The sequence below is a fragment of the Nicotiana sylvestris genome, chromosome 7 (genome assembly GCF_000393655.2).
Source record: "Nicotiana sylvestris chromosome 7, ASM39365v2, whole genome shotgun sequence".
Taxonomy (NCBI): domain Eukaryota; kingdom Viridiplantae; phylum Streptophyta; class Magnoliopsida; order Solanales; family Solanaceae; genus Nicotiana; species Nicotiana sylvestris.
The window spans coordinates 16,857,194-16,929,282 of record NC_091063.1 but is presented as its reverse complement, the minus strand read 5'-3'; the positions used below and the strand labels follow the sequence as shown (position 1 = coordinate 16,929,282).

The 72,089-nt window shown below is 37.7% G+C and overlaps 3 protein-coding genes across 7 annotated transcripts; 1 reads left to right on the top strand and 2 right to left on the bottom strand.

Moving 5' to 3' along the window:
- Positions 1–26,163: 26,163 nt before the first annotated feature.
- Positions 26,164–27,170, bottom strand: LOC138872788 (uncharacterized). Its single transcript, XM_070151204.1, has 2 exons — positions 26,646–27,170; positions 26,164–26,553 (listed from the first exon to the last, which is right to left on the bottom strand). Exons 1-2 carry the CDS (start codon positions 27,168–27,170, stop codon positions 26,164–26,166), a joined length of 915 nt encoding a protein of 304 aa, XP_070007305.1.
- Positions 27,171–53,188: 26,018 nt separating this feature from the next.
- On the top strand, positions 53,189–57,401 carry LOC104227181 (cytochrome b561 domain-containing protein At4g18260-like). Of its 2 annotated transcripts, XM_009779370.2 has the most exons (4): positions 53,189–53,283; positions 53,480–53,641; positions 55,516–55,664; positions 56,928–57,401. In XM_009779370.2, the coding sequence occupies exons 1-4, from the start codon at positions 53,281–53,283 to the stop codon at positions 57,250–57,252; spliced, it is 639 nt and encodes a 212-aa protein (XP_009777672.1). In that variant the 5' UTR covers positions 53,189–53,280; the 3' UTR covers positions 57,253–57,401. The 2 variants fall into 2 exon arrangements, with proteins under 2 accessions (XP_009777672.1, XP_009777680.1); XM_009779378.2 differs by lacking the exons at positions 53,189–53,283; positions 53,480–53,641 and adding an exon at positions 55,284–55,381.
- LOC104227151 (putative pentatricopeptide repeat-containing protein At5g09950) lies at positions 56,842–63,134 on the bottom strand. Of its 4 annotated transcripts, none has more exons than XR_011400988.1 (3): positions 58,979–63,134; positions 58,547–58,858; positions 56,842–57,128 (listed from the first exon to the last, which is right to left on the bottom strand). XR_011400988.1 is itself a non-coding variant. In XM_009779343.2 (1 exon), exon 1 carries the CDS (start codon positions 63,051–63,053, stop codon positions 59,874–59,876), a length of 3,180 nt encoding a protein of 1,059 aa, XP_009777645.1. In that variant the 5' UTR covers positions 63,054–63,134; the 3' UTR covers positions 58,952–59,873. The 4 variants fall into 4 exon arrangements, 1 of the variants encoding a protein (XP_009777645.1); XR_011400989.1 differs by having other exon boundaries at positions 59,083–63,134; XR_011400990.1 differs by having other exon boundaries at positions 59,087–63,134.
- Positions 63,135–72,089: the final 8,955 nt, after the last annotated feature.

The window sequence follows — 72,089 nt, the reverse complement described above, 5'->3', positions numbered from 1 at the left end:
GGCCCATCCTCTGCCGTCAATCGTCTTTCAAGACCTTCAATTGGCAATTCCCCATCTGATTCCCAATATTATTTGACTTGTAGTGCCCGAAGGGTTTTCACTATCAAGCCTCTCTCATTTTGGTTTTTCTCTCAGCTTTCATCGTCTTATGGTGTCCGTGAAGATTTTCACCGATAAGACTCTCTCATTTGTATCACTTTCTAACTGGGGATTTGGAGTGTTGCCGGTATGACTCTATCTGCTGGAGATTAGAGTCCTTTCTGATGTGGAACAAAATATTATGTTCGCCGGTAAGACTCTCATTCGTCTGACTTGACATCTTTTGAAGACTGATCAGAAGGTCTTTCTTTGGACCGTAATGCGGGTTTTGGATAGGCTAGAAAGAAAGGGTATAAAAAGGCTCAAAAACAAAATAAATTTGGGGTTTGAAAATTACAACCTTCGGAACCAATTTTGCTTACAACGAGTACAACTCTTGCCCCAGTTTCTTGCTTGGGGATTATTTATTTAAATTTTGTTTTTTTTTATTTATTTATTACACCATGCATACCATGCACATTATGCACACTATGCACCCTATGACCGATCCGTGAAGCGCCTACGTATCCTCTTTGAGGAATCAGGTCAAACGTAGTTCCCAATTCCTCTTTTTTCTTCTGACTTTTTTTTTTTTTTTTTATCATTTTTCTTTTTTTTTCTTTTTCATTTTTTTTTTGATTTTTTTTTTACCTTCTAGGCTCGTATTTCCTAGTCGTTGCTATTGATTCCGAACGAGGGGTATGAAAGAAAATAAAATAAGGCTCAAAAGGGGTAACGAAGGATAAAGTGTTTAGATAGCAGAACAAAATGCCTTCGTCATTCCAGTCTTCAAAACATGCCAAATGCAAACAACACAATTGATCATAGATTTATAGTCTCTTCTGATGGTGCTGGATTTGACAATTATGTTAAACACTTGCTTTTTCATTTGTCATTTCTAAAGCACTGCTGGGCGACACTCTCACTCTCATGCACGACCCTCATGCCAATTTGGCGAATCTTGCATTTAACGGTTTTCTTTATGTTTTACTTGCCCCAGTTCCACATGACTCGGGCTTCAAATAATCTCAAACCGTTCTTATTTCCTTTAAATGCTTTGATCACCTTCCCAGGGTTTTATGATTAACTTTATAGACTAGGCCCAAACTGTGTGCGCATGTCATGTCCCTAGAATCGGCATTGAACGAAAATGACAAAAGGACTAAATAAAAAGATGACTGGAAATAATAAAAGACCGGCTTTTGTATTAGACTACTGGCGAAATGGTTTGAATAATAAAACAAACAAAAGAAGCAGAATAAAATCCTAACACAACCTTGACAAAACTTAAACAAACTGATATGACAAAATGGAAAGATAAGAAGGTTTGACACAAGACAATATTCGGATTACAACCCTAAGAATAATCCGGACAACAGAAATGACAACAAAATAAGCCACCACAAGCTTCTCTCTTGCTAACCAAGGAACGGAGCGTCCTCCCATTTTATCAAAGTTGGCATCTTTAGCCACTGAGCTTTGCAGTATTGTCCAGACCATTTCCAACTTCGATATCATTATCATCAGTTAGTGGCTTTCCGGGATGACTCTAAAATCCCATGTTACCAGGCATCCTCCCCATAAAGTGTGCATCATGATGTGCAGGTAAAGGATTCTGCGCGATATTCTGGGTGTCATTACCTTGGATCACAATCAGATTTTCCTGGATCATCCTTTCTATTTCTTTTTTCAAATCCCGACAACTTTCAACATTGTGCCCCTGGGCATTGGAATGGTATTCACACCTTTTAGAAGGGTCAAAGCTTCTTGCACGTGTGTCCAGATGATTTGGAGGAATAGATGCAATCATGTCGTGATGCTTTAACCTCTCAAATAAGCTTTCATAGGACTCTCCTATTGGTGTAAAATTATCTTTCAACCTTCGTTCCCCTTTATACTTCTGGCTTGGATGTGGGTTATAGGGCACCTGAAAGTTATGTGGAGGCTTCTGGAGATTTTGTGATGCTCGTGCTCGCCTTCTGGGGCGTTTTGGTGGCCGGGCAACATACTGAGGTGGAACAATAGAGTGTTGTGGGTTCTGAGGGGGATAATATTGCTCAGGGGATTCATAGATAACTTTAGGAGGCTGCTCATACCTTCGAGATGTTCTCCTAGGACCTCTTCTTGACCCTGATGTCATCATGATTTCTTCAATCTTCTCATTTGTGTCGCAAAAATTATCAGACTCAACCCGGACAGCGTGAGTTGCAGCTTTAAAAACTGCTTGACTCATAATTTTTCCTGTCTTAAGACCATTCTCTATTATTTCTCCCATTTTGATTGCTTCCGAGAAGGATTTGCCAACTGCGGACATCATGTTCTGAAAGTAATCTGGCTCTTGCGCTTGAAGGAAGACAGTTATTAGCTCGTGGTCATCCATGGGTGGCTTAACTCGAGCTGCTTGCTCTCTCCATTTAATGGCATATTCCCTGAAACTTTCACTTGGTTTCTTTTTCAGGTTTGAAAGGGAAATGCGGTCTGGGGCAATGTCGACGCTGTATTGGAACTGTTTGACAAATGCTTGTGCCATGTCGTCCCAGACATACCAGCGAGACGTGTCTTGATCCATAAACCATTCGGAAGCTACTCCCGTAAGGCTTTCCACAAAATAAGCCATCAACAATTCTTCATTTCTTCCCGCACCTCTCATTTGATTGCAATACCTTTTCAGGTGGGCAATGGGATCTCCATGTCCATCGTACTTTTCAAATTTGGGAGTTTTGAAACCAGGCGGCAAGTGGACATCGGGGAACATACATAGATATTTGAAGGCAACACTCTTTTGGCCAGACAACCCTTGCCTGTTTTTCAACCATTGTTCTAAAGTTTTTCACCCTTTGGGTTAATTCTTCTTGTACCATCTTTCGGGCAGGCTCTTCAATCTTTGAAGGAAGATCTAACGAGTACGGGTGGTACTTAGGAGAGTGGTACTGCTCTTGTTGTGTCGCAAATTGTGACTCATGACGAGGCTGTCCTTGCCCACTGGCCCATGCTTGACACACTCCGGTCATTTGCTGTTTTCAGTATTCTATTTTTTTCCGGCACAGTAGACTCTTGTTGAACCCTCTGAACAAACCGACCAACTCAACTTTCTTCACAATTCAAAATAAAACATGTTAGAATGGACTCAGTCGGTTCTTATTACTAGCAACATCTTTTTTTTCGATTTTTTTTTCAAATTTTTTTTTTCATTTTTTTGTTGTGGTCGAATCTTATGGAGATTGCCTACGTATCATGACCCCGCATGAATCAGACCTTGCGTAGTTCGGACCATTAAAAGATGAACAATACTAATCATTTTTTTTTTCAATTTTCATATTAAAATAAACTGGGTTTCAATGGTTTGAAGATGACCTACAAACTCGAAAATCAAACAACCCACATATTTTAATCAAAAGATTTACAAACTCAAAAACAAACGGCCAGCTTCCTTTCCCCGTTTGACAAATGCAATCAAACGGCTATTTTTGCAAATGTTGCCCCTTCCAAATTTTGAGGCCGGAGAGGATTATTTTATGACACTTTAAAAACTTGTCCATTCTTTTACGAAAATAGCCTTTCGACAACTGAAAGATACTCTAAGGCTATTTCGGCAAGAACGGTTTAAGACACTGTCGAAGCTAGCTCGGCTTATTTTTTACTAAAAAAAAATTCACCTGACCGTTGACTCTTTGTTTTTTTTTTCAAATTACAATAAAAACCAGGTGGTGCAACACGGCCCTTCAGCGCCTCGGGGACGAAGATTTTTTAAGGCTGTGTGGGTCAACTGAACCAAATTTTAAAAAATGACCCAAAGGTGGCTGTTTATGCAAAGTCAGCCTTCCAGCGTCCCTTTCGGGAACATTCGGCTATGTCTTGATAAAACAGCGTCACCCGACTTCTTTATGACAAAACTAAAATTTGACATATTTTTTTTGGCTATTTTGTTTTAGCAAAAAGTGGAGGCTGGACACTACCCGACTTATTTATGAAAAAATTAAAATTTTGACATGTTTTTTATTTATTTATTGGTTTTTGGCTATTTTAGCAAAAATGGGGGTTGGACCCGATGAGGGTTGCCTACGTATCTCACATCCGGTGAGAATCAAACCCGCGTAGTTCGGGCAGGTCATGATTAAAGTAAGTAAACTAATTTTAAATTATTATTATTGAATTTGTAAAAGAACTGCTTTGAAAGAAGAAATGAAGTATATATATTTTTTTTTGAATTTTTGATTGATTTTCTTTTTGAAAGAAAGACTTCTAAGAATTCATTTTCTTTTGATTTGAACTTTGAGAATTTCAAAAGTAAAAGGAAGATTTTTCTTTTTGTTTTTTTCTTATTCTAAGAAGAAAGAAAATATTTTTTTGGAATTTTACCTTTAATAAAAGAAATGCTTTCTAAAAAAAAAATATTTTTTAAAATTTTGAATTTTCTTTTCAACTTTTAAAGAAGAAGGAAAATATTTTCGAATTTGTTTTATTTTATATATATTTTTTTAATAATTAAAAAGACTTTCTTAAAGAAGTCAATAATGGAAAATATTTTTGGATTTTTTGTTTTGAAAATTGGGAGTCTAAAAAAAACTTTTCTAGACTTTTTGGCAGGACAAATATTTTTGCAACAAATAAAGATATATATATATTTTTGGAAATAAAGAAAAACTTTTTGGATTTTTATATATATATATATATATTTGCAACAAATAATAAAACCACTTTCAACGCGACTCTTTTTATTTTATTATTTTGAATTTTTCAGAAACGAATAAAAAAACTATTTTAAAAGTAAGACTCTTTTTCATTGTCATTTTCAGGGGAAGACAAACTATTTTCCTTTATATATATATATATATTTTGAAAAATAAGACAGAACAATGATTTTTTTTCTTTCTATTTTTCTTTGCTTTTATTAAAACAAACTAATAAACATTTTTTTTTTCATTTTCTCAAAATTTCGGCAGAGTTTTGACAGTATTTGGGCTTTGTTTTTTTTTTCCAAAAATAAACAATCAATTCCCTAACCGCTATTTTTTTTTCAATTTTAAAATATTATTCATGATATTCAAAAGTCAGTCAACACACAAATCCGGATCAAATAAATGCGCAAGTAGCAGCAAGTAAGATGCATCAGGATGGTCATTTTTTGGTACACCTGTCCTAGACAGACCCAACCCCTGTGTTGAGTCTCCAAAGTCAAATGCACGTGATGCAAACAATCGCTCCTACTAGGGATCCGGCATGAAGCTGAGTTATTCTAAGTGAAAAAACCTGAGGCATATTGATCTAGCCCTGGCTTACCCAAACGGACAGTTTGAGCCGAAGCGGGGGCAACGTACCGGGAGCACGAAAGTCTACCCGGCCTAGTTACTTGTCCCAACTTCGTCTTATTTGGTATGACTTTAACAGAAAGGTGGGCCACGCGCACGTGTGCACCATAAATTTAGAAGACTCAGAAAGAAGGGGGTTTCGTAGCAGTTGTATATATTCATAATTCAAATAATATTAAAGCGGTAAAAGTGTCATTTAGCACATTGGGCATATATCATGTAAAAAAATCAGATAATAAATAAAGCCAATTATTGCAGTTATCTTAAGCTCGAATTCTTTAAACCCTGAACCAGTGGTTCTGGGTTACAACTAGTAGTCCCCAGCAGAGTCGCCAGAGCTTTCGCACCTCCTTTTTCCGCGCCCGCGAGGGTGCAGGGAGTTTTCTCCAATTAAAGGACAGTCGAAACGGGATTTGTTTGTTTGTTTCAGAGTCGCCACTTGGGAATTTTAAGGCGTCCCAAGTCACCGGTTTTAATCCCTGAATCGAGGAGAATATGACTCTGTCTATTTAACAGTCTGCGCACCAGAAATCCGGATAAGGAATTCTGTTAACCCGGGAGAAGGTGTTAGGCATTCCCGAGTTCCGTGGTTCTAGCACGGTCGCTCAACTGTTATATTCGGCTTGATTATTTTGATTTGTTAAATACATTTTTATTGCATGATTTTATTGTTACCGCTTCTATTTAGATTTAAAGACCCTTCTTTGAATCGAATCACGCGTACGTATATTCGTGTTATAAATTATATTTTTTAAAACATGCGGAGTTGTGTCACGCGCACGTGTACACAATAATATAGATAATATTTTTATTAAAATAATCATTTTCGAAATTATGCTTTAAATAAAATCAAAAACATTCGCCCTTTTGGTATAATTAAGTAGTGAACCTCACATCTCGGGTTTTTATGAAATTAATAATGATATTCTCCGAGAAATCCCTTTTATTAAATATTCGATCGAAGTCACGCGAACGCATAATCCGAATTGCTTTTAGAAATATAATTAGGTTACGCGAACGTATCCCTAATCACAAAAATATTCTTGATGGTAGTATAAATTTTCCACAAATTGTTTATTACATCCATACATTTTTATGTGAAAGTCATGAGAAATAAATATTCTTCTAGTCTCTAAATTCCTTAAAAAGAATTTACAATTTATTGGACGTTGATCGCAATTTATATTTTTTCGCGTATGAATTATATTCCTCAAACCATTCGAATTTGAGGAGTAAAATAAACAACGTGTGATTAATACTACCATTTAGTGAATACAATATTTGCCTACCCAAATAAACAACGTGCAAATTACGTATAAAAATTGGGAAAGAATGGATGTAAGAAAGGAAGTGATATTTTTGAAGAATTTTCATTATTCTATTTGTAGCAAACGCTATTTACACATTTTTGACTTAAAATGTTACAATTTATAAATCTCATCTTTCTTTTACACCACTTGTTTTTAGTCCGAGGTTATAATTATTTAGTTAATTTTTGATTACGAAGATTGAGTTTGAGATAAACAATAACTCTGCCTATGCGAATATTTACAAACACTAGCTCTATATTTTGTAAAAAAATCATCGACATTATTTCATACATTAAAAGAAATGAGTTGATCGCGTTCCTAAAATAACTATGTCATTTGTTATTAAGAAAGAGAACTAATCTACCAATTGATTTAATAAGACGACATCATCTAGCTTTAAACAAAATTGGATATTTGACAAAATAATCTAGTAATGTAATTTCTGGGTATTTCCGTACTATTCTTTACTTAGCTAACAATATCACAAGATTTAATTAATGGCCAATTTTCTGCAATGTTCCCTATCTCAACAATTTAAACAGTAAATGTCATCACTAGTCCTCAAAACATATAAGATTATCGTGGAATTTACTACTCCAGAAGGTTAATTAGTTAACAGTTTATCATGTCAAGTATAATACTATATTAACCAACTAAAACAAAACTGAAACTTAAACTAATAAAATTTAAATGAGTAGAAGACATCCTTATAATTCCAAACTTCATTTACTTGCCATGTTGAAGCTTTTCATGCCATGAATTTAAAATATATACCTGATATTGGAAGCAAAAGAAAATGATGATGAGAATCAGCAGCAGTAATAACAGTACAATAGCAACAACTGCCCAGCAACAGTAACAACCCAGTAACAGACCGGTGGAGTAGTAATCCCAAAAACAAAAGCTTTAAGCTTTAAATGAAACAACAACCATTAATACTAATTTCAAACAAAGAAAGAAAGCAGTAGATTTTTTTTAGTTTTATTTTATTTTGAAAACTTAAATATTTTTCGGAATTTTTCTCTCTTCTATTCTCTGTCCGTTTTTTTCTCTCTATCTGTGTGTGTATTTTTTTCGTATCTCTCTCCCTATTTCTGTTCTTCTCTCTGTATTTCTTGTTATGTCTTGTCTTCAAGACTTCCCATATATATAATCCCATCCCATAAATCTTTTAATCAATTAAATCAATACTTTTTCTCTACCCAACCCATTATCTTTCCACTCATCCCCATTACATTAAATAAACATATCACACCACCCCATTATATTTTGTCCCCCATGCTTTATTTAAAATAATGCAAGATTCCCCTTTAATTTAAATCTTGTCCCCCCTTTATATTAAATAATCATATCACAACCCACCCCATTTCATTTTGTCCCCCATGCTTCAAATAAACAATTTCAAAATGTACAATTCCTAAACTACCCCTTCCGACCTTACTGAAATTACCAAACTACCCCTGAACGTATTACAAATTTACCAAACTACCCATCAGCTATAACACATCAATTAATCAAACTTAACCAAAATATAGACAATATGATCAATTTCTAACAATGTTCAAACAACAATATGAACATGGATGAACATCATAACAACAATATCACATGAACACGATTTTAACAACATTTCAACAACAAATCACATGAACACGAATTGAACAACAAAGAACAACTAAAATTTGATTGAACAATATTTTAGCAACAAACAATCCTATTTTCGGATTCAACAACAACAACAAACAAAGTATGAAGATTTCTAAATTCAATCATATTGAACTTAAAATCAACTCTAACAACATTACAACAAACAATTCTTATATTAAACTTTAAACAAGATTATGAGAACAATTCAAGCAATAATCATAAATGGTAAACAAGAAATCAAACTATACAAAATTCGGATTCAAGATCATCCAAACAAAGTATGAACATGAATGAATCTATTTTAAGACAACAAACATGACGGATTAAACGATTAAAACAATATATTCCTTTAATACAACTAAATTCTTTAAACAAATAACAAGATCGACGAAGAAACAATTATGAACTTAAACTTGAACTTAACAATATTAACAATTTCTAACAATACATAAACACATGAAACAAATTGAAGAAATAGTTGATTAAATTTCAATTTGAATCTAACAAACATCAAACTAACAAATACTTACTTAAACAATAATACAAACATGAAATAAACATGAAAACAACTAATTAAACTTCTATTTTGAAATCTGAAAATTAATTTAACAAACAACATGAACACACTAGAAAATTATTTCAAAGATGAACAACGAACAAAACAAGGATTAAATCATTTAACGATTTTGGATCCGGAAAATATCAAACAAAATATGAACAAAAATAAAACTCAAAAACAACTAACCGGAGATGAATCAACGACGAACTTTGATTGTAAACAAATCTGTCCAAGCCTCGACCAAAGCTCGAACGAAGGACGACGAAGACGAAGAAGAAGTAGAAGCAGCGGCGGAGGAAGGAGGAGCAGCGGCAGCGTCGCGGACAGCCATGGCTGCTCGTCGCAGCTGGACACGGGCAGCAGCTGGTCGTCTACTGCTGCTGCGTTCAGCAGCTTATGGAGAAAATGGAGCAGCAGTTCGGGAAGCCATGGACGACGCAGAGGCAGCAAGAAAAAGCAACAAACATGGCGATGGGTTGACGACGAAGACGCAGCCATGGACGAGCCTTTTGAGCTTGACATGGAGAAGATGGGCTTCTTGGTGGTGTGTGCGCTTGTGTCGAAGGAGATTAAGCTGCTGGAGCTTAGCCATGGCAGCCATGGATGTGTGTTTTAGAGTTTGGAGAAGAAAGAAGAAAAGAAGAAGAAGAATGATAGGGGGGGCGGATGACTTAGGTCATTTTTAGGGTTTTTGGGTTTTTTTTTTGTTTTGTTTTGTGTCTTTGAAATGCAAGATAGGGGTATTGGGTCTTTTGGGTTATGGACTGGGTCGACCCAGTTCGAAATGGACTGGGTCGTAGGGAAGATTGGGCCATTTTTTGGGCCTGTGGCTTGAAATTGAAGAAGAGGCCTAATTCCGACTTTCTTTATATTTTCGCTCTCTTTTCTTCTTTTATTTTTTCTAAAACTAAATTATAAAAATACTTAAACTATTATTAAGAACTAAATTAAGTTATAAAAGCGCAAATTAACTCCCAATAACAATTAACGCACAATTAAGTATTAATTAAGCATAAAATTGTATATTTGGACATTAAATGCTAAAAATGCAAACGATGCCTATTTTTGTAATTTTTAATTTTTGTAAAACAAATTTAATTACTAACAATTGTAGAATTAAATCCTATATGCAAAATGCGACATATTTTTGTATTTTTTTATTAATTTAGCGAATAAACACGCACAGACAAATACAAATAATTTCTCAAAATATCACAAAAATTGCACATCAAAGAAAAATCATTTTATTTTTGAATTTTTTGGGAGTAATTCTCATATTGGGCAAAAATCACGTGCTTACAAATCCTACTAAAGTAAAATAACTATTAAAATAAGACTAACCGTTAAAACAAATTATTTTTGGTATTTTTTCAAGATTAAAAATGGCTACAAAACATTAATGAAACTATTTTTTTGTAATTTTCATTTTCTTGTAATAAAATAAAGTAAAAAAGTCAAAATTAGTTGAAATAGCGATATTAGGCCTAAGTTAAATATTTACATGCTAAAATATAAAAAATCTTGGGGAGGGTCAAAAATCACATGTCTACAGTTGTCCCTCTTTGACTGGGAACGCGAAGAGTTTTTAGACAAAGAACGACTAGACAGGTTTTTTGACCCAACCCTTATTTAGAGAGACCAACAGCTAAAAGAAAGGAGAATGTGACCGAGCTCTAGTATCTGAGTTGCCTACATATCCTTGGCTATTAAGGAATCAGACCACGTGTAGTTCAGAAGTGAATGAGGTGATGGAGTATACTGAGGTGGAGAGCCGGTCGAGGTGCCGTTCCATCGAGGTTCCGGTCCGCGGTCTTGTTATTACATCAAAAATCAAAAAATTAAAAAGACTAGCTAAGCATGTCAACTACGAGTTATAAGATTCCTATCTATAAGTCTTCTGAAGCTTGATCTTGAGTCTTGAATAGTTCTTCATGCAAACTTTGGATTTGAACCTTGACGCTTGCTAGTTGCAGGTGCTAGTTCTTTCTTCTTCAGCTTTTCGAATCAAAACCGGACACCACACCATGCTTGTGACTTCAGTCATGTCTTGAGCAGCTCACATCTTTCATAAGCTTCTGCATTTGGATTCACTTCTTGCCTTTCTTTTTTACCCTTAATTGTGACTAACTTCCGTTGATCATCTCTGACTGTTGACTTGCATTCTTGCCGCGAGCTTCTTTTGTTGCTGACTTGAATTGCATTCTGAAGTGAATTCCCTTATTCTCCAGGTGGTGCATGATTGCCAACATTTGAACTATACTCCTTCGAAACTTGGACTTCCTTCTCCTTGTTCTCCAGGTGGGCGCCTAATTGCCGATACTTACACTGTTTTTCTTCGCAACTTGAATTGTTTCCCTTTGTTCTCCAGGTGGGCTCCTGATTGTTGTCTTCTTTTGAACATTGCTACTTTCCCTTTGTTCTCCAGGTGGGTGCTTGACTACCAACATTTGAACTGCTTTTCCTTGAGACTTGAACTATTTCCCTTTGTTCTCCAGGTGGTCTCCTGATTGCTGTCTTCCTTTGAACATTGTTGCTTTCCCTTTGTTCTCCAGGTGGGCTCCTAATTTCCAACACTTGTACTGCTTTTTCCTCGAAACTTGACTCTTTTTCCCTTTGTTCTCCAGGTGGGCGCCTGATTGCCAAAACTTGAACTGTATTCCCTTGCTCTCCAGGTGGGCGCCTGATTGCCAAAACTTCAACTGTATTCCCTTGCTCTCCAGGTGGGCGCATGATTTCCAAAACTTGAATTGTATTCCCTTGCTCTCCAGGTGGGCGCCTGATTACAACAAAACAGACAAAACAAAAGAAATTTTTTTGCCCCAGTTTGATATTGGGAACATCTGTGAGTGTTAACCAATTCTTGTTATCAAAATAAGTTCTAAGCTAAATTCCCTTATCTTGAAAAATTTCAAACCGAGTCTCACCTCAAAAGTGAAAAACTTAAATGCTAAATTATACTTCCCAAAAGTAAAACTCTCATCAGACCTTGTCACTTGCGAGGGTCTCACAACTTATTGAATCCCATTATCCAGGAGGGTACTAGAAACTTACTACCGAGCATGTCTGGCACCTGCTTTCCTCATAAAGGGTTTCTCCGGAACAAATAAAATTTCCTGCCCTTGTTTCAATCAAAGAAAAATTGTGAGCTTAAACATGGTGGTTGGTTTGTGGCCTTGACTTTGAGGGTGATTGCTCCTTTAATTCCCATGATGAATTTGATTTCAACTCGAAAGACCTTACTTGTTTATTGACTAACCACTTTCTTTGTCACCCTTATCACAGAAACTACCTCTGATTCGTTCAAACCCAAGCACATTCATATGTTGCATTGTGCTCATGCATTGACATATACTGAACCTTTGTGTTTCACATGAATCCCAAAGCACGTCAATTTCCACTCACTCAGTGCACGTGCTGTTCTTTCCTAACTTAAACCACTGGCCTTGGCCTTGAGGTCTATTGCTCCTTCACTTGCCATGATAACTTTGATTTCCGCTTGGAAGACCTTGCTTGTCATTAGTTAACCACTTTCTCTGTCAACCTTATCACAGAAAATATCTTTGATCCGTTCACCCAACATCCTCTATCTGTTGCATTTCTCATGAATTGACATGTACCAAACCTTTGTATTTTGCATGAATCGCAAAGCACATTGATTGTTACCAACTCAGTGCGCATGCTATTCTTTCTTGACTTATGCCACTTTGATGTGCTAGCCAGATCCCGTTTTGTGCAATTGGAAAGCTGGTGGCAAATTTTGAAGTCACTTCTCACTTGTTCTGACCAAACAGACTCAGGAAGAGGAAGTAAACAAGACAAGAGGAATAGAGTAAAGGAAAATGGAAAGAGATGATTCCTAACAAGAAAACTACAAAGTAGAAACTTATCAGATGTAGATACCAACTCTAATGACCATGACATGCACCTTTGGGTTAAGTGGCCTAATAGTGTCAAGCAAGTATGATGTTCAACTCTTGTTATACCCCTAAACTTTGAAACTGGGATTCAATGCTCCGATTATCCAATCTGATTCACAATCCTTATTCGACTTGTAGTGCCCGAAGGGTTTTCACCATCAAGCCTCTCTCATCGTGTTCTTTTTCTCAACTCACCATCGCCTTATGGTGCCTGTGAAGGTTTTCACCAATAAGACTCTCTCATTTTGTTCTTTTCTTCTTGTTTCCTCTGATTCTGCAGATGACAAGGCATTAACCATGGTAAAACATCATATACCCTTGGCATGTCTAAACTCAGCACTCTCAAAGATTATCCGGGAGGTCTTTTTTGGACTGCAATGTGGCTTTTGGACAGAATTAGGAAGAAAGGATATCATAAAGGCTCAAAGTAACTATGACAACAAGGTTAATTTATTTACAACTTTTGGAATCCATTCTAAAAACTTTGCCCCAATTTCTAAAACAAGGGAATTTGAATCTATTTTTCCCTCTTTTTTGGAATTTCCCACTCTCGACTTCGTGGAATTATGAAATATTTTATTTGGTATGACCGAACCGTAAGACTGTCTGCATATCTTGTGGTGACAAGAATCAGGTCAAACGTAGTTCACAAAGATACGTTTTGTTGTTGCTATTTTTTTTTCTTCTTTTTTTTCTTTATCCTTCTTCTTTTTTTTTGAATTTTCCTTTTGGAATGAACTTTCTAAAATAAACCTATAGGGACATGAACTTTTTTTGGTATGACTCTAACTTGATTCCAAAATAGGGGAGGTCAAAGAAACCAGTACAGGCTCAAAAGGGTATCGAATGGTATAAGTGTTTGGGTAGCTGAAAGAGGGCCTCCCAATCCCTGAAAATGCCAAGTACGACACATGCAACTTGAAATGAAAAAGAAAGAGCACACACAACATTTCTTTTACAGCTTCGACATTGATATCACTGATATGCTTTCCAATTTTTTTTTAGTGCCTTGTCAAGTACAAAGCTCTTCTTGGATGACTTCTTCTTCAAAATGGATGTGCTCCGTTAGTTTGAAGCAAACTCTATTGGCTTTATGTTGTAACTTGAGATGCCCTTGAACTGAAAGTTGCCTGCTTCAAATTGTCTAGGACGCACTTTCTTGTAACAAATTCTTGTTGTCCTCTTAACTTCCCAACCATCTGCCCCAGTTTCACACAATTCGGGCTTGAAGTGATCTCAAAATGCCTTTACTTATTTCCCTCAAATGTCCCTATCATCTTCAAAATTGTTTCGTTGCTTCATGACTAAACTAACTTTTAAGACCAGGCTGAGAATTACGCGTGCATATGATGTCACTAGAACCAGCATGAAAAGAACTATAAAAGGAAAAGAGAACTAAATAAAAATGACTAGAAATAACAGGAAACAGAAAATTGCATTAGACAGACGGTGAAAGGGTTTGAACAACAAGACAAGCAAAATAAACTGGGGTACAACCCTGGAACAAACCTAGATAACACTAAATGAGTTACTACGACTAAAGAAACTAGGCAAAATAAAAGGATAGGAGGGTTTGAGTCACAAGATAATATCCGGATTACAACCCTGAAATAACCCACACAACAGAAATGACAATAAAACGAACCACCAAGACTCCTCCCTCGCTAGCCAAGAAAGGAGCGTCTTTCCAATTTCCAAGCTCGACATCTTAGCCACTGAGTTCCACATCAATATTACCAAGACCATTACCAATTTTAATATCATTAACTTTACCAAGTGGCTCCTTGACTCCTTTGACCAACCCTTTGTCATTGCCAACCATCCCAACAATCTGTGCGTTGTCATGTACCTGTAGAGGATTATGTGTGACACTTGGGGTATTACCTCCTTGGACCACAATTATTCCTTCTTGAATCATTCTTTCTATTTCCCTGTTCAAAGCACGACAATCTTTAATGCTATACCGTTGGACATTAAAGTGGTACACTCACCGTACAGTAGGATCAAATCCTTTTGCATATGGGTCCGGAGTATAGCCGAGGAGCAGCTTAATTAGGCTAGAATGTTTTAACTTCTCAAACAAGCTTATGTAGGACCCTCCGATTGGCGTGAAACTATTTCTTTGCCTTTGTTCCTCTCTCTGCCCCTGTTTTCTAGGGTTGTTGGATGCTCGAAAATGTTGTGAAGGTGCACGAGAATTTTGGGATGCTGGTGCTTGCCCTTGGGAGTGACCTAGTGATTGGACAAATGGACGGACGTTGTTCGGAGGATAATACTGGGGTAGATTATGTGGAGCTTAGGGATATTCATGGGGTCTGTATTGAGGCTGAAAGCATTTAGCAGGAATGCCCACTAGATCCTGTCATTGGCGGGGCTCAGCAACATCTTTTCTATCAATGGGAGGACTGTCCCGAGCAACTTGTTCGTTCCTTCTGAACCAAAATTCCCTAAAACTTTCCTTGGGTTTCTTTTCCATCTGAGTTAGGGAGGAGCGGTCTGGGACCATGTCTATATCGTACTGAAAGTGTCACACAAAATCTTGAGTCATGTCATCCCATGTATGCCACTTACCAACATCTTGACGAGTATGCCATTCCAAAGCTGCCCCAGTCAAGCTCTCACTGAAATACGCTATCAACAAATCATCTTTCCCGCTAACACTTCTCATTTCATTGTAGTAACCTCTCAGATGGGCTATTGGATCTCCACGTTCATCATATAAATTAAGCTTTGGCGATTAGACCCTTTTAGCTTTCTGGATGGTTCATCTTTCTCCACTGTCTTAGCAGGCTTTACAGTCTCACCGGGAGGCTCAAAATGAGGAGCGTAAGAGTATGGACCCGAGGCCTTGAAAATTGATTCTAGAGCATAGTGTTGGACATCGGGGATTTTGAACACAATCTCGCTAGAGGATCGAGGAAAGGTAGCAGGTGGATGAGCTACAAAAATATGAGTGGTCAAAGGATGGGGATATGTGGTAGTTCTGGGGGTGGAGTGTGAAAAGGTTGTGGGGAGATATCCTGGAATTGTGATAGTGGCGGAATGGTGACAAGGCTTTCGGTGTAGTTAGTGGGAACTGATGGTGGAGGATGCCTACTAATCCAGGCTTGGTATATTTTGGCCATCTGTCCTTTCAACCTTAAGACATCTTCTTTCAACTCAGATTCTGATTCAACAATTCCCTTAGACGGATCAATAGCCCCTATGTCCAAGTCTTTGCTAGCCATGGCTACCTTACTCTTTGACCTTGTGTTGTATGGATGAGTTACTTAAGAACCACAAACCAACCACCCTTCTGCTCAAGGAAGATAACAAAAGGGAATAAAACGGGGTCATCCTGTTAGCATTAAGGCATTTAACAGCTAAAAATATCATATTGCGTGCAATGCACCTAGTAACAATTAATAGTTCTAGAATGACTTCGAGGGTCACAAGGTCACTTGGCATCATCCCAATTTTGTTCATTTCAATCTTCTCTTTTCATTCTTTTCTAGCACTTCTTGGCTTGCTCATTTTCCTTCCTCTTTTTTGTTATTCTAATTATCACTCTTTTTTTCCCTCTTACTCCTCACATCCCACAATTCATTCTCTTTTTTTTTCCTTTCTCTTTTTTTTCTTTTTTTTCTTTTAATAATAAAAATTCGATCGAACCCTATGTAGGTTGCCTACGTATCATGACGCCGCATGAATCAGATCTTTGCGTAGTTCAGGAAGAACGAAAATAAAGTAAACAAACTAACGTTCTCATTTTCTTTTCTTCGCCTTTTTTTTACCTTAATGACTACTCTGATTAGAAAAGAGAAATAAAAGAAGCAGATCTTTTTTTTTTTGAATTTTCTAGACTTAATGTTCTATAACCTATTCTAAACTCAAGCTTAGAGAGCATATATATATTTTACAAATACTCTATGAGAAATTATTAAAGAAAAATCCTAGAAGAGAAAAATATTTTTTGATTATTTTTTTCTTAGGAAGGAAATCTAAAGAATAAACCAAAGAAAAATATTTTGAATTTTCATTTGATATCCTGCAGAAAGATTTCGAAACGAGAGATGAACACAATAAAAAATATTTTTTTGAATTTCAATTTTTGATTACTTAAGGAAGAAACTTTAAAGATAAACAAAAGATAAAGTATGTTTTTTTCTTCTATGTACAATATCCTAAAGTTCTAGTAGAAATAACAGAAATTTTCTTTTCATTTTTCGTTAATTTTCCAAAGAAGAACCTCAAAAGAAAATCTTTTTGGATTTTTAGATTTAATATTTTAAAGAAAAATTTTAAAGAGGTACTAAAAGAAAATTCTCTTTTTTTTTTGAATTTTTAGTCTTAATATACTAAAGGAAATATAAAAGTAATTTTTATTTTGAGTTCTAAATATTAACTTCCTAAGGAAAACCACCTCAAAAGAATTATTTTTTTTTAATTTCTAGAATTAGTATTCTAAAGAAAACATCTAACAAAAATATAAAAACGCCAAATCTCTTTTTTTTTTCTTTGATTTTTGATTTATAACAAATCTTTTTTCAAATACAAAATAGAAAATACAATAACCAAAGACTCGACATTACTGTACAAAACTAGAAGGTAAAAGACGACATAAATGAAAAACAAACTCAAAACATAAAAATAAAATTAAAAAAATCTCCTTAAGCAATTCCTAAATGAGCGATCCTGACTAGATGGTCCCGGGGTGTCTGTCGTGCTCAAACTCTGGTAAGTAGATCCACAACTGTATGAAAAACTTTAACCAACACTATGTGAGACAATAACTCTCCCTATTAGACACATGCAAGACATGATTGAGGCTATTTTTGTAAAACGGCTCATGTGGCCAAAAGGTGTGCAAAATTTGGCTAAGACCCCGCAAAGCCAAGAACCTAAGACTTACTAGGAAGACCGGACCATATGTGGGTTGCCTACGTATCACGCCCCGAAAGACGAGAATCAGGTATGTGTAGTTCGGGCATTGGATACGAGCGAGAATTAAAAAAAAAATAACTAATTTAGAGAAAATATATTTTTTTGTCTTTTTTTTTTTTGAAAACTGATGAAACATGTAAACTCTTTTTGGATTTTTTTTCTTTTTCCTATTTTTTGATTTTCTAATTTTCGGAAAATGGTGAAAGAGTGCAAAATCTTTTTGTTTTTTGAATTTTCAAGCTCTCTTTTTTATCTTAACAAAAATGTGACAGAAAACATAATTGGGCCCTACTCACTTTATCTTTACACTTCACCCTCTCTTTTTTTCTTCTTTTTTTCATTTGCCCTCAGCTTTCATTGGTCCGCCAAACGACCCTTTAACCCTTGAAGATTGCAACATGTAGCACATTAGGATGCATCAGGATGGTCTTTTATTTTTGAGGTACACCTGTCCTAGACGGACCCAACCCCTGTGTTGAGTCCCCAAAGTCAAATGCACGTGATGCAAACAGGCGTTCCTACTCGGGATCCGGCATAAGGCTATGTATACTAGGTTTAAAAACCTGGGTTTATTTGTTCTAGACCTGGCTTACCCGAGCGGACAGCTTGAGCGGGGGGGGAGGGAGGGTCAGCGTACCGGGAATACAGAAGCTTCACCGGTTGCGACTTGTCCGAATCTCGTTCTAAAATTGGGATATGACTCTAACAGAAGAGAAGATACATGAAGTGCACCCTTCTCAGATGATTTAGAAGACTCAGAGGGAGGAGGGTTTCGTAACAATTTATATACAGTTCAACAATATCAAAGCGGTAAAAGAGCGACATTTAGCACATTAGGTTCAAACATATAAAAAATCAGATAATAAATAAAGCCAATTATAACAGATATTCTAAGCTCGAATTCTGAACCTTGAACCAGAAGTTTTGGGTTCTTTTTCCCAGCAGAGTCGTCAGAGCTGTCACACCTCTTTTTGCCTACCCCGAAGGGGTATAAGAGTGTTTTTTCCAATTTAAGTGACAATCGAAATAGGATTTATTTATTTATTATTCAGAGTCGCCACTTGGGATAATTTATGGTGTCCCAAGTCACCGGTTTAAAATCCCGAATGGAGAAAAAATTGACTCTATTTTATAGTCTACAAACACAGAATTTCGGGTAAGGAATTCTGTTAACCTGAGAGAAGGTGTTAGGCATTCCCGGGTTCCGTGGTTCTAGCACGGTCGCTCAACTATTATTATTGACTTAATTATCTGATTAATTACACATTTTTAACCTACGTACATTTTTTAACTTTCTAATCGCTTTTATTTATTTAAAGAATTATTTCAAGATTATTTAAAACACATCGCAAACCAAGCTACATGAAATGCACCCGTGGTCCGCAACACGTTTTATTTTATTTAACAATATTGGAAATTAAAGTCGGGTCACATGAAATGCACGCCCGAATTTGGATTTATGTATTATGACCATGCCACGGGAACCGTACTCATGGCCACAATAATTTATTAATCGCGCCTAAAGCAAGCTACGAAAAGCAATTACTGCAACTAAATGTCAAACTTGATATAAGTGAACAATTACTGCAAATCCAAACCTGAATAAAGTAAAATCATCATAAAGCAAGGCCATAGTTTGTCATTTTTATTAAACCATATGCAAACATTCTGCTAAAAAAGATATTATGACTACAAAAACTAATTATAAATTTCACCCAAAGTCAAAGAGCACATGACATCGTAGAAAGTGTTTTCTTCGTAGTGTATTTAATATATGCCCAAAATCAGTTGGTTTCTTAATACACACTTAGCATTGTATCTTTATCATATCAAATATCATCTTACAGATCTTTGCAATTCAAAATTAAAATGGAAATTACCAATTAATTAACAAATCAAACCAGCACTCACCTCGCAAAAAATAAATCGAAAATCCAAAGCAAGATTCAAATAGAACCGATTTTGATTTTGGAACTCTACTTGTATGTGCTTTATATAGATAAATTTGATCTAAAATTACATCAACTTGAAGACTATGAAACTTTCAAACAGAAAATTTGCCCTTGACCACGGAGGGGACCTCGCCAGCAACCTCGAAACTCGTCTGAACTTGGGGTCTTTTTTTTATTTGACAGCTGATTTTTGCTGCTTTCTTGGCTTGTTTTTGTTGCTGATTTTCAGCTTTTCACGCCAGAAAATGAGCTGGAACTGGGTGGCTTCTTCAGCTACATTTGAGGCTAAATTTTTGGGGTTTGTTTTGGATGGTTTTTCTTTTTTAGCTGGGTTCGAAATGGAGGGGTGTGGGTTGTTCGTGCTTTAGCACTCAAGCAGATGAAGGGTAAGGTCGTTTGTGTTCTGGCTGCTGGTTTTGGTCTTTGGTTCCAATGGCTGAAGCTTTTCGATGGAGATTTTATGAAGAAGACGACCGGCGGGGGAGGGGGGGTTGGGGTCTCTGCTTTGAGAATTGCAGCTCACTCTTTAGGCGTTAGATCCAGCTCTTTTTTTTGTATTTTTTTTAGCTAATCCTCCCTCTGGAGTGTATAGGTTTAGGTTAGTTTTGTAGGATTTTTTAGGTTAAGGGGTATGGACCTAGGAATTATGGGCTTGGGGATTATGGGCTAGGTCCGAAAATTAAGCTTAAAAATGGGTTGTTTGAGCCCAAATTTTATTCTTTCTCCGTGAACGAGACTAAAAATACGATCTTATTTATTAATTAATCATACTTAAGTAAAATAACTATTAAAATAAGACTGACCGTTAAAACAAAACTATTTTTGGTATTTTTCAAGATTAAAAATGGCTACAAAACATTAATGAAACTATTTATTTTGTAATTTTCATTTTCTTGTAATTAAATAAAGTAAAAGAGTCAAAATTAGTTGAAATAGCGATATTAGGCCTAAATTAAATATTGGCATGCTAAAATATAAAAAATCTTGGGGAGGGTCAAAAATCACATGTCTACAGATTACTTGGCACAAGTAAATTCATGTCTTGCTTCAGGTCTTACAGGTAGGTTACTTGGTACAAGTGTAATTCATGCCTGGCTTGAGGCCTTACAGATTTAGGCATGCCCGGAGGTCTTATAGCGTCCATGATGCCTCGTGGAGGGCTTATATTGTTGATAATGCCTCATGGAGGGCTTTTGGGGCTCGAGGTTGCCGCTCGGGGTCTTATGGCCTCAGGTTTTTGATAGCTTGATGAGGCGACAATCGGTGACAGTCCCCGAGTCATTGAAAGTTTTTGGCTCTGGAGCCGTTCTTTGTAAGCTTGATGTTGACTCAATGAGGACTTACGAGCTCGAATTTTCCGACCCGGAGGTCTTACCACTTCTAAGTAATTGACGTCAGTCCCCGAGTGTTCGGAAAATTTCTGGCCCTAGAGCCGTTTCTTGTAAAAATAGCAGACTTCTTTGAAGCGCGAAGTGTTTTTGGTAGTGAAAGACACTCCTTTGATTACTTGGTGTAAGTATATATGTTTTCGTCGTCAAGGGTTCAATTGTTCTATGCGGACACTGTTCTTTCGGTCGTTTGGCCCAATACATCATTTTCCTATTGAGACCCTTTTTGGCTCGTCTTGATTTCTTCGGGGAGATGATCTCCCGGGGGGATGCCCCCCAGTATTCGAGGTTGATTTAAGAGAAACCTTGAATACTTGTTGAGTTCTCCTTAGGTAGCATATAGATGTTGCCTCGTTAAAAACATTATCGGTAAAACCCTTCTTGGGATAAAATCCGATCGAAGGAAAAGAGTGCAATGCATGCTTTAAAACCTAAGGTCTTCAAGCTGGAAGGAGCTTCGATTCTTCTTAACCGGACGCCTGCGTAAAGGTTAGTATAAAACGTAAATAAAAGGGGAGACGGTTATACCTTAGCTGTGATGGCGCTCGAGCCTCGATGTGCTTCAACCGCTCTCTTCGAGGATGTGGTACGGTCCCTTGTTTGTTCATCTGGTGCAGCCGAGGATGTATCTTGTGATTGCTACTTCGTTTTTTGCTTATCCTTTGGATCCTTCGATGTAAAAGGCGCGATGTCGGTGCCACATCGTACACTGCGAACATCTCTCTTGCATTATGTTTCTCGCCGTATACCATTTTTACTCCATCCTTTGTTGGGAACTTCATCATTTGATGAAGGGTTGATAGTACTGCTCTCATGCAGTGTATCTATGGCCTTCCGAGTAAGGCATTGTATCTCATGTCTCCTTCGATGATATGAAACTTGACGTTTTGGGTTGTGCCGACCACGTTGATCGGGAGGGTGATTTCCCCTTTAGTTGTCTCGCTCGCTATATTGATTTCGTTGAGTACTCGAGAGGCAGGCACGATCTGGTCGAGCTATCCGAGCTGCTCCACCACCCTCGACCTGATAATGTTGACCGAGCTACCTTGATCCACAAGCACATATTTAATTTGAAATGTATTCACAAGAAAAGAAATTACCAATGCGTCATTATGAGGTTGAGACATGGTCTCGATGCCCTTGTCACTGAATGTGAGAGTGTCCTCGAGTATGTAACCTTGAGTTTGCTTTTCCCTGGTGATGGATATTTTTGTTCTTTTGATAGTGGGTTCCTATGGGATGTCGACTCCACCAACAATCATGTGGATGACATGTTATGGCTCTTCTGTTCCATTTTTCTTGTTCGCCTCTCTTTCTCGAAATTGATTTTTGGCTCGGTCGCTGAGAAACTCTCGAAGGTGCCCTTTGCTAAGTAGTCATGCTACTTCTTCTCGGAGCTGTCTACAATCTTCGGTCCTATGACCGTGTGTGTCATGGAATTTGCACACCAGGTTAGGGTTCCTCTGCGACAGATCTGATTGTAAGGGCCTTGGCCACCTGGTGTCTTTGATTTTAACAATGGATTATACGATGTCTGAAACATCGATGATGAAGTTGTACTCAGATAACCGAGGTGCCTCAGTCAGCCCTGTGTATCTGTCGAATCCGGCTCCACCCACGAGTCCTCAAGGATTCTGCCTTGGTCTACCCTTCCATCGTTTTGGGGGATGTTACCCCTTGGGGCATTTCTTCGATATTCAGTGTATGGTTAGTACCTTTCCTTGTTTGGCTTTGGCTCCTTTGTCAGGAGCCTGCTAGGATATACTGAGCCCTAATGGTCTCCCAATTGGTCATCCTCAACCCTAATCATAGACTGATATCAGTTGTGGACATCTAACCAAGTCACGACGGGATATTTAACCATGTTCTGCTTCAGCTGCCTCGAAGCCACCGAGCTTCGTTCGTTCAAACCTTGGGTGAAGGCCTGCTCTGTCCAGTCATTGGAGACTAGCGGTAATTCTATTCACTCCATTTTTATCTCCCGCAATATATCATTTTCTCTCTGTTTGATTTGTAAGACATTGTACTTCCTTGTAGTGACCTTGATGACACTGGCAAGTGCCTTTATAAAAGAATCTGCCAGCATGGTGAACGAGTCTATCGAATTCGAGGATAGGTTGTGATACCACATCATGGCCCCTTTTGAAAGTGTTTCCCCAAATTTATTCAATAGGACGGACTCAATATCGTCGTCCTTCATGTCATTTCCCTTTACGGCACAAGTGTAAGCAGTGACGTGCTCGTTGGGATCCGAGGTTCCGTTGTGCTTCGAGAGATTGGGCATTCTGAATTTTTTCGGGATGGGCTTCAGAGCCGCACTTTATGGGAATGGCTTTTGTATGAATTTCTTTGAATCAATACCTTTCAGGATCGAGGGTGCGTCCGGGATCTGATTGACCCTTGAATTGTAGGTCTCTACCGTTTAATCATTAGCTTCTATCTTCTTTTTTGCCTGATTCAATCCTCTTTGTGAGGTCCTCGAGCATCTTCATAATAGCGGGGTCAGTTGCTGACTCGTTGTTGCTCGATCTTTCTGGCACTTGTTCGGCTTGAGGGGCCGTTTCCGGTGCTGCTGTGCTTGGAGTTTTTGGTGGCTTTGCAGTTGAGCAATCGCCAGCTGTTGTGCCTGCAACATCTCAAAAATAACGTGAAGGCTAACCTCTTGTCCCCCCCTCAGCTGGGGTTTTCTGAGCTTCTTGTTTGTTTTCTTAGCGTATACTCCTATTAGTGTGGGAGCTTATATCGACGTGTTAGGCATTGCGTGAGACCACATCCACAGGGATTGGTTCCGGTGCGTCCCCAGGGTTTCGTGGTGGTACACCAAAGCTTGGAACAGCTACACCATTCTCTCCATGGTCTTCAAGACCGTTGTTTTCATGTGCATTCACTGAGTTAGACATTTTTACCTGAAATTAAATGTTCTTGGGCAAGAAAAAGTGTAAAGAATAACTTGCGCTTTTCAGTAAACCAGCACGAAAATAATCACTATTATTTTTAGCCTCACAGTGCGTGCCAATAAGTGTCAAATACCTTATTGCAGAAATCCAAACCCCTATCACTAATGATTGCTCTAGGAGTGCCAAACCGAGCAATGATATTCTTCTTGAGAAAAGCTACCATACTCTGGGCCTCGTTGTAGGGTAAAGCCACGGCCTTAACCCATTTGGAAACATAATCAACGACCACCAGAATGTATGTGTTGCCACATGAACTCACAAAAGGTCCCATGAAATCAATTCCCCACATATCAAATATGTCAACCTCAAGAATAGTGGTGAGAGGCATTTGATCCTTCTTTGAAATTCCATCTGTTCTCTGAGACTAATTACATCTCTTTACAAGCTCACTTGCATCCTTGTAAAATGTAGGCCAATAAAAACCACAGCTAAGCACCTTTGAAGTTGTCCTCGCCCCACCATTATGACCACCATATGGAGAGGAATGACAAGCATCCAGAATACTCATTTGCTCCTCTTCCGGAACACATCTATGGAACACACCATCATTACAAATTTTAAACAAATAAGGCTCATCCCAGTAGTAGTCCAAGCTATCCCATTTAAGCTTCTTCCTTTGGTTAGAAGAGAGCTCACACGGAACAATATCAGTCACAAGAAAGTTGGTAACATTCGCAAACCAAGGCATGATATTCACAGATACGGAGAGGAATTGCTCATTAGGGAATGAATCATTAATTTTGAGGCCATCACGGGGCCTACCCTCCTCCTCCAAGCAGGACAAGTGGTCCGCCACTTGGTTTTCACTCCCTTTTCGATCAACAATCTCAAGGTAAAACTCTTGAAGAAATAGAACCCATCTCATCAGCTGAGCCTTAGAATCCTTCTTTGTCATCAAGTAGCGGAGTGCTGCATGGTCAGTATTAACTATCATCTTGGCACCCATGAGATAAGGCCTAAACTTCTCCATTGCAAACACAATTGCTAGAAACTCTTTTTCTGTCACCGTGTAGTTAACCTAAGCATCATTCATTGTTTTACTTGCATAATGCACTAGGTGAAACATCTTGTTTACTCTTTGACCCAAGACCGCTCCTACCGCAACATTACTTGCATCACATATGAGCTCAAAAAGTAAACTCCAATTAGGTGTAGTAATAATGGGAGTTGTTGTCAATTTGTACTTGAGAAGTTCAAAAGCTTTCATGTATTCCTCATTAAACACGAACTTGACATCCTTTTTCCAATAATTTGCACAAAGGATTCACTACCTTAGAAAAGTCTTTGATGAATCTTCGGTAGAACTTCGCATGCCCAAGAAAACTCCTAACCCCTTGACTGAAGTAGGAGGAGGAAGCTTTGAAATCACTTCAATCTTAGCCTTGTCCGCCTTTATTATGTTATTTGAGATCTTATTGCCGAGGACAATGCACTCCTCGACCATAAAGTGGCATTTTCCCTAGTTAAGCACAAGATTTGTCTCTTCGCACTGGGCTAGCACTTTGTCAAGATTCTTCAAACACTCATCAAAGGAGTCACCCACAACACTGAAATCATCCATGAACACTTCCAAGAAGTCCTCCACCATGTCGGTAAATATATCCATCATATACCACTAGAAGGTAGCCGGTGCATTACACAAACCAAATGGCATCCTAGAAAATGCAAAGGTTCCATACAGACACGTGAAGGTGATTTTCTCCTGATCTTCTGGAGCAATCAAAATTGGTTGTAACCTGAGTACCCATCCAGAAAATAGTAGAAGGCACGCCTAGCAAGTCTATCTAGCATTTGGTCAAGAAAGGGCAATGGAAAATGATCTTTGCTGGTCACTTTATTCAGCTTGCGGTAGTCCATGCACACCATCCATCTGGTGACAGTCCTGGTAGGAATCAACTCATTTTCCTCATTGGTAACCACAATCATACCACCTTTCTTCAGCACATATTGCACTGGCGAAGTTCAAGAACTATCCGAGATGGGGTACACAACCCCTGCATCTAACCACTTGATCACCTCCTTTTTGACAACCTTTTGCATAGCCTCGTTCAACTTCCTTTGGTGTTCCACAGAGCTCTTGGCATCATCTTCAAGTATTATCTTGTGCATGCAAAAGGCGGGACTTATTCCCGAATATCAGCTAGAGTCCATCCAATTGCCTTCTTCCTTCTTTGGAGCACCTCCAGTGTTGCATCTACCTGCACGTTAGTAAGACAAGACGAACGAATAACATGTAAAGTTGAACTAGGGCCTAAGAATTCATACATGAGGTGTGAGGGCAAAGGCTTCAACTCCAAAATGGGAGGTTCCTCAATTGAGGGCTTTGTTGGCGGAGTCTTTCTATTCTCAAAATCCAAAGAAAGCTTATGGGGCTCATAAGAATAAAAACCCATTCCATGCAATGCATTGATACACTCCACCCTATATTCGTCCTCATTCACATCAAGGTTCAACAATACCGCTTCTAAAGGATCCTCCACATTGATCATGTCACTAGAATCATTAACTATCACCTCCGTGACAAGATCCACAAAGATCAAACTTCAGTACTATTCGGCTGCCTCATTGATTTGCACACATGAAAGACAACTTTTTCGTCACCCACCCGGAAGGTGAGCTCTCCTGCTTCCACATCAACCAATACCTTTCTTGTTGCAAGGAAATATCTTCCCAATATTATCGTCACCTCATAGTCGACTTCGCAGTCCAGAATCATAAAGTCAACAGGCAAAATAAACTTGTCCATGCGAACAAAAACATCATCAATAATACCAAGCAGCCTTTTCATTGTTCTATCCGCCATTTGCAATCTCATTGAAGTAGCTCTCAATTGACCAATATCTAAAGTTTTGAACAAGAAGTAAGGCATCAAATTGATACTTGCTCCCAAATTATACAATACCTTTGCAATATCCGCACTCCCAATGGTACATGGAATGGTGAAAGCGTCGGGATCTTCAAGCTTTGGAGCCATCAAGTGCACAATTACACTTACTTGATGAGTAATTTTGATGGTCTCACAATCCATAGATCTCTTTTTAGTCACCAAGTCTTTCATAAACTTGGCATAACTTGGAATTTGCTCAAGAGCTTTCACCAAAGGAACATTGATCGACAAGCTTTTCATCATCTCAATAAACTTTTTAAATTGGTTTTCATTCTTTTTCTTTGCAAGTCTTTAAGGGTAAGGTGGAGGAGGCCTTGGCATGGGAGCCTTAGCCTTGGGCACTACCGTTTCTGGTATGTCTATTACGTATTCCCTAGACGGGTTCACGTCATCTTGAGTCTCTACCTCATTATCATGAATATCAATTCTCACTTTTGCATTCAAATTCTCTTCACTCACTTGCTCATCAACTATAGGAACATCATCATCTTGCACTTCAACCTCATCACTCACAACTTCCTTTTGCTTGGAGGTATTCACATCACCACCTCGACCGCTTCTAGTGATCACCACCATTGCATGCCCGGTATTGTTCCCACCCTTAGAGTTTACTACCGTATCACTAGGTAGATCCCCCTTAGGGCGAGTGTTAAAAGATTGAAAAATATAGCCAAGTTGAACCTCCAAATTTCGGATTGAAGTATTATGGGATGCCAACTGGGCATCAGAGTCGGCATTCTTGTTCATCATTTGTTCAAACATCATCTCGATCATTCCCATATCATTGTTTGACGAGCTAGGACCTTGGGACGGAAATGGAAGCGGGTTGTTTGGTTGTTGATACATCAGAGGTATTTGAAAGCCTTGCCCCCGATTCTCTTGATTGCCATTATTCCAACCACCTTAGTTGTTGTTTCCTCCCCAATTGTTGTTGTTGCCACTCCAGTTGCCCTAGTAGTACTGATTGCCCCAATTCTGATTGTTGTTCCCCCAGTTGCTATTTCCCTATTGGTTTTGATTCCCCCAGCTTCCATGGGATCTCCATTGTTGTTGTTGGTTAGGAGAATTGCCCCTTTGTCCTTGGTAATTGTTCACGTACTGGACTTCTTCACTTTGCTCATTCTACCCATCATCTTGGTTGAAACCATAGTTACCCTACTCATATTGATCCGGACTACCTTGACCTTGTTGACCTCTTTGTCGCCTCTTGTTGACCAACATGTTGACACCTTCCATAGTATTTACTTGCCTCGGTGCTTGAACTTGCTGTAATTGAGCTTTTGCCAACTGGTTCATTGTTGTAGTTAACTCTGTTATTGCTTGGCCATGGTCGTGGAGCTCTTTGTGCAGGTGAATGATAGTAGGATCACCCTGTGGCACATTGGCTCGACTTTGCCAAGCTGAGGAAGTATCTTCCATCTCATCCAAGATCTCACACGCCTCAGTATAAGGTGTGTTCATAAAATTTCCCCTGCTAAATAGTTCACTACACACTGATTGGTCATGTTAATTCCACGGTGGAATTTCTGCTGGATTATTGCTTCGGTCATGTCATTTTTCGGGCATTCTTTCACCATTGTCCTATGTCTCTCCCAGATCTCATGAAATGGTTCATTAGGTTCCTATTTGAAGGCCAAAATCTCATCCCTCAATGTCACCATATGCCCCGGCAAGAAAATCTTAGCTATAAACTTGTCCGCCAACTCATCCCACGTAGTGATGGAATGGTTGGGAAGCCTTTCGAGCCAGTCCAAAGCTTTCTCTCTTAGTGAAAAAGGGAACAATCTCAATCTCAATGCATCCTCCGACAAATTCATTTGTTTGCTTCCCCAGCAGGTATCCAAAAAGCCTTTAAGATGTTTATATGCATTCTGATGGGGAGCGCCTGTGAAGTACCCTCGCTGCTCTAATAAAGTCAACATTACATTTGTAATCTGGAAATTGCCCGCCTGGATCCGAGGTGGGACAATTGCACTTGCGTATCCTTCATTTGGAAGCACCCGAAGAGCGACTCTTGGAGGAGCCAGGGGAGGTTCTGGAGTGTTGTCATTAGCTTGGTGGCCTTTTCTTTGACCTTGAGGTACTAAAGGCACCTCATCTTAACTATTATCATCTACCTCCTCCCCCGGGAGAATATTTCTAAGAGGATCATTGTTTGCCATTTTGTACCTGAATTGATTACTCAAACAAGCTAGTAAAATTGAAGGAAAGAAAAACAATACACAAAAACAAGTCAGATAGATAACCAAAACCGTTTAGCTCCCCGGAAATGGCGGCACAAAGTTATTGGCTCCAACCATATACCACTATAGAATGGCAAGAGTGGTTGATGCATCTTTTACTCGAAAGGTCGGGATCGAATCCATAGAGAGCTAATATCGGTTTGGAATTGGGTTTCTATCTAGTCTAGTTATGTGTGATATTCTTAATTGCACTTCTAATCATGTTTTTTGATCACTATTCTACTTTTAACACTAATGAAGAATGAAAGTAAGCTAAGTATGATATTTTTGTAAGGTTTTCTCAATTGGTAAAAAGGCACTAGGGACGTGACTTAAACCTAGGTGGGTATCTAAAAGGGTCTAAAACTTAGGGCAAACTTGTTGTAATTGGGTTCATGATATAACTATTGCACATAGTTACTCATTCTATACCTCTCGGCAGTTTGAGTGACTTTGCCTTAATTGACTTTCTCAAGCCCAATTGGGTGTTTACACAATACAAGCAAAATTGGCTCAAGTCGAGTATTACTATATCTAGGTTTAACCCTTTAATTGGGGTTATCAATCTCTTGAATTCACCATAATTCCTTGTTAGCTTGAATTTTCTAGACCTAGTCTCTCTTTCTCAAGAAGAGCCTAAGTCAAAAAGGCACAAATCAGTGTTTTCAACCACCAATTCAACAATTCAAGCATAAATCAAGCTAAATATCATTAACCCATAAATATTTAAGCCCTAAAATTGAAGACCTATTAAATACCCACACTAGGGTTGGGTCACAACCCTAGCTAATGGGTTTAGCTACTCATAATCAAAAAAGAAATCAAAGGTGGAGATCAAATATAAGCCATAGAAAGTAATTACAAGATTAAAATCTAAGATTAATTACTAAAGATGTTCTAAAATTACTCAAAAAGTCTAAAAACGGTTGTTCACATGCTCTCCCAAAACAATAGATGCCATAAAAATCTGAGAAAGAACTATTTATACACAGCAAAAATTTTCGGACAAAATTGCCCCGACGGAGGTTCTGCTGATAGCGAAAAATGTGTCGCCTCAGCGCTTGGACTTCTGTGGCCATGCAAAAGCAAGTGCGAACCACGATTCTTTTCTTTTTAGCTGGTTCTGAACTTGAGTCCGCTGGGAGCGAAAAAACTACCGCCTCAGCGCTCCTCCAACTGCGGCCGCAAAATATGAGCGCGAACTGCGGTCTTCAATTTGAGTTCCAGACTTAGTTCTCTGATTCTCACTTTCGCTGAGGGTGAGAACTCGATCGCGGCCGCGTCAGAGACACTGCTGCCATGCAATTTCACCGTGGGCAGCAGTAACTTATTATGCTTCAGAAATACTTCTCTGATTCCTCAATCCGCTGAGAGTGGTATTAGGACCGCCTCAACGGTAAGCCCTCAGCCTCTGCTGTTATTTCTCGCTATCAGCGCCCTTTGATTTTAACTTTTAACTTGTGCAGGTTTCCCTCCTTTTTGAGCTAGTTATGACTTCCTTGTCTCTTTTTGACCAAACACAACAAATAAGCACAATAAGTTAGCTTTCGGGAATACTTGTACACACTTTTAATCCAAAACCTAAGCAAAAAGGAGCATAAAATAGGCTAGAATCCCTAGTTATCATTAGCCCGAGCGGGGTCGAATTTCGTCTTGCAAATTTGAGTGAAGTCAATTTGGATTTGTTAATTCGATCAAGGTCGGATTTTGTCATACTAGTTTTGAGCGAAGCCATTTTTGACTTGTTATTTCGAGCAAGTTTGTCTTGTCAATTTGAGCGAGGTCATTGTTGACTTGTCAATTCAAGCGAGGTCGAATTTTGTCTTATTAATTCGGACAAGGTCGAATTTTACTTTTTCTTGGCGATGGCCCTAGGTCGCATGGGTGTGAATTCGAACGGGGTTGGATTATGACTCGTGATGAGTTCGAGCGAGGTCAAACGTTGATTTGTTAATTCGAACGAGATCAAATTTTACATTCGCTTGGCGATGGCTGGGGGACGCATGGGTGTGAATTCGAACGAGGTCGAATTGTGACCCGTGATGAGTTCTAGCGAGGTCGAACGTTGATTTGTTAATTCGAACGAGGTTGAATTTTACTTTCATTTGGCGAAGGACGGGGGCCGCATGGGTGTGAATTAGAATAAGGTCAAATTGTGACCCATGATAAGTTGGAGAGAGGTTGAATTATGACCCGTGATGAGTTCGAGAGAGGTCAAACATTGATTTGTTAATTCAAACAAGGTCAAATTTTATGCTTGGCGATGGTCGGGGGCCGCATGGGTGTGAATTCGAGCGAGGTTGAATTGTGACCCGTGATGAGTTCGAGCGAGGTCGAACATTGATTTATTAATTTGAATGAGGTCAAATTTTACTTTCTCTTGCTGATGGTCGGGGGGCGCATGGGTGTGAATTCAAGCGAGGTCGAATTGTGACCCGTGATGAGTTCGAGCAAGGTCGAACGTTGATTTGTTAATTCGAACGAGGTCAAATTTTACTTTCGCTTGGCGATGGCCGGGATCGATGGAGTGGTAAGAATGTTGCATGTGGCCTTGCTTTTATTGGAGAATATTACTCAGTGTTTCATCATTTATGCATGTGTCGGGGTGAGTCCCGGTTTATCTAATCTTGCTTCATTGGAGAATATAATGCATTGTTGCATAGTTTATGTGTGCGTTGGTGGAGTCCCAGTCTATCTAGTCCCTTCATTGTTCGGTCTGGAGGGACCGTTGATGGGACGGGCGATGAACTTATTACCTGAGCTTCTGGGCACCCTGGGACTTGATTAATTCGAATGAAGTTTGGACGTGATTCGTAATACTTAGTCGGCTGAATCGGCATAGGATTGTCATGGCGAGCATACGTGTAAGCTCTTCGTGTTCATGTTCTGCCTGTGTTGGAGAAATTGTACGTTCCATGGGCTCACCGCCCAGCCCTAGGTTGTGGAGATTGTTTCTTAATAATGCTGGCTTGTTCTATTATTTGCAGTATGGTACGGTGTGGGGGGTTTTGCTCGAGCGTCGCCTGCGGGATGATATGGTGCGGAACATTTTCCTGGTGTGTTGTTTTGGTGGCGTTTGTTCCTTGTTCGCGCACCTGGGAGAATGCGCATGTTCCTATCCCAATCCAAAAAAAGAAAAATAACAAGTTAAACCCACAAATCATCTGTTACCTTGACCTGAATGGTTGGAGAGGGGGGAGGGCGTTGTAGAACGACTCATTTTGTCTCATACTCGAATGATGGCTTCAGGTTTGATAGCCTCGTGTTTAGCTTCGCCGTTAGCCACCGTACCTCAGCCATTTGACTGTATTACTGGTTGACCCTCTGAAATGTCGTAACATCCCATTCGTTGTTCAAGCATTTTGAATACACGACCTCGGTCGTGCCCGAGGTGCATGTCGTTATAGCATTATATGGATAAGACTTCGGCCCAAGTGACTTTTTTGTCGTTCCTCTTTACGCGGATTCTCGTCTGGCCAGATTTCGACCCATACATAACTTTATTTAAGACTAAGGTATAATTAATATATTTGTTACGACCCATATCCACATGTGTTAGTTCATGCCATATATTAGTTAACATAAATCCAAAAAGGAATTATCTTTGAGATGATAAGAAGTCAATCCTATTGGTCTTAAGTGATACAAGAGTGTATAAGGGTGATTAACCAGTATTAGAAGTTAAACGAATCAAGGATGTTGTAACTCGTATTTTCAGGTAATCTAGCGGTGCTTAATACACTCAAGAGGTCATTTATTAAGGTATTTTAATCATATAATATCCGTATCATAAGTCTTGAAGTCAAACGAGTTATGAAACAAAAGTCGACAAAAGTTGTCGCAACTTAGGTTCATAATTTTACTTAAACATTAGGTCAAATGTTTCTAATCTTTTCTCATAATTTACAAGGAATTACGGGGTGATCTACCCACCAAATTAAAGATCTATGAGTCTAGTTTCCAACGCATTAAACCGTTCATCGATACGATCTCGGAGTAGAGAGATATTCGCGTTTTCGCGAGACTGCGCCAAGCACCTCTCTATGGGGCCCACTAAGTCGGTTTAAGATATTTGGACCTATATAGGATGACTCCAACCCGTTTTAAGTCATTTATTTTCACTATTTTCAGACCTTAGAACCCTAGTAACATCCTCTCAAGGTTCTCTCAAGATTCAAGACCCAAAAAAGGGCAAACAACACAAATCAAGTGTCGGGAATTCCGTGGCGCTAGTAAGTCTCTTGTTCTTCTTGTTGTTGCTCATTTTTGTGTCGTTCCAGCTCGTGTGGGAGGTGGTTTTAAAGGGTTTATGTTCTGTAAATACTCCCTCATGTTCTTAATATCAATCCTAGGTGATTTCAAGCCTTCTAAAGTGATTCTAGTGCCGAAAAACACTAATTGATCGCTAGTTTCGCTTTGTTGTTGTTGTGGCAGCATTGGAGGGATATTTCATGGAAATTTAAGGTCAAATTGGAGTTGTTCTTTCTGTATAAAGGTAAGTAACCTCTTACTCTATATGTATTTAAGATTATCCAAGTTGCGGCTAAGCCATTGAAGCTAGAACTTGTGAGATATATATCGAAAGGCTTGGTAGTAATGTTATTGTTTTGTGGACTGTTTTGCGTTGTTGTTGGGCTGCGTATTTTACTACTATCTTGTGGAGTTTTGGAGGAGGAAGGGTGTGGAGAAACACCATATATATGTAGGTTTATGGGCTGATAGTTATTCGTAATATTTCCAGGTTGTTTGACACGACTACGGTGGTCGTCGTATGTATGGAGTGATTAGGCTGTGTGTGGACTATTTTGGGAGGCTCAATATGTTTATTATTGATGTTGTTTGGGATGTTTGGTGACTGTTTTGAATGGTGTGAGGTCATATATATAGGGGAGGTGCTGTCCGTTTCATCGTAAAATAGGTTGTGGTCGATACATAATAGTTATGACGCTTAAATGATAACGATAGTATCGTTTCTCTTATTGTAGACTAAGGAGTTTTGACAATTGCATAGCTTGAGATTGGGGCAGTATATACAAGGTATGTGAGACTATCCCTTTTCTTCTTTTACACGACTCCAATTGTACATAATGTAATGAACGAGCTTCCAAAGATACTCTACTCTTAGAAGCTAGCAGTACTTACATTGTTTTCCCTCTTATGGAACGATTGATGTTAATGTTGCTTCTCTTATTCTTACGTTATAAATGTTGTTGGTACTTCCTGATTCTTATAAGGTTCATAGTGAAGAGTTAGTCCTAATAACGTGTACAGAGGATACCGACCTTACGTCACTCCGAAAGGTTTAGAATGTGATTCCATGAGTCGAGCATGCATTATATATATGTATCTATTTTACTCTACCGAGCCACGCTATAGTTGGCCGGGTACGGCACCTATTGTGCAACCACTGATCAGTTGGGTTTTACCGAGCTCCACGTGGCCGGGTACGATTCTACCGAGCCTATTATGGCCGGGTACGATATGATGATGATGATGCCCACAGAGGCGAATGCTTTAAAGGTTTATGTATTTATACATATGTATCATGCATTTCATGTAAGTAGCCCTCAGAGGTACTAAGATGTTACAGGTTGTATATTCTCTATCCTTGCTTACATTACTGATCGTATTTATGGTTCCTTGCCTTACATACTCAGTACTTTATTCGTACTGACGTCCTTTTATTTGTGGACGCTGCATGTCGTGCTGCAGGTCCTGATAGACAGGCAGGTGCAGCTCCCCCACCACAGTAGACTGTCCAGTTCAGCGGTGATTGGCGAGATCCCTTCTCCGGACTTGCCTTGGTCTTGGTATGCAATTTTTGTTATAGACATTATGGGTATGTCGGGGCCCTGTTCTGGCTATGTTGCAACACTTATGTTCTTTTAGAGGCTCATAGATAGGTGTCGGCTCCTGTATAGTTTGGTATGCCTTGTCGGCTAGTTTTTGTTGTATAGTCTTTCATAGTAGCGTGGTAGCTCATACCTTATATGTAGTTTCTTGATTGTCTGGTCATCCCCTGCTATGTATGTTCATGCCGTCATATTTTATTGCTGGTTGTCCATGATCTAGGTCTACCATTTATATTGATCTCGTCAGCCCTAAAAGATAATAATGAAGGTTAGATGAAATGTACGTTGGTGCTCGGCAAGTGTGGTCGGGTGCTAGTCATGGCCCTTTAGTTTGGGTCGTGACAAACTTGGTATCAGAGCAAGTCTGTCCTAGGGGTTGTCTATGAGCCGTGTCTAGTAGAGTCTTGATTATGGATGTGTAGCGCGCCACATTTATAATCAGGAGGCTACATGACATCTAGGGTTGTTACCTTCTTCCTGAATCTAGATCGTGCGTAGAGTTGAGTCGTAAGTGTTCGTCTCTAATATTCACCTTGTTTTTTCAGTGATGCCTTCGACTAGGAAGCAAACGATTAGTAGACGGCTTGATACAGCAGCGGGAGAGGGTACCAGTCAGGTGCCCCAAGTCAGAGCAGGACAAAGTGAGGCTCAAAGTGAGATGCCCTCTCATACCTCATCTACTCCATCTCCTCCAGAGGATATTAGAAGGCACCCAGCGCCTCCAGTTCCTCCGTCTGGCACTCCAGACCAGGATATGCGGAGTGCTTTGCAGTTATTGACTAGCTTGGTAGCTGCTCAGGCTCAGAGGCAGAATACAGGTGCTGCTGAGAAACCAGTTAGTACAAGAGTTCGTGATTTTATTAATTTAGACCCTCCAGTGTTTACCGGATCAGACCCCAAGGAGGACCCACAGACTTTTATTGACCAGGTTCATCGTACACTTCGGGTTATGCATGTTAGTGATACAGAGGCAGTAGAGTTGGCTTCTTATCGGCTACGGGATTTAGCGGTTCTCTGGTATGATAGTTGGGAGAGATCCAGGGGTCCGAACCCTCCTCCAGCTGTGTGGAAGGAATTTTCTGAGGCCTTTCTTCGTCACTACTTGCCAGTTGAGATACGACGAGCTAGAGCTGATAAGTTCTTGAACCTTAGACAAGGTAATATGAGTGTGCGAGAGTACAATATGCAGTTTGATTCTTTGGCAAGGTATGCTCCCCATATGGTGGCCGAGATGAGTGATAGGGTGCATATGTTCGTGAATGGGTTGGGACCACATCTAATAAATGAGTGTACGACAGCCTCCTTGGTGGAGGGCATGGATATTTCCCGTATTCAAGCTTATGCCCAGACCCTAGAGGATCGTAAGCGCCAGCAGAGGGCAGTTAGGGAGCAGGATAGAGGCCAGCATAAGAGGGCGAGATTTGCAGGGTATTCTGATGACTTCAGAGGCCGCATCAGGCCACAGTTTTCGAGGAGTTCGGCGCCACCTGTAGCTAGTGCTCCTCCACAGTTTCAGAGGCCTCGATATGATCGATCCTATTCTGGTCCAGGTCAGAGTTCGCGGGCATCTGGCTCGCAACATCACAGGGATACTAGTCAGATGAGACCCCCAACACCACATTGTGATCAGTGCGGCAAGGCCCACTTTGGACTGTGTCGTCGAGGTTCTGATGCATGCTATTCGTGCGGGCAGCCTGGCCATATGATGCGGGATTGTCCTAATAGAGGAGGTGATGGTATGGCTCAGCCGACTGGATCTGTGTCTGGTTCTTCCTCATCAGTTCGACCTCCAGCACGGGGTTTTCAGCAGTCGACAGGTCGTGGTAGGGGTAGAGGTGCAGTGCCGAGTTCGAGTGGTGCTCAAAATCGAACCTATGCTCTAGTAGGTCGACAGGATCTCGAGTCGTCTCCAGATGTTGTTACAGGTATTATATCTGTGTTTTCTTATGATGTATATGCGTTGATTGATCCGGGATCTACATTATCATATGTTACACCCTTTGTGTCTAATAAGTTTGGCATTGAACCTGAATTGATAAGTAAACCTCTCGCGGTATCTACTCCGATAGGAGATTCTGTGATTGCTAGAAGAGTATATAGAGGTTGCACTATGATGATTTGTAGTCGTCAAACCTCGACAAATTTATTTGAGTTAGAAATGGTTGATTTTGATGTGATAATGGGAATGGACTGGTTGGCCTCATGCTATGCAAATGTTGACTGCCGTACGAAGATGGTTAGGTTCCAATTTCCGGGTGAACCCGTCATTGAATGGAAAGGGAACATTGCTACACCGAAAGGTAGGTTTATTTCCTATCTTAAGGCAAGGAAAATGATCTCAAAAGGTTACATTTATCATCTCGTTCACGTTAGGGATGCGGAGGCGAAACCGCCTACTTTACAATCAATCCCTGTGGTCAACGAATTCCCAGATGTTTTCCCAGATGAACTCCCAGGCCTTCCTCCTGAAAGGGAGATTGAGTTTAGCATTGATGTGTTGCCTGACACTCAACCGATCTCTATTCCTCCATACAGAATGGCCCCGGCAGAGTTGCGAGAGTTGAAGGTGCAGTTGAAGGACTTGCTGGATAAGGGCTTTATTAGGCCTAGCACTTCACCTTGGGGTGCACCAGTCCTATTCGTGCGGAAGAAAGACGGGTCGTTACGGATGTGTATCGACTATCGACAGTTGAATAAGTCTACTATAAAGAACAAGTATCCACTTCCAAGAATTGATGACCTGTTTGACCAACTCCAGGGTGCCAAGTATTTCTCTAAGATTGATTTACGTTCAGGGTATCATCAGGTGAGGGTTAGGGAGAAGGATATTCCAAAGACGGCCTTCCGGACAAGATATGGGCACTTTGAGTTCTTGGTGATGTCGTTCGGGCTAACAAATGCCCCAGCAGCTTTTATGGATCTCATGAATACTATATTCAGGCCCTATCTTGATGTGTTCGTGATTGTATTCATTGATGACATTCTAGTGTATTCTCGTTCGGAGGCGGAACATGCGGGCCACTTGCGGATAGTATTACAGACGCTTTAGGATCGTAAGTTATATGCTAAGCTCTCCAAATGTGAATTCTGGCTGAACTCAGTAGCATTCCTTGGCCATGTGATATCTGATGAGGGTATTAGTGTCGACACTCAGAAGATCGATGCAGTAAAGAATTGGCCGAGACCTACAACACCATCAGAAGTCCGCAGCTTCCTAGGACTAGCAGGATATTATAGGCGGTTTGTAGAAGGATTTTCCTCTATATCATCACCATTGACTAAGTTAACACAAAAAGCTACCAAATTCCAGTGGTCTGACACTTGTGAACGTAGTTTTCAGGAGCTGAAGAATCGATTGACATCTGCACCAGTGCTCACTCTTCCTGAAGGAACAGAAGATTATGTGGTATATTGTGATGCCTCAGGTATAGGTTTGGGGTGCGTATTGATGCAGCGTGGGAATGTGATTGCTTATGCATCAAGACAATTGAAGAAGCATGAAAAGAATTATCCAACCCATGATTTGGAATTGGCTGCAGTAATATATGCTTTGAAGATATGGCGGCACTACTTATACGGCGTCCATGTTGACATCTACACAGATCACAAGAGTTTACAATACATCTTCAAGCAGAAAGAGTTGAATTTGAGGCAGCGTAGGTGGCTTGAATTATTGAAAGACTACGACGTCGAGATATTGTATCATCCCGGTAAAGCCAATGTTGTGGCAGACGCTCTCAGCCGTAAATCAATGGGAAGCTTAGTACATATTGAGGCAGGTAGATGGGGGTTGATTAAAGAGCTTCATCAGCTAGCCAATATGAGAATCAGATTGTTAGACTCTGATGACGGAGGTGTTACTGTACAGAATACATCAGAATCATCTTTGGTAGCCGAGGTAAAAGCACGACAATATGAAGATCCTATCTTAGTACGATTAAGAGAAAGCATTCAACAGTGTAAAAGTATGGCTTTTGGGATCGGAAAAGATGGGGCACTGAGATACCAGAGCCGATTGTGTGTGCCTAATGTGGCAGGGTTGCGAGAGAAGATTATGAATGAGATTCATCAATCCCGATATTCCATCCATCCCGGCTCGACAAAGATGTATCATGATGTCAAGGAGCAGTATTGGTGGGATAATATGAAGAAGTCTATTGCAAAATTTGTAGCCCAGTGTCCCAATTGTCAACAAGTAAAGATAGAACATCAGAAACCCGGTGGATTGCTTCAAAATATAGAGATTCCGACCTGGAAGTGGGAGGTGATTAATATGGACTTCATTATTGGATTACCTCGCTCTTATCATAAGTTTGACTCCATCTGGGTGATAATTGATCGACTTACAAAATGTGCCCATTTTCTGCCAGTGAAGACAACTTACACGGCTGAAGATTATGCAAAGTTGTATATCAAGGAGATTGTTAGGCTTCATGGTGTGCCCATATCTATTATATCAGACCGAGGAGCTCAATTTACGGCTAACTTTTGGAGGTCTTTCCAGAAGGGTTTAGGCACACAGGTAAATCTCAGCACTGCATTTCATCCGCAGACTGACGGACAGGCTGAACGTACCATTCAGACACTGGAAGATATGCTACGAGCATGTGTTCTAGATTTTAAGGGGAATTGGGATGATCATCTTCCACTCATAGAATTCGCCTATAACAATAGCTACCATTCCAGTATTAAAATGGCCCCATACGAGGCACTATACGGGAGGAGATGTAGATCACCAGTTGGATGGTTCGAAGTCGGTGAAACAGAATTATATGGGCCAGATTTGATTCACCAAGCTATTGAGAAGGTGAAAGTGATACAGGAGCGATTGAGGACGGCACAAAGCAGGCAAAAATCTTATTCTGATGTCCGACGTCGTGATCTAGAGTTTGAGGTTGGTGATTGGGTTTTCCTGAGGATCTCACCAATGAAGGGTATTATGCGTTTTGGGAAGAAAGGTAAGCTGAGTCCAAGGTATATCGGGCCGTATAAAATTCTTCGACGGATTGGACAGGTTGCTTATGAGTTAGAATTGCCATCCGAATTGGAATTTGTCCACCCGGTATTCCATGTATCTATGTTGAGAAAATGTATTGGAGACCCTTCTCGAGTCGTCCCTATCAAAGATGTACAAGTTACAGAGGACCTATCATATGAAGAAGTGCCAGTGGCGATATTAGATCGGCAAGTCCGCAAGCTGAGAACAAAAGATGTAGCTTCCGTCAAAGTATTGTGGAGGAACAAAAATATGGAAGAAATGACATGGGAAGCAGAAGAGGAGATGAAGTCTAAATACCCTTACTTATTCCAGAATGAAGATAACAAGGATGCTGGTGGAAGACAGGATACATTGGAAGGTGAAACGGCTCTATGAGGTAAGCAATAATTTGAGAATACTCCTCCTTAATACAAAATGGTGATATGTAGATAATGTAAATACGCATAATGCTTTGTGTAGCCTTGTGAAGCCATATGTTGGGCTTAATTACTTGCAAGTTTTGCTAGTGACCATTTTATAGGGGAAAATTGATCGGAAATTTCCATTGGAATCCACGATGATTTAAACTCCCCATAAACCCTTACATTCGAGGACGAATGTTCCTAAGGGGGGAGGGTGTTACAACCCATATCCACATGTGTTAGTTCATGCCATATATTAGTTAACATAAATCCAAAAAGGAATTATCTTTGAGATGATAAGAAGTCAATCCTATTGGTCTTAAGTGATACAAGAGTGTATAAGGGTGATTAACCAGTATTAGAAGTTAAACGAATCAAGGATGTTGTAACTCGTATTTTCAGGTAATCTAGCGGTGCTTAATACACTCAAGAGGTCATTTATTAAGGTATTTTAATCATATAATATCCGTATCATAAGTTTTGAAGTCAAACGAGTTATGAAACAAAAGTCGACAAAAGTTGTCGCAACTTAGGTTCATAATTTTACTTAAACATTAGGTCAAATGTTTCTAATCTTTTCTCATAATTTACAAGGAATTACGGGGTGATCTACCCACCAAATTAAAGATCTATGAGTCTAGTTTCCAACGCATTAAACCGTTCATCGATACGATCTCGGAGTAGAGAGATATTCGCGTTTTCGCGAGACTGCGCCAAGCACCTCTCTATGGGGCCCACTAAGTCGGTTTAAGATATTTGGACCTATATAGGATGACTCCAACCCGTTTTAAGTCATTTATTTTCACTATTTTCAGACCTTAGAACCCTAGGAACATCCTCTCAAGGTTCTCTCAAGATTCAAGACCCAAAAAAAGGGCAAACAACACAAATCAAGTGTCGGGAATTCCGTGGCGCTAGTAAGTCTCTTGTTCTTCTTGTTGTTGCTCATTTTTGTGTCGTTCCAGCTCGTGTGGGAGGTGGTTTTAAAGGGTTTATGTTCTGTAAATACTCCCTCATGTTCTTAATATCAATCCTAGGTGATTTCAAGCCTTCTAAAGTGATTCTAGTGCCGAAAAACACTAATTGATCGCTAGTTTCGCTTTGTTGTTGTTGTGGCAGCATTGGAGGGATATTTCATGGAAATTTAAGGTCAAATTGGAGTTGTTCTTTCTGTATAAAGGTAAGTAACCTCTTACTCTATATGTATTTAAGATTATCCAAGTTGCGGCTAAGCCATTGAAGCTAGAACTTGTGAGATATATATCGAAAGGCTTGGTAGTAATGTTATTGTTTTGTGGACTGTTTTGCGTTGTTGTTGGGCTGCGTATTTTACTACTATCTTGTGGAGTTTTGGAGGAGGAAGGGTGTGGAGAAACACCATATATATGTAGGTTTATGGGCTGATAGTTATTCGTAATATTTCCAGGTTGTTTGACACGACTACGGTGGTCGTCGTATGTATGGAGTGATTAGGCTGTGTGTGGACTATTTTGGGAGGCTCAATATGTTTATTATTGATGTTGTTTGGGATGTTTGGTGACTGTTTTGAATGGTGTGAGGTCATATATATAGGGGAGGTGCTGTCCGTTTCATCGTAAAATAGGTTGTGGTCGATACATAATAGTTATGACGCTTAAATGATAACGATAGTATCGTTTCTCTTATTGTAGACTAAGGAGTTTTGACAATTGCATAGCTTGAGATTGGGGCAGTATATACAAGGTATGTGAGACTATCCCTTTTCTTCTTTTGCACGACTCCAATTGTACATAATGTAATGAACGAGCTTCCAAAGATACTCTACTCTTAGAAGCTAGCAGTACTTACATTGTTTTCCCTCTTATGGAACGATTGATGTTAATGTTGCTTCTCTTATTCTTACGTTATAAATGTTGTTGGTACTTCCTGATTCTTATAAGGTTCATAGTGAAGAGTTAGTCCTAATAACGTGTACAGAGGATACCGACCTTACGTCACTCCGAAAGGTTTAGAATGTGATTCCATGAGTCGAGCATGCATTATATATATGTATCTATTTTACTCTACCGAGCCACGCTATAGTTGGCCGGGTACGGCACCTATTGTGCAACCACTGATCAGTTGGGTTTTACCGAGCTCCACGTGGCCGGGTACGATTCTACCGAGCCTATTATGGCCGGGTACGATATGATGATGATGATGCCCACAGAGGCGAATGCTTTAAAGGTTTATGTATTTATACATATGTATCATGCATTTCATGTAAGTAGCCCTCAGAGGTACTAAGATGTTACAGGTTGTATATTCTCTATCCTTGCTTACATTACTGATCGTATTTATGGTTCCTTGCCTTACATACTCAGTACTTTATTCGTACTGACGTCCTTTTATTTGTGGACGCTGCATGTCGTGCTGCAGGTCCTGATAGACAGGCAGGTGCAGCTCCCCCACCACAGTAGACTGTCCAGTTCAGCGGTGATTGGCGAGATCCCTTCTCCGGACTTGCCTTGGTCTTGGTATGCAATTTTTGTTATAGACATTATGGGTATGTCGGGGCCCTGTTCCGGCTATGTTGCAACACTTATGTTCTTTTAGAGGCTCATAGATAGGTGTCGGCTCCTGTATAGTTTGGTATGCCTTGTCGGCTAGTTTTTGTTGTATAGTCTTTCATAGTAGCGTGGTAGCTCATACCTTATATGTAGTTTCTTGATTGTCTGGTCATCCCCTGCTATGTATGTTCATGCCGTCATATTTTATTGTTGGTTGTCCATGATCTAGGTCTACCATTTATATTGATCTCGTCAGCCCTAAAAGATAATAATGAAGGTTAGATGAAATGTACGTTGGTGCTCGGCAAGTGTGGTCGGGTGCTAGTCATGGCCCTTTAGTTTGGGTCGTGACAAACTTGGTATCAGAGCAAGTCTGTCCTAGGGGTTGTCTATGAGCCGTGTCTAAAATATCGGGTTTAAAAAATAACCTTTTTATATTAAGCATAATAAGTCGCAACAAAAGGACATAACCGAAATTCTACATATTAGCCTTGTAATCCTATTAGTTTTAGAACATAATACTACATGTTAGGAATCCTACATGATTACCTTAGGAATCCTATTAGTATAATTACTTTCGAGGTTTTTAATTCGTATAAAATTGAACAAGTAAATATCTTTAGTCATGTAATCCTATTACTTTTAGGATATAATTCTTAAAAATTCCTATTACTAATTTAATTTGAAAACGTATTATAATGTTCTATTACTAATTTAATTTGAAAATGTATTATAATGTCCGATTACTAATTTAATTTTAGAATGTATTACATTGTCAAAATTCATTTAGAAAAAGGAGAGCCTATAGTATATTTAATCATAAATACAATATTAACCAAAATAGCCCTAAAATACTAAATGGAAGAACTCATAGGGAAAGGACATAACTGCAATAACCTATTTTTTGGACTATAATACCTTCTATGCTAATTTTTAATATTTAAGTTTTTAAAATTATTAAAATTTTGTCTATTAAATTCTTATTAAAAAGATGTAGGAAGGTTTAATAAAATCAATTTTATAAGAATCCTCCATATTGGCAATACATTACCACTCCATAATGTCTAATACCAAGAAAAAATAAAAGTAATATTAAATGGACTGCATAAAGAGTTGAAATTGAGACAAAAAAAAATACTCCCACGATAATATATTTTTCTACTCAAATAATATTTTTTTTAATCAATTTTTTGTGCAATATTAAAAAAAATACTCAATTATTAAACAACAACTAAGAAAATATTTATGAATATAAATGTGTGAGAAAGAGAAAAAAATGGTTGGTAAGAATCAATACCACTAATGATTCTGCAGAATCTAAAAGTGAAATGTCATATTAATCTTTTACTATTTGAAAATAAAATTTATGGTGGATAATAATTAAGATTAAATATTCAAAACAAGAGCTGAACTAATATTAAGATCTGAATCAACATAGAATAAATTATTTTTTATGTTAAAATCGAATAATTAAATTCTTTAATTAACTATTTAGCAAGAGAATTCAATTCAATTATTTTTTAAATTAATCATATGAAAAAATTCTTATTCAAGTTAAAAAAAATCATAGGATACATAAATTTATCCATAAAAAGAGCGTTAGAACACAAAGTAAAAAGGTTAGTATATTATTAAGAATCAAAATGATATACAAGTGTTTGAGGAAGCACAATCAAAGCTAAATCCTACACAAGAACAAACTTTCAAGACTATAATATAAATATTCGACTCTACTATAACAGTATTATTCTTTGTAGTTGCCTCCGGCAGAATCGAAATATATAACATTTCTATATCATGTATTACCTGCAAATATCATATCGAGAGGCATGACAATGTTAGCAATAATAGCAAGTGGTGTACCAACAACGATTTTTTATTGTGAGGCCAACCACTTTAGATTTGATATACCTCTTCAAACAACTTAAATAACCATCACAGATATATCAAAGCAGAGCAATGATGCTAAATTTATAAGAAAATCAAAAATGATAATATGGGATAAAGCACTTATCGCTAAATGTCAAACGATCGAAATAATTGCTTGGAGTTCTAGAGATATATTGGATATTGCTGAACCGTTTGGTGAAAAATTAATAGTTTGGGAGGTAATTTATGTCAAGTACTACCAGTAGTTCCGAAATTGGCAAAAGCAGAGACTGTAAAAGCTAACTTACTAAAGTTATACTTCTGGCCTCAAATGAAAAAGATTCAACTGACAAGAAACATAAAGTATGAACATATCCAGTATTCAGTGCCTTCTTGCTTTGTGTCAGAAACAAAGAAGAGTATCCAATAAAAGATGATTTGGTTCTTTCTGAACACTTGGTTATCAATCCTAATGGTAATATTAGTGCATTTAATAAGAGAAATATTTCTATCATTAGATTAAAACGCTATTTGTGCAAATCGCATGATAGAATTAAAAAAATATCTTAGCTAGCAGAAATGAATATGTTGATCAACTAAATAAAAGGTTTATTGCAAAATTTTATAGTAAAAATAAAATATTTTTTTATTTTTGACTCAGCAAAAAATGATACCAATAATTACTATCAACAAGAATACTTAAATATTTTAATATGAAATGGCCTTCCACCATACATGTTCATTGTCAAGTTTATTATTTCTTACATATGTTAGTGTCACCGTATGTATAACAGACTAAATTAAAATTGATTTTCCATTGTATATAGGTTGATTTTGAAGAAAAATATGCCCCTCATGCTACTGAAAAACTTAGATATGCCAAATAGTTTATGTAATAACACATAGGTGGTATATAGAAGTTTTGACAATAATGTCATCCATGCAAAAATTATGATACCAGTCAATGTGCTTCTAAGTATATTCTTATCCCTAAATTCAACTTTCGTCTTTCGAAACTAAGGAATATCCTTTTAAATTTGTGTGAAAATAATTTTTAGTATGTTTATATTTTGCAAATATAATAAATAAAGTACAAGGACAAACATCCTAAATATTGACTATATTTACCGCAATATATTTTCTTGCACAAACAACTGTGTGTTGCACTTTTAAGAGTGTCATGACCCAAAATCCACTAGTCGTGATGGAACCTAACCCAACCCGCTAGGTAAGCCAACTAATAACTATCCAATTCCAATAATCTTTAATAATATAATTAAACAAAAGAAATTATCTGAATCTTATACATTCCTGTCATGACCCAAACTACCATGTCGTGATGGCGTCTATCGTGGTACTAAGCTATTTTTGCCAAAAACAACACGATATTTCATTTCAAAAATAAATTCAAGCTATGTAATAATAAAACTTCATAAAGAAATTCTAAACAACGAGAGTGCGGAAAGAAAAGTCCGACATCGGGATGTCACTAGTCATGAGCATCTACTACAATTTTACCGAAATACTGAGACTAACACAGTCTGGAAAGTAACTACAAAAATCTATAGGAAGATAGGAGGGAGAAGAGCAGAGCTGCGATCGCCAGCAGCTGCCTTGATAACTCCGAGAAGATCTACAACTAGAATAGTCAACAGCCGCTACTGGGTCCTGATACACCTAGATCTGCACACAAGATGCAGGGAGTAACGTGAGTACGCCAACTCAGGAAGTAACAACAATAAATAAAGGCTGAGCAGTAGTGACGAGCAGTAAAGCATTTAAAGTTTATATCATGAAAGCTCAGTAAAATACAACATGCTTTTAAAATCGGGGTTTGAATCAAACCACCTCGTTTAAACCCAGTTCTGATAAAAATCATTTAAAGATATTTTTCAACAATTTTCAAACAAAGGCTCAATGTAAAGGTGAGAAAAATGATGAAATCATAAACCGCCCCTCGGGCAAAAACATCACTCATATACAACCTCTCGGGCAAACCTCACAGTCACTCGTATACAGCCCTTCAGGCATACTTCACCATCACTCATGCCTCCCAGTCACTCACCACTCGGCACTCGCACTCAGTAGGCACCTGCGCTCACTGGGTGTGTGCAGATTCCGGAGGGGATCCTTCAGTCCAAGCGTTATAACAAGCCAAATCATGGCATAAATCAATCAGGCCCTCGGCCTCACTCAGTCATGAATTAGTAAAACATGTTGCGACGTGCAGACCGATCCCATAAATATCCTCACAAATTAGGCCCTCAGCCTCACTCAGTCATAAACCTCTCAAGTCACTGGGGCTCTTAGTAAAAAAAGGGTACTTAGCCCAAAACAACATTTATATGCATCAAACAGAGTAGTAAAAACTGAGTTATGCAGTAAATAAGTATAACCATGACTGAGTATAGATTTTCAATAGAAAATAGTAAGAGGATAGTAAGAAAAAGGCCCCTAAGGGTCCAAACAGCTCTGGCACAAGGCCTAAACATGGCATTCAGCCCAATTAAAAGGTGGGCCAGCCTGTTTGCGAACCTATGCCACACAGACCTACGCGATCACAACATGCCTCACATGATAGCGTAGAGCAATCACCTCAGCTCCTCCTCAGCTCAATCTCTTCTACACGAACATGACACTGGCCACGCATTCGCGAAGCACTACATCACACACTTACGTGATCGTAGCCCTAACTCTACGATCGTGTAGAACAACTTCACCTATGCCCCAAATAAGCCTACACGTTCGCGGATGCACTTATGCGATCGCGTATAAGGAAACCAGTAAAAAAAATACAGCAGCAAACAACAGCCTCTTCAAGGCCAAAAATGTTTCGTTAACCACCCGAAACTCACCCAATGCCCTTGGGACCTCAACCAAACATACCAGCACACCATAACATCATTCAAACTTAGTCGAACCTTGGAATCGCTCAAAACAACATCAAAACACCAAATTACCCTCGGATTCAAGCCTAAGAACTTCTTAACTTTCAAATTTCACAAACGACGCCGAAACCTACCAAATTACGTCCGAATGACCCCAAATTTTGCACACAAGTCGGAAATGACACCACAAACCTACTCCAACTTCCGGAATTCCATTCTGACCCCGATATCAAAATTTTCATTGCCGACCAAAATCGCCAAATTTCCAACTTTCGCCAATTCATGCCTAATTCTACCACGGACCTTCAAATAACATTTCGGACGCGATCCTAAGTCCAAAATTACCTAACGGAGCTAACGGAACCATCAAAATTCAAATTCGAGGTCATTTACACATAAGTCAATATCCGGTCAACTTTTCAACTTAAGCCTTCGCAAAAGAGACTAAGTGTCTCAAATCCTCTCTGAAACCACTCCAGACCCGACACATCATAATTTAGCTGATGGACACAAAAAGAAGAAGAAATAGGGGAAACGGGGCTTTAACTCATGAAACGACCGGTTGGGTCATTACAATTCCTCAAGGACTGGTAGTACAAATCATGAGTATCTAAAAATAGAGTTTACAAAGCTGGCATGAAGTAAATACATCATCTGCCTAAAAAGTACATAAACAGAGTTTTATGAATCTAAGGCTACCATGAACAAGAGGCAGCTACAACAGGATCACAGGTACATCATCAAATCCAGCTCCCATCGAACACAGAAACAACAACAACCAACATATGCATGCAAGGTGCAGAAGTCTAGTATGAGTACAACCGACCCCATGTACTCAATTAGTAACAAACCTAACCTTAAGTTGAAAGTAGTGACGAGCTGGAACATAGGCCGGGTCCAACACCAATAAGCAACAGCAGTTCATAATATTGTAAAGCAAGTAATAAAAAAAGTAACTTGAAATTTAAAATGCTCGGCTTTTTCATAATTCCTGTAAATAGTTCCGCTTTTTAAGTATATCAGTGAAAATTCAAATTCTTTAACGAAATCATTGAAAAATATGAGATAGTTTGAAAACTGTAATTTTTTTCAAAAATCCTTTCTACAATAAATAAGATGTTTCATTTTCTTTCCGGATAGCAAGTGTGAAATACCTCTCTATGCCCACATATCAATATGTGTGAAAAGTCATGAATGACTTGATACCGTACATCATGAGAAAAAATGCATCTCTATGCCTATATGTCATGTGTGCATGTCAATACCATATATCTCAGAGATGAACTCATGTACTCACACTCTCAGAGTACTCAATCTCACTGTCTCACACTTTTCATTAATCATACTCAATCACTCAGTACTGTATATGGCCAATCCGGCCGAGGGAAGATCCATCCCGGAATATATACATCAACTGACCAACAGTCACTCAATACTGAGTAGGGGCAAATTCAGCCCGTGGGGAAGATCCATCCCCAGGTATATAAATGCTTCGGACAAGATCCATGTCCAGGGAAGATCCATCCCTCAATATAATCAACCGCGCTCACTGGGAGTGTGTGCAGACTCTAGAGGGACTCCTTCAGCCCAAGCACTATCATAAATTAGTATAACCATTGCGTCGTGCAGTCCGATCCCATATTTGTCACTCATAATCATCTCGATCCTATTTTGTTGTTCTGTACTTGTTGTCATTTTTCTGTAAAAGAAATTGACACCATCATAATTAGTATCTCGGTAAAGTTTTTATATCTTCAAACCGAATACAAACAACCGAGTAGAAAATCACAAGGATTTTACTCTCGGATTGAGTAGAAAGTCGCAAAAACTTTAATCTCAAACTAGAGTAGAAAAAATTCGAAGATTTTAATCTAAAAAACGGGAGTAGAAAAATACTACGATTTAAGTCTCTCAAACAAGAAAGTAAGATGAATACAGAAATAAAACTAAATTTTTTGAGCTTGTTATCACTTTGCGTTCAAAACCAGAAAACTAGAAAAACGTTAGTTTAAGAAAATAAAACAGAAAAATTTCGAGCCCATTACAATTTTTTTGTGTCCTTAAGTAATTTAATCCCCTCATAGTTGCCCAAGGTTTCGGATTAATTCTTTCCAGGATAGAACAGAATAATTATTCTATGGTAGCTGCACTATAAATCACAGAACTTCGGCGAACTCAAATGGCGGAGCAAATCACATAAAATGCTTACGTTTTTGTTTTGAAAAAAATAATGCAGAAGATGGCGGGGAGAGATTTTCAGATTTTCGGTGGTGAAAAATGAGGCTGAGTCTCTCTATTTATAGCCAACAGAGTTGAGTTCCAATAGGTGCAAAAGTGCCTGTTCGATTGAAGAGGTATCTCTTCGACAGAATTTCTGTTAAACGGAATGGCTGGTCGCACCTTTGGAAGTGCAGCGAATTTAATAATTTTTCGCCCAAAAATATTAGGAAAGAAAATATTAAATGACGAAAATAAAAACTAAATATGGTCCAAAAAATTATCAATCAATCATATCAATTGACCAAATCCAAATCCAAATTTGAAGCCGAGTCGAGCGACGACGACGGCACGAAGCTTGCTCTCTTCTCAAAATTCGAAGCCAAAGCCGAAGTCGAGCGACAACGACGGTGCGAAGCTTTCTCTCTTCTCAACTCTTTAAGAGTTAGAAGAAGTGCTTCTATATATAAGCACAAGAACTTTCCTCTTCCTATCCAATGAGGGTCAAAGTTGCTTTGTAAAGTAGACTAACTCAAAATTTCTTTTCCCTCCATTTATTTTCCCACCATTTTCCATTCACACCTCTTTTGTTTTAATTAACAAAACCCAACAATAGTTCCATTGGTTAGCTAGGCCATACAATGGTGATTCTCAATTACTCGAGCTTATTCAGCTGAGAAACTACCTAAGTTTTTGATCTTATAATTCTTTAACTATCTAAGCTTTTGGTTGCAATTTTGCCACTAATTAAGGTCATCATACCAAGGTGGACGATTTTTGCTTGGATTAAATGTGACATTTTAACAACTTAGGGTAAATTGGCATCATTCATTCCCATGTGCCAATTCCTGCTGTATAGTGGACCTCCTAGCCACCTTTTTCTAAAAATAGTATTTAGGCCATTTTTAAGCAAATTTTATAATTGGAGGTGCTCTTTCATTTATTTATTTTTTTTGTAATTTCCTTTCATAATATTTTGGAAATAACTTTTCTACCTTCTCACGAGACAAGGGTAAGGTATGCATATACATTATCCTTCCCAAAATCTACTTGTGAGATTTCACTGAATTATTGTTATCGTCGTCGTCCTTTCATAGTATAATTCAAATCTAAGCTTGAAAAAAAGTAACTACATAAATTCGAACATATTTATGTATGTATGTGAAAAAAAGGCTTAATCAACCTAGCCTAATCGGAGTTACAAAACCTTATCAATCAACCCGCCCTTTCTATTCGTTAGATATTGGAGTTACATAAAGAGTGACAACCTCTAAATCTTGGATCCACCTTTATTGGAAACTCTCCATATAGCTTCAACAACGTTGCCTCATCTGGCATATACTTGTGAATTACATCAGCTTTGTAATCATGGTAATGACGGAGGCCGACAAGGATAATGTCACCGGCGGCGATCCAAACCTTGTTGTGCATATTACCTCGTATGTGACAAAGACGTGTTTTACCATCAATACACATACCTTCACAACGTTCGTTACCGAGCATACGAGAAACCTGTGCATATTCCTGTCCGTCTTCCTTAAAGACAAGCTCTCTCTTTGCGTCATCAGCTTCGTTGTTTTCTCTCTTCCTGTTTTTTCCTCCCTTTCCCTTGTTCTTCGGCATGATTGGTTGGATACTGCCCTTAACCCTAGATTGAATGAAACCCTAGAAAACTGAATAAAGCTTTTCTTTTTTTTTTCTTCCGTCTCAAATTATCCGTTGTATTTTTTTTACGCATCTCTTAAAAAAATATTACTCCCTCCGTCTCATATTATTAATTGTGATTACTAAAAATAGTTGTTTCAAATTATTTGTCATTTTAAAAGTTCATGACAAAATTGATTACTATTTTTTTTCTTTTTTTATCCTTAATAATAATTATTGTTAAAAACTACAAACACCGTAGTAATGGATAACTTTGCTCAAATACCATGAAGAAAGATTAAATATTAAGATATGAATAAGGGTAAAGTAGTCAAAATCTCATTCTAATTAATTTTTCTTAAGATACATGTATAAGAAAATCATGACAGATAATTTTGAGACAAAGCTAAGGGAGTAAATAGGAGAGATATTTGATTGTTTTACCCTTATTTATATATAATACCACTTCATTTAATATTTACTCATATATTAATTGAGATATTTGTAGTCTTACAGAATAATTAATATTAAGGGTAAAATAGGGAAAAAATTAATTAATTTAGTCTTGAACTTTTGAAATGACAAATAATTTGAAATAACTATTTTTAAAAATCACAACACATAATTTGAGACTGAGGGTTTTCTTTTTCATTTTTATATACGAGTTCCGTTTGGCTTTTTCCACTGGAGCTAGCGTCTCCTAGCCACTTAATATTGTAAATCTTCATCGACCACTCCCTAATATGTCCGCTTAATTAATTTACACATCTTATTAATTAAATTCGCCATAAACTGCATCACTTATTAGTTATGGATTCTAATTTTCTCAAGACTAGTAATGCGAATTAAGGATTTAGCAATAAATACATCCTGTGGTCCAAGCTAACTACATCCAAGAGACATAAAGCACGTATATACTGTCATAATGGAGGGGCCATATTATAAAGGGAAAATGATACTCTTACGATAATAGTCAAAAAAATATATTGTTTTTTGTATATTATATATAAAAATTATATAAATTTTATATATTTTTTCAATTATCGAATATAAATAATTTCTGATACGGGCTAAAAGTGAAAAATGTAGAGCTGTTCAGCAATCACATTTCTTCTACTGTTAAATTCTCGAACGCTGTCTTTATCCAACTCAAAAGTGTAATAATGTGAAGATTATTCAGAACACTTTAAAGGCAAATCTTACATGTAAAATACGAATTTAACTTTAAAGTCGTACAAAACTAGGTTCAAGCAGACAATAGCAATATATTATTAGTGGGCTAAACTATTATATATGTTGTTAGAACCACTCCAAATCCCACATAGTATGATGAGGCAATTCTTAGCGAGGACAGTGAATTCCTATGAGGTGATGTTTGTAATACTCTAGGCACATATTTTACCTCGGCAAAAGATACGAGAGATATTGGACATATAAGAATGTAAACCTCAAATTTTAATGATCGATACATCGAACAATATCAATAATGGATTGAACTATTCCATAAAAAAGAAAAGTCTGCCATAAGGTCCCACCAGGTTGAAATCACAACCTAACTCCCATGTCCCTACTTTCTTTTCCTCTCTATGAAATATATATACACCATAAACAACTAGTAATCTAAACACTATGCCCAAACATTCTTTCATTTGTGATTTGTCTAAAGCATTTCACTTTGACATTTTTCTTCTCAGTTTTTGTAGCATTAGCAGTACATATTATACGATAGCAACATGGTAAGTCCCATATAGAAATTGGTAGTTTTCATTGTTCACATGGCAATTTTCTTTTTTGCTCTTCTACCATTCATCTGCTCATCTCAAAACCACACACAAAAGATTATTTACTAACGCAGTTATAAACACATAATCCATGAGGTTATTCATACATTTATTATTATGCAGCAACTAATTATGTTATCTTAAATTTCAGTTAACTCCTGAGTTGTCATATCAAATTATGCTACATGGATTTCTTCTCTGGACTTCCATGGGTTTCTTGATGCCTATTGGGATTCTTATAATAAGAATGTCATATAGACAAGAATGTAGAAGAAGGCTAAAGATTATTCTTTATATTCATGCTACTTTACAGGTAATTAGTCCTTTTTATCTTTTGTTTCACTGTGAATGTGAATGTGGCAATGATGGAGTTAAAAATTTATATAAGGGGATTCGGAAAAATGTTAAAATGTCACATTTACCCCTTTTGCCACTATAATAATAGAACCTTCCTTATGTCAAAGGAATTCAACTATTTACATATAAATGTATATAACTAAAAAAAAAACTTCGTTTTTATTCCGTTTTTTATAGTATAATTTTTCTTGAAAGGGATTCAACTGAACCCCTTACCAACACTTTTCATCCCTGTCCCTGGATGTGGTAAAGGTCGTAATTAACCTTTGTGCAGTCTTGGAAGAGTATACAATCAAACATCTTTATAACAATCTCATTTGTTCCGAATTTTTTTAACTGTTATAGCTAAGTGATGTTATAGAGAACATATATTATAACATATAGCATAAAAATTGGGTTAATTTCACTGATGGTCACTCAACTATGTTTCAATTTCACTAAAGTCACTCAATTATTTTTTGTCACTTAAAAGTAACTAAACTTTCACATTGTCACTTAAAAGTCATTTTGGCTCAAACCCAACCATAAATATGACATGGAATAAAATTTAATGAGACAAATACAAAAATAAATGCCACATAAGCTTAAATGGATCATACCCACTTTAGATCAATTTCTTCCTTAATGTGATTTGACTCATAACCCAAATGCTTTCAATAAAAGAAAATATCAAATTTCACATTAGTTTAAAATAATTATCCTATACTACAGAATTCTTGCCTTTTCTGTTACATAATGCCCATTTACAACTATTCTATACTAAAAAAATTCTTACCTTGTTTGTATGCACATCCGAGTCGTTTTATAACTCTATTGAAGTTAAAATACTACTGTATCCAACTCACATAACATATTTATAATTTTTTAGTGAAATTAAATAGTATTGTATTCATCTTACATAACATATTAATGTATCATAAGCATAAAAGAATAATAATAAAGCTAATAAGAGTCTATTTTCACAATGAACATGCAATTACAGACAACCTATTGCAATTGTTTAGACAAAAGAAATATTGTATTTGTACGATAAAAATCCCTCCAAAAAATCACAAGACCTAATTTTGTTAGGGGTGTGTGTTTTTTCATCCTATTGAAACCCATTTGGGTTATGGTCAAATCGCATTAAGGAAGAAATGGATCTAAAGTGGGTATGATCCATTTAAGCTTATGTGGCATTTATTTTTGGATTTTTCTCATTAAATTTTATGTCATGTCATATTTATGGTAGGAATTTGAGCCAAAATGACTTTTAAGTGACAATGTGAAAGTTTACTTACTTTTAAATGACAAAAAATAGTTGAGTGACTTTAGTAAATTGAAACATAGTTGAGTGACTATAAGTGAAATTAGATTCCACAAAAAATTTGGCTTTTATAGTGAGTGGCTATTATATAGCGATATGTTATAGAAAAGTCTAGTTGTACTTCTTTTATTGGTATGACAAGTAGTATTATCTCAGCAGTTACCTAATGTCATTATTACAAATTTTAATCTTATTTATTAGATAGAAGTACCCCACTTTTCACCTCTAATGATACTGAAAAAGAGTAAGAGCTCAAGTGTGATTAATAGCAGTGATGAATGCTTGGTGGGAAAGTAAAGAAGGAAGAACAAATTATCATTTTTGAGTACTACAACTAGCTCTCTTAGTTTATATTATCCAGAAATGAGCACAAGTCAAGTTAATTATGAGGTTAGGTATAACCGTCTATTTTATCATGTGATACTTGATAGCTGACCACATTGGCTTTAGAAAGTCCATGTACAATTTTATCATTATGTAGTAGTGCATAGAATTTCATTACTATATTTTTGGTTATTTGCCAGGTACTATCTCTTCTTCTTGTAACAGCAGCAGCAATCATGTCAATAAGAAGCTTTGAAAACTATTTCAAATATAATCATCAAAGGATTGGCTTAGCTCTTTATGGTGTCATATGGCTGCAAACAGGCACTGGCTTTTTACGGCCTGACAGGTAATGATGTGTAAGAAAAATTAACCTAAATAGTTGTCCATCCAACAGGGGCGGTCAACAAGTTTTGTGTCCTAAAATCAAATTTTATAAGGGGTCTTAATTTTTTAAATCTATTTTTCTAGCTCTTTTTTAGATGCAAAATTATTAATAAGTTTTTATAATTAATTTCTCCTAATAAGTCTTTCTCAATTGACATTGTTGAACTAATCCATTTAACCTCTTTTGAGACATTGTTGAACTTAGGTAAGATTTTATTAATTTTAATTTTTGAAAACTTCTTTCCACTAAAGCAACGGTAACATGAGTTATTAACATTATTCCATAAGCAATATAGGCATTTGGAAAAGAATCAAATCTTTTTATTTGATTGAGTGTATCAATTTACTACTATTTTCTAATTGTACTATTTTCCTTAATACTTTTAATTCAAAAAAATAAATTTAAACCATCAATATAGAATTGATTATTATGCTTTAAGGAACATTCAAGATTAAAGATAATATTTTTTCAAATTTCCATCATCTAGTGATCTTAGTTTTTACCACTAAATGGAAAACCAAAAATATTTTCATATGCTTCGAATTGTTCAAATATATTTTGAAGTGAAAAAGTAACCTTGTATACTATATAAAAGTAATCAATGGTTAACGTAGGAGACATCTCTATTTTTTCCCCGGGGAATCCCATTGCTTAACTTTCAATTTGCCTGTGACCATCAAATGAAATGTGAATAACCCGTCCTCTAAAGGACTTATCGAAAGATCTGGAAATTTCATTATCAACATCGTCATCAAATTGTTACTTCCTATACATCACATGTTTCATACGAAATTCGGGTTCGATATTTATTTCAAGTGCAATTTTCTTTGCAAAAATCAGAGCAGTTGCAAATCCTTCTTCTCTATATTTGTTAAAGAAAGAAAACGAACTTTTTCACTTCACAGATTATTTTTAAACGTATACATAACCTATTAGGCGTAACAAAAAATGGGGCCTCCATAAATATGGGGCCTAAAGCAATTGCTTTACTTGCTTTATGATAGGGGCCCCTGCACCCAACCGCTTACACTAAAAATAACCTAAGGATGTATAACATATATAAGCCATATATAATATGTCAGTATATAATCTATGTACATACCAGATAAGAAATGTGAATAGTGAATCCGGCAGGCTATTTGTGTAAAAATTATGTATACCATAATTTCACCAGAGAGGTTAATCTCTGCAGTTTAGTACTGTTTTTTTGTTCTTTCTGTACAGGGGAAGCAAAGGAAGGAGTATATGGTTCTCAGTTCATTGGCTTCTTGGAATCACAGTTTCTTTACTGGGAATCATCAACATATATACAGGTTTACAGGCCTATCACACAAAAACATTGAGAAGCACAAGTGTTTGGAACTTGACTTTCACTGTTGAGATTGCTGTTATCGTGTTCATCTATCTCCTGCAACAAAAATGGCACTATATAATGCAATCAGGAGTGATTTTAGGAAATGAACCAGTACAACCAACGGATCAAGAAACATCGTCAACATATGAGAAAAAGGAATTGTCAGCCATGCCATCATCATCTGAGCCATGCTAAGACTTCAAGATGGACAAATCAGTTTGCCTTTTACTAACAGTGAATTCTTTCCAACCTTGTTACAATTTCACAAACAAATATGAGAGTTTTTCTGCACTGTCAATGTAGAGCATCATATATAGCCTATAATATGAGAGATTTTGTGTTCATCTTTGTGCCTTACATTTTTGGTTTAAAATTTGTAACTAGCAAAAAGGATAATCCCCCTGCACCTGCAGTGATGATATATATGGAAAGTTAACTGATGTTTATATCTGTACTTGATCTGAAGATACACTAAATAAAACTGGCTTCACTATCACGAGAGGCTCAATCAACGAATTAAACATATACAGCATGCACGATCACAACATATGCAAGCTTGTTCGAACTACCTCTAGTTCTTGCGGTGATACCTAAAATGCAAACAGACACTCTCAAGCAAGTGAAATGTGTCCCCAGTGGATCACATTTTGCTAAGAATCACTTAACTGCTAAATGTAATACTGTAAATATGTGATGAACTGATGATAAGAAGTACACAGTTAATCTACAACAATGACCATACATTTCGAGAGTTTACAGGGACTTTCACAAACTTACATAGTTTCACTATTCGTGACAGAAACAGTGTGAATCTTTATACAAGGTATTTATACAAATCATGGAAATAGCTGCACATAACTGTCGCGATTGCAATTTACTAAAATGACAAGGGGTGGAAAGGATGACAAAACGCCCCAAATGTAGCAAAGAATACTAAGTTCATGCATATTTCAGTGTAAAAAGTAGTAGTAATATCGGAAAAAATATGAGATTAATTTTTTTTGGGCTAATAACTTATTAAGAAAGAGAAGTAAACAAAATGAATGCTATTGCAAACAAACGACAAGATATCCGTATATTAGCCATTTTATTTCAAAAAATAAAAAGGACAAGATATTGGTAAAACAACTAATCCTGTCTTAGCAAAAAAAATAACTAATCCTGTCTTTTTCCACGTAATTAACTTCAAACATGTAAGAGCTAATACTGAGTACAAACAGTGACAACATCTTTCTCTTTGCCAAAACATGCTTTTCCTAGAGTGAGAAATCTTGACTCAGTCATTCATCCTCCTCCTTGCATGTTATTGTGTCCATCTAAAATGTAACATTAGTTTGTAGCTACTTGCGGACTGAACAAGAGGACTTGTCCCGCACATGTAGCGAACAGAAGTAAAACCTTCTGGGTAATATAGACACACTTTTATCAAACATTGTGAGATGAACGAGAGAAGTTACCGCAAAGGAAAACATACTGCCCAGGAACATACCTGCCTTTAATCAACAAGTTGACTATGGACTTGTCCTTAACCATGTTGAATATTTTCGTTCATACTGCTGTCAACTTCTTCCTCGAGCTGGCAGCTGTATTCTCACGCGATCATCCCACAGTATTTATAGAATACCTTGGGTGTCTGTTTAACTTGACGACAAGATTAGGCTTCCCATGCACCAGCCACACAAAGGATGAGTTCTTTAGAGATTGAAAACTGGACTTTATACGATCTGTTGGAATTTGCACAATAAAATTGTCCAGCAAAACCAAAGGGCTTTAATGTGCAAGAGCACCTTTGATAAAGTTCCTGCACATGCAATTTTGATTTCATGTTGTCATTTGCTATAACTCTAGCAATCATGCCACAGATATCGAACGAATATGGAAATATGACAAGTAATTTAATAAAAACCAGAAGTATGGTTACGTTTTAGTAACTTCAGGTTGAGATCACCACCAGAATAAATAGTTCAACCCTTTTTTCTGATAAGGAAAAGAAAGTATTAAGTAAATAAATAGCTCAAGCCTTACAAACCAAATGCTTCCCTTCCCAGACTTCAGTCATGACACGCTAAGCCTTTCCCATTTGCTTCGTCTGTTGTGAAATGCCTCATTAAGCAACATCCCTTTCTCCAAGTTAGACTTAGACAACATTTGATCCACCACCAATAATTATTACATTAACAATTCTCATTAGATAAATGATGAAATCATTTTACTTTCAATAATGGCGGTGTACCGGCCAGCTTGTGCCCACCTCGACTAATTCACCGGGAAACATGCTACCTTCAACCAGTACAAATACATGGGTAACTCTGTCCGCCAAGCTTAGATAGATAAGAAGAAATCATCTATCATTATTTTTTGCTTCTGCTGGTATTTGAAGTTTTGAACCCTGATCTGCCAAGGCTCTTTCCAACTTCATTGACCATTAAGTCACTCACTTGGGTGCACAAAACAATGAATCAGCAGGAGTCTTTATAATAACTTGTCTACCAAAAACTTGGATACAGTTTTACAGTGGGTTTGATATGCTTAATTCTCCTTACCTTCTTCATGCTCCTTTGATTTCATGGTGTATTTACTGTCATTCTAGCTGATTCACGCCATAAAATATTTAAGAAATATGGCAAGTAATACAAAATATGGCACACTTTAGTAACTTCATGTCGAGGTGCTCAGCAGAATCCTTGATGCAACACCCTTACACACTAACTACTTCCCTCCCCATACTTCAGACATGATATGCTTGAACCTTTTCCATTGGTTTAATGCTTCATTAAACAGCATCCATTTCTCCAAGTTAAACAACATTTGATCTGTCACCAGTAATCGTTACATGAACACTTTCCATCAGAAAAATGATGAAATCTGTTGGAGTCTCGTAATACTATTTGTCTACCAACAACTTGTGATATGTATTTGAAGGCGGAGTGACAGTCCCCACAAACTCGGAGGTTTTTCATTATTCTTATTGGCATATCTGATTTCCGTGTAAGAACAAAGGCAACTGCAAGTCTCTCGCTATGATAGCTGAGGAGTTCTTCCTTATTCTCCAGTTCAAGATCATACAAGGCATATTTAATTTGTGGCACATACCCTGCATCCCTAATCTTCTTGTGCAATTCCGTAAGTTTTTCATAAATTGCGTCTTTATCTGGATGTGAGTGATCACCGGCCACAAAAGCATGAACACCGTCTCTCATGTTAACCCAGCTGCATCCAGCTTCTTTCCTCGCCGTAGCTTCTCGCATTGCACGCCGAGCCTCTGCCACATCCTCCCATTTCCCTCCCGAAGCATACATATTTGCAAGAAGCACATAGTTCACAGCATTATGAGGTTCCAACTCTAAGAGTACGTGAGCAGCTTTCCTACCTAGATCTGTTTTACGACTCCCTGCTCGACCACAGGCTCCAAGCACAGTCCTCCAAATGAGTGTATTGGGCTTTAATGGCATTTTATTGATGAAGTCCTCCAATTTATCCATCTCACCTGCTCGTCCCAGGATATCAACCATACATGAGAAATGCTCAATCCGAGGTGTCAGACCATATTGTTTGCTCATGGAATCGAAGTAATCCTTGCCCTGCTCAACAAATCCCACGTGGCTACAAGCTGATAAGACACCAACAAATGTAACATGGTCAGGTGTTTGACCTTCCAGCTTCATTTTTGTAAAAAGCTCTAGTGCTTTATGTCCATGTCCATGCCGTGCATAACCAGAAATCATTGAGTTCCATGAATATATATTTCGTAGAGGCATTAACTCAAAAAACCTTGATGCATAATCTATTCTTCCACATTTGGCATACATGTCAACAAGAGCACTCCCAACAATAGTGTCAGATTCCAAACAGGATCTAATCGCACAAGCATGAACTTCCATTCCATGCTCCAATGTTGCAATTGAGGCACATGCACTGAGAACAGAGGCAAATGTGAAGCCATCTAATTTCTGACCCTTGTGCAGCATAAGCCAGATTAAATCCATGGCTTTTGGTAAAACCTCATTGTGTAAATATCCAGAGATCATTAGGTTCCAACTCATATCATCCTTCCTTTCAGACATCCGAGAGAATATGTTCTCACAGTCATCCATTTCCCCGCACTTACCATAGCAAGCAAGAAATGAATTTTCAATAGCATTAGCATCCATTCCTCTATATTTTAGCACCAGCGCATGGATTTGACGAAGACCAAGAAGAGAAAGAGGTGATATTGCTGAAAGAATATTTATAAACGTCACATTGTTGAGACTCCATCCAGCACGCATCATCTGTATGAAGTACTCTATAGCTTCAGAAATAGATGTCTCAGAATCACCTAATGCACCGATAATGGTATTCCAGGAAACTAGATCATATTCTGGCATCAAGGTAAACAATTTCTTGCATTCAGCCACACATCCAGTGTCAGCATATAAAGCAAGAAGAGCATTAGACACTGAAACATCAAAATCTAGTCCTAACTTTACCCCTTCACTGTGCAGTTGTTCCCCAAATCTTATCCAATTCAGGTTTCCACAAGAACTCAAAGAACTTATCAATGAGTAATTTGACGCCATCAGACCTGTTCTTCTCATCATCTGGAAGATTGATATTGCATCTTCAAAATAATCATTTTGATCTAGAGCGGAGATCATAGAGTTCCATGATACTGAATCCTTATCAAGCATGGTCTCAAAAACAGAACGAGCAATCTGTATTTCACCAAATTTAGAATACATATTAATCAGAGCATTTCCAATAGCAGCCTTGGAGTCGCGCAAACCAGTTCGGATAACATAGCCATGTAGCTCTCTACCTCTTTTTCTCCCTTCTTCCAACAAAGAGAATTCATGAAAAGCACCGAAAAGAACAACGAATGAATCAGAATTGATTTTAACCAAGTCTCTCATCTCCATAAAAAACTTGGTCGCGACTTCTCCTTGACCAAGTCTCACCAATCCGACCATCAGCCCGTTCATGGACACTGCATTCCTTGTACCCATCTGTTTAAAAACCTTCATAGCATTATCGAGACACCCAAACCTTCCAAAACCACTTACCAGAGCACTTCCCACATACAAGTCTTTCAGAAGTCCAGACTTTTCTATTTTAGCCAGTAGCTGCTTCAGCAAAAACAAACCACAATTAACATGACTAGCAGCAGCTGTAATTAAGCTGCCAAAAGTGAACTCAGTAGGCTTAAAAATAAACCCCAGATCCTCTTTTTGCATATCAGAGAAGAGCTGAAACACAGAAACTGCATCTCGCTGAGAGTAAACTGAAATAATAGAATTGCAAGATACTGAATTCTTATTCTCTATCTCTTCAAAAACACGCCACGCATAATCACCAGTACCTGCAAAACTTCCATACATCGAGATCAAGACATTGGAAACAACCTCATTAGAAGCATGCCCTGTTTTCAAAAGCAAACCATGGATTTGCATACCCAACCTAAGCCCACAAGCACCTAAACCCTGGCAAGCTCTCAAAGCACTACCACAAGCATAATGGTTAGGAATAAACCCTGACGAGACCATTTCACAAAAAACACTACATGCCTCATCAGGCATCCCATTTTGGGAATAACCCGTAATCAAGCACGCCCACGAAACTAGATTTCTGTCCAGCATTTCGTCGAACACATCACGAGCAGAGACCAAATCACCACCTTTCACATACAAATTAATAAGGGTGTTACACAAATACAAATCTTTATTAACCCCATTTTTAATAATATCCAAATGAAGTCTATGCGCATCGAATTCAGAACAAGAGAACAGGTATTTTTGCACGAGAAATTCGCACTTGTCTGAAACTGTAGAAACAGAATAGGCTGGCTTTTGGTATGGATGAAAAGCTTTATCTTTTGTTGTGGTGATGGTGGGATAAGCAAAGTCATTCGAAAAAGACTGGAGAACTGAAGCTGCAAATGTGCTGAAAGTATAAGTGGGGATTGGACTTCGATGGAGTAGTAGTTTGTTTCGTGATTGTATAAGTGCTGCCATAAACATGGTGAGAAATGGTCACCGCTGATAGAGCTCGAAAATATTTTGCTGCCTCATTTTAACCTTGGCGCCATTTCAGCTCTGAAGAATTTCATTTGATGACTTTAAAAAATGGTAGCAGGTCCCTCCCACTTATTAATGTTGGAGTCCATCTTAATTCCATTAATCAAAAGAGATAATGACCTTTAGAACTTGTGGTAGTAGTAAATAATTATGCCACTATAAATTATTTTATTAAGAGTTAAAATGAAAATTTTAATTAAAATTAATACTAAATATATTAATTCTTTTTAAATAGACAAAGTATGTCACATAAATTGGAACTGAGGGAATATTAGGTTAGAGGTCATGACGAGATTGAGCACAATAATAAGGGGCGGATTATGAGGCTAGAAGGGGGTTCACCCGAACCTCCTTCACCGGAAAATGACAAAATATAGGGTAAAATTCCTTTTGTGCCTCTATATATTACTATATTTTAAATCCCACAACCCAAAAGCATAACTTAGTGGGTAAGGGGTTATTATATTTCCCACTAGCCATTGTCTTAGCCGAAATTTTGCCTCCGCAGATAACCTCTTTTCATTTGAAAGAAGAGCTACAATATCCTAGTCCCTCCGGTCCAAAATAAGTGATTTTTTGGCTTTTTTCTTGTAGTCCAAAATAAGTGATTTTTTCAGATTTCAAGAATGAATTAATTATTTTTTTCCTATATTGTCCTTGGAGTAAATAGTGTTGGAATATGTGTTAGGAGTGTTTATGTGAGATAGTAAAGGTTAATATGGTCAATTCTATTGTTAATTAATGCTAAAAGGTGAATTTCTTAATCTGTATGAAAACATCCAAAAAATCACTTATTTTGGATAGAAGGAATATAAATTAAAGCTCCCTCTTTCTTCAATTGGTAGCATTTACAAATGTTGTCGTGAAAGATGCATAATTACTAATATTAATAAGCGAGAATAGCAGATTTTTGTCGTCCACACAGGGGCATTTAGGGAATATGCAGAGTTAGCCAATTCTATGAGGCTTTTTTATTTTTTAGACAAGTGGCCTTTTTGGGTCCCAGTTGCAAACGCTCCTTTACTTTCTTGGAAAAAACTTAAGTAGATAAATAATATAATAATATTTACATACTCTTAGCAGGTAAATGCAATTAACATCTTATGGCAGATTAAGAGGGTTCTATAGTAAAACAAATTGCTATTTATAGTTTTACTACTACACTACATATAAGCACGGATAAAAAAGTTTTTTCGTCCTTACATCTTTGTGGGTAATAAAGGAATTTTATTTATTGGTAATATGCAGCTCTACACGTGTTTGTTGCTATTGGGTTTTTCCCTTCAAATTCTCACTTTTGCATTTTTTCTCTGTCTTAGGAATTCCCACATGGGTCTTTGTTATTGGTCTATATTAGTATTATGGTAATTTATTTATGAATCTTTTTTGCTCTTTATTAAATTATTTTTTTCGATGGTCAAATTATATAAAATTTAACCAATATTTAAAAATAATTATTATTATATTGATAGAAGAAGTGTAATTTATGGTATTTTCTATATAATTTTTGAATATCTAAATTTTAATTTTAAAATATTAAATTAATCAAACCTAATTTAACTACCAGGTTTAGTCAAATTACCTTTCGAATTATGAAATATGACAATTCTTTTAGGATAGAGAGGGTGTATTATTTGTCCCTATACGTTCCGGTAAAATTTAGGCAATTTTGGAGCCAAATTTTCTTTTATAACTGGAGCATTTATTAGGTCTTACTATATCTTTTATCCTTAAACCTCCAATATTTTTGCTTCTTTAGTGAGATCATATATGCTTATAAAAATTTGTCCTAATGTTATTTTCAGATATAGTTTTAAAATATTTTATTTTATTAATTTGCTTTAATTATTTTTATTAAAATTCTTGTAAGGTCAGTAGGTTAAATTGTGTAAAGACTCTAAACTAAAGTTATAAATATCGTAGTATAAAAGTTGGAGTAATTGAAGATTTTGTTGTGTTAGATAATTCTAGAAGATGAAAACACGAGTTTTTCTAATAAGAGTAAAAAAAACACATTATTAAAATCTTAATGAGTTCAAGATAAACACAAAATAAGTTTGAAGCAGGGGCGGAGCTAGAGTGCTGGCTACGTGTTCGATCAAATTTAGTAGCTTTGGTTCAAATTCTGTTTTTATCTTAAACATTCATTGAGTATGTACAGACTAAATAACTTTTTTTTGATTAAAAAAACTAAATAACTTAAAAGATTAGAATTCAGAACATAACCTATAATCCTTACTTTGCATTTGATTTAAAATAAATAATTTCGTCAACAATAAAAGCTAAAATGGTAAAGAAGTGAAATGAAGCTTTCCTTTTATATATTGGAAATATATTTATTTGGAATTTTATTATTATATGAGTCATTTTATGTGTTTTATAAATATTTATCTCTTCTGCTACTAATTTTTTGATGCACCTTATTTCATGTTCTTTTTAGAGATTGTCAAAATCTACGTCTTTACAGTTATCTTTACGAAAAATTATTGAATATTTAAAATTTGAAATTCTTTTATATTATAGTTATTCTTTACGAAAAACATATTACGACTATGAGAAATTTTTTTCTTTGCATGAACAAGTCATAACTTTTTTTCTTTCTTATAATTTGTGTTAAATAAATTTGTTTCTTCTATAAAAGAGGTTTTACAAATATTTTGGGGATGAAGAGAGGAAAAAAGAAGATATTAAAACTATTTTGAATTTTGGTAATTGTATGAGGTTATATTTATTCCCATTGAACCAAGTACAGTTCTCATGTAATTAGTTTTTTTTTCTAATTGTTATTTAGATCGGTTGGACAGCTTCTTTCATTTTTGTTTTGCTTCAATCGTAAGTACATCCTTTTCATTTTTTCAGATCTGTTGTGTTTAACATTTCCCCTCGAATATTTTGGCTCGTTGTATCGATTTTTATCATTAATTCAATTAATTGAGTTCTCCATTATTTTGACTGTTAGATCTAAGGGTCTCAAATGGTTATTAGATCTAAGGTTTAAGAGAAATAGGGTGAGTTGGGAAATCTATCTATTGCTTGTTGGATATCTGATTTTTAGGTTTGAATTTATTTTCATACGTTTTCTTTTTTACCCTTTTTTCTCTACTCCACAGTCTAGTCGTACATTGTTGTTTCTCTTTTTGTTTTGTCCTTTTATTTTTAACATTCCTTTTAGGTTTATTGGTTTTGTCCTTTTGCGTCCCAAATCTGCCCCCACACCCTTATATTCTCGTTTTCTTCTTCTCCTTTCTTGGTACATTTTATATTGTTGGGGCTATACCAGTGGTAGCGGTGATAGCTCCTTCTGGTTTTGGGTCGTAGTATTTTCTGTGTTTTCAGGAATTCTCGGAGTATTTGAGACAAGTTGGGCGCACGAGCACTGGCAAAGGAGAGCAACCTGGGCGAGTGTCAGCAAAGGGCGGTAGGAAGTGGTGCGTGAGCGTACAACTACATCGAGTACAGCAAATTAGCCACAGGTTTTGTTATTGGGAGTTGGTACCTCCTGTTTTACTGTTTCCCTTTTGGTGTTAGCTAAATTACTGTTACTTTACTTCGCAATAGTTAAACTTTTCAACTAGGATACTAGTTACCACTTGTTTCCTTCTAGTCTGATTTGTTGTCCGTTGTGCACTAGCGAGTCTTCTCTAGATTGTTGTAGGTGTAGTGGCTGCAGTCTGGGATGATAGAATAAGGGCATGTCCTCGGGTAGGGCAGAATGTGGGGCTGGGGTCAGGGAGTGGGACGGGTAGCAGGGGAGGTAGAGGGGGCAAGGGAGCCTATAGGTTGAGAATCGGGTCATGGAACATAGGTTCACTAACGAGTAAATCCATAGAGTTGGTGAAAATCCTGCAGAAGAGGAAGATTAATATAGCGTGTGTCCAGGAGACTAGGTGGGTCGGATCGAGGGCGAAAAACGTGGATGGGTATAAGTTGTGGTACTCTGGTGTCCTGAGGGGTAAGAATGGAGTGGGTATCCTGGTAGATAGCCATCTTAGAGAGTCCGTGGTAGAGGTCAGGCGAGTGAAAATGATAGACTAATGACTATTAAGTTGGTGGTGGGTGAGGGTACTTTAAATATCGTTAGCGCGTATGCACCGCAAGCAGGCTTGGATGAGGATATTAAGAGGCGCTTTTGGGAGGGGTTGGATGAGATTGTTCGTAGTATACCGCCTTCTGAGAGGTTATTCATAGGAGGAGATTTCAATGGTCATATTGGGTCATATGCAGGTGGGTACACTAAAGTGCATGGCGGCTTTGGTTTCGGGGAGCGGAACGGAGGGGGCATTTCGCTGTTGGACTTTGCCAAGACTTTCGATCTAGTCATTGCGAACTCGAGTTTTACGAAGCGGGATGAACATTTGGAGTTCGGTGGCGAAGACTCAGATTGACTATCTCCTCCTCAGGAGATGCGACAGAAGGTTGTGCGAGGACTGCAAGGTTATCCCAGGTGAGACCCTCTCAACGCAACATAGGCTTTTGGTGATGGACATTTGTATTAGGATAAAGAGGAAGAAGAGGTCAGTACAAGGACGTCCCAGGATTAGGTGGGGCACCTTAACTAAGGATAAAGCTAAGGAGTTGGAAGGAAGGTTATCGGCAACGGGAGCTTGGAGAAGTAGTGGGGACGCAAACACAATGTGGTCGACTACGGCGGACTGTATAAGAAAGACGGCGAGAGAGGTGTTAGGGATATCTACGGGCCACAATGGTGGCCACAAAGGAGATTGGTGGTGGAATGCAGTTGTCCAAGGTAAAGTGGAAGCAAAAAAGGCGGCTTACCTGCGGTTAGTAGGGAGCACTGACGAGGAGGAGAAGAGAGAGAACAGTCAAAGGTATAAGGTAGCTAGGAAGGAGGCGAAGATGGCAGTGACGGAGGCTAAGACGACAGTTTTTGCTCGTCTGTATGAGGAACTAAGGAACAAAGGTGGGGAGAAGAAGTTATTCCGACTCGCTAAGGCGAGAGAGAGGACAACTCGGGATCTGGACCAAGTGAGGTGCATAAAAGATGATGACGGCAAAGTTTTGATGGGAGATGACCAGATTAAGAGGAGGTGGCAGACCTACTTTCATAAACTTCTAAGTGAAGAAGGGGATCAGGATATTATACTTGGGGAATCGAGGAATGCCGACAGTCACCATGAAGTAAGTAATTGTAGGGACATTGAGATCGATGAAGTCATGGAGGCAATGCGTAAGATGAGAAGGGGCAGAGCTACCGGGCCAGACGAAATTCCGGTTGAACTGTGGAGGTGTGTGGGTAGAGCAGGCTTGGAATGACTTACTGCATTGTTTAGTGTTATATTCAAGACTAATAGGATGCCTGAAGAGTGGAGGTGGAGTACAATGGTCCCGTTGTATAAGAACAAAGGTGATGTCCAGAGCTGTAACAACTATAGGGGCATCAAATTACTAAGTCATACCATGAAAGTTTGGGAGAGAGTGGTAGAAATGAGAGTGCGAAGGACGGTGTCTATTTCAGACAACCAGTTCGGGTTCATGCCGGGGCGATCTACCACAGAAGCTATCCACCTTATTAGGAGGATGGTGGAACAGTACAGGGATAGGAAGAAGGATCTCCACATGGTGTTTATTGATCTGGAGAAAGCGTACGATAGGGTTCCTAGGGAGGTCTTATGGAGCTGCTTAGAGGATAAAGGGGTCCCGGTTGACTATATTAGGGTGATTAAAGACATGTATGCTGGAGCTAAGACTCGGGTTAGGACAGTAGGAGGCGACTCTGAACACTTTCCAGTTATTACGGGGTTGCACCAAGGGTCTGCGCTCAGCCCATTCCTATTTGCCCTGGTGATGGATGCACTGACTCATCATATTCAAGGGGAGGTGCCATGGTGCATGCTATTTGCTGATGACATTATTCTAATTGACGAGACACGAGGCGGCGTCAACGAGAGGCTAGAGATTTGGAGACATGCTCTTGAGTCTAAAGGTTTCAAGTTGAGCAGGACGAAGACGGAATACCTCGAGTGCAAATTTGGAGTTGAGCCGACGGAAGCGGGAGTTGAAGTGAGGCTTGACTCTCAAGTCATTCCCAAGAGGGGTAGTTTCAAGTACCTTGGATCGGTTATTCAGGGGATCGGGGAGATTGACGAGGATGTCACACACCGTATAGGGGTGGGGTGGATGAAGTGGAGGTTAGCGTCGGGAGTCTTGTGTGACAAGAAAGTGCCACCGTTACTAAAAGGTAAGTTTTATAGAGCAGTGGTTAGGCCTGCCATGTTATATGGAACTGAATGTTGGCCGGTAAAGAACTCACACATCCAGAAGATGAAAGTAGCAGAGATGAGGATGTTGAGGTGGATGTGCGGGCATACAAGGATGGATAAGATTAGGAATGAAGATATTCGAGAGAAGGTGGGCGTGGCCCCCATGGAGGACAAGATGCGGGAAGTAAGACTCAGATGGTTCGGGCACATTCAGAGGAGGAGCACTGATGCACCGGTGAGGAGGTGTGAGCGACTGGCTGTAGTGGGCACGCGGAGAGGTAGAGGGCGACCTAAGAAGTATTGGGGAGAGGTGATCAGACAGGACATGGCGCGACTTAGGATTACTGAGGACATGGCCCTTGACAGGGAATTATGGAGGTCGAGCATTAAGGTTGTAGGTTAGGGGAAAGTTGTGAATATTTCTACAGCACAATAGAGTGAGACTAGCCAGTTAGGAGTTAGACTAAGAATGTCATTGGTCGTCTATTGATGCAGGGCTTTACCTGCTAGTTTTACTATACCAGCCATCTATTTCGTATTTCGTATTCTGTATTTCATATCTCTTATATTGCTGTTATTTTATTATGCATTTTTATGGTACTAATATATCGTCTCCTGTTGCTTTTTTTGAGCCGAGGGTCTCCTGGAAACAACCTCTCTACTCTTCGGGGTAGGGGTAAGGTCTGCGTACATATTACCCTCCCCAGACCCCACTTGTGGGATTATACTGGGTTGTTGTTGTTGTTGTTGTTGTATGTATAATATATCCTACAATTTTGAAATATCCACGGCGTATTCAAATATTGAAAATAAAAATTATTGACAATGTTGAAAATAAAGATAGTGATATCAATAAATATAGAATTATCTTTAAAATCTCCTATTTGGTTAATTGAAAATTAATATTCTTAAGCATAAACTATATATGAAGTACTAATTAATTCTTGAAATTCCTTTGATTCTTCTGAAATTAAGCTTAAATCACCACATTTAATTAGCAAAACTCTTGCTACATGAGATTATGAATGAAATTAAAACTTAATATAATTAAAACTTAATATATATATATATATAATCTATTTCTGTCTATAACTAAAGAAATTATATTTTCACAAGCTCAAAAAAAGCTAATAATTTTCCTTTTATGATTGTCGACAAGTTGTAATTATTTTACACACTTTAAAATATATTATTTTATAGAATACCGAATCACTTGTATTTCTTTAATTTGCTATTTCTAATTCTCCGATCAAACTTCTTTCTTCTTAAATAACTTTTCCTTTAAAAATTATAAAATTATGTGACTACAAAACTTTTCTAATTATGTGACAACCCAAAGATTTTGTCGTCCTCACATTCAAGTTTTCAAAATTATTGCCCTTAAAATTGCCATATTTTACTTTATTAATTTTGCAGGTGTTGAGTTAATGATACTATTTTTAAGTCCTATTTTTGTAATTCTATGGGATTCTTACAGGAGATAGTACACTTATTCTTTCTACTATCCTTTCTCACCCTACATTAACCTTTTATTGCAGTAGATGCCCCCAAAAATTTCGTAAATAAAACTAACTTTTTGGACTTTCTTAAGTCTTCAGATGGAGTTATGGTTCATCTTAACCAAAATATTTGGTTCTATAACTAGAATTGCTGAAGTACTATAGCTTATATGTACTTTTTACCTTTACAAATTCAATAAAACGTGTAACATCCAACTCCTATTCATCAGTCTATGTAATTTTATTGCTACATTAGCATAAACGCATCCTTTAAAAGTGAAAAAGTTCAAATATTAGCAAGAGGAGTAAACCACATTAAGCCCAATATTTTTAAACTCTATTTTGGTGTGTGGATATTTATAATTTTATTTTTCGGTTAAGAGGATCGTAGGAACTTAAGTAAGTTATTCTCATGGTATCAACAAAGGTATGTCTCCTTAGTCTTCTTTGCCTAATTTCAATTTGATTTTTATTTTGTTTCTTTTAAACTTATTCTTAAAGAAAAAAATTTCTTGGTAAGGTTTTTTAGTCTTTTAAATAGTTTTTGATTTTGTATAGAATATTTTGTTTTTTTTTTTCAAAACATAACTTTGTGCTCTTTTTTATCTGTTTCAAAGATCATTCCGAATTAATTTTTAGAAATCAAAATTGAACTTTTTTTAAAAAAAATATATTTTAAATTTGAAAGGCTTTAAAATTATATATATATTTGGACAGCTTATGCTCTAGAAATTATGAGAAGATCTTTTTTTAAAAAAAATTATTATTATCATTATCGTTAGATTTTGACTTTTTTGGAGTTTAAACTAAAATGACACATTTGTCTATCCTACAATATGTAGCAAAGGAACAAATGTCCAAAAGCAAAGATCTATACAACATCAACAAGATATTTTGATCATAAATATATGGGATATTGTTACCTTTAAGTAAGAATATGAACACCCCAGATTTACATTGATTATATCCGCTAGATGTCTACGTTAATGTTACCTCTAAATAAAAATAGAACCTTGCATTTTGAAGGTAGCAATCAACAAACTAAAGCCATGTGAGTTCAAAAATAAGGGAAATAGATTTACTTCTTTGTTGTGTTGATACGAGTTCTAAGCAAATCTCTTAAATATGATACATAGTATATCAATTCGGGATTCACAAGGAATACAAGACTGAAAACGTGCCGGTAGATTTGAAATTTATCTTGGTTATAATTTGAGTACACACGATTATTTTTTTATCAGGAGAAATAAGATATTTGG

Bases quoted from the DNA above. Each gene is read 5' to 3' on its own strand.
- LOC138872788 (XM_070151204.1), bottom strand. From the start codon at position 27,170: ATGATGAAAAGCTTGTCGATCAATGTTCCTTTGGTGAAAGCTCTTGAG. The intron at 26,554-26,645 runs GTGGGTGACGAA...CTTGTCACGGAG, and splicing joins CAGGAGAGCTCACCTTCCGG to GTGATAGTTAATGATTCTAG.
- LOC104227181 (XM_009779370.2), top strand. The intron at 53,642-55,515 runs GTAATTAGTCCT...GTTATTTGCCAG, and splicing joins ATATTCATGCTACTTTACAG to GTACTATCTCTTCTTCTTGT. The intron at 55,665-56,927 runs GTAATGATGTGT...CTTTCTGTACAG, and splicing joins GGCTTTTTACGGCCTGACAG to GGGAAGCAAAGGAAGGAGTA.
- LOC104227151 (XM_009779343.2), bottom strand. From the start codon at position 63,053: ATGTTTATGGCAGCACTTATACAATCACGAAACAAACTACTACTCCAT.